The sequence below is a fragment of the Pezoporus wallicus genome, unplaced genomic scaffold (assembly GCF_028554395.1).
Source record: "Pezoporus wallicus isolate ANWC-B61680 ecotype Strahan unplaced genomic scaffold, APGP_CSIRO_Pwel_v1 contig_2492, whole genome shotgun sequence".
Lineage (NCBI taxonomy): Eukaryota > Metazoa > Chordata > Aves > Psittaciformes > Psittacidae > Pezoporus > Pezoporus wallicus.
Window position 1 is genome coordinate 2,571,696 of NW_026637796.1, and position 68,844 is coordinate 2,640,539.

Here is a 68,844-nt window from a genome sequence, read left to right on the forward strand (position 1 = left end):
TCTATTCTATGATTCTGTATTCTGTTGCTTACTACGCATCCCATCTTTCCCTTCTGATTTTTGGATAACCTCTTTTCCCTTGAATCTGAGAAATGAAATATGATATACAGAATAAGCTTTAAAGTGAAAAAGTAATTTTAAGACTATTTCTGTTGCTTCCTTAGACATTCAAACCTTAAACAATGAACAGGTTATGGTATGCAAACCCAGAAAGGTAGTGAAAAAGTAATTTTAAGACTATTTCTGTTGCTTCCTTAGACATTCAAATCTTAAACAATGAACAGGTTATGGTATGCAAACCCAGAAAGGTAGGTTGTAGTGTGGCAGTTCTCTATTTAGATTTCAGCTAAGATGGAATTTCTGACTGATATTATACAGAAACAGAGAGATACTGGTTTATGTCTTTGCCAGGACACTAACTCAAGTGTTTGGGCATTCAGTTCTGAAGTTGCTGCTCTGTTTTAATGAAAAAAAGAAAAAGAGGACCCCACCCATTGTTTCTGTGTCCATTATTTTACCCAATCACAACACTGCTGGAGCAGGACAGTGATAGTATTTTTCTTTTGCAATTAAATGGAAATTAAAATAAGATAAACAGTACGTTTATAAACCAGCCTTGATAACTACTTGATAACTAACTTGGTATAGCTAAATGAGAAAAAATAATCAGAATAATGCATATAGACTTAGATCGTTATTAATTTCAGAGAGGAAAATGTATCAATTCCAGTGTAAAACTTGCTCAAAAGAAGTACTTACTTTCATATGAATTTGATGAAGACAGAAAGTTGATAAAAAAATTATTTTTCTTTTTTACTCTGCTTATTCTATTGCAAAGCACGAAAACACATCATTCAATAATAATTAAATAACAGGGAAATTACAGTAATGTTATATGTGGAAAATACATCTGGAGGAAAGCAAGTGCTATTTCATCAGCTGTCAGTAGACGGCGCAAATATTTATATAAAAAGTTTGGGCGTTTCTAGGTATTGTCACACAGTAGGATATAGTTACAGGAAGTTTTGGTTTTGTCTTTTCCCGAGTGCATTTTCAGCTTTTTTGAAAGCGGGGATTTCTGGTGAGAAGCTCTTCATTTTGCTGATTATAATCAGTTGCTAGTTAGCTAAGACTGATTTATATTCTGCATCTTATTTGTAAATGAGCCATGTTTTCCATAGAGGGTTATTAGGCAATGTATGATATACTTTCAAATATGTGGGTAAGAAGTGAGAGTAAAGTTGCTTATGTTCAGTAAATTTATCCAAAGAAGCTGGCCAAATAGCAGCTCTTTGTATTAGCACTGCATCCACAGTTAAGGGAGTCAGGGTAATTTAATGGAAATAGAATTTTTACAGTTCAGGAATGGGTCTAACTCGATGATATGTTTCATTTATGTGGAAGACGTATTTTTAGCATTTGGGGTTTGTATTATACCGATAACTTGTGAATACCTTAATATTGGACCCTCAATATATTCTGTACAGTTCTTAAGTGGAAGTTTAGTCAGTTTAATTTGAGTTTATACTGGAAAAGCTTTTAAAACCTAAATTTTGATATATTTTCTTGCTCTTTATACAATAGGACAACTTCTTGTTATGATCTTGCTTTGCCTATATTTTGATAATGCTCTTGCTTTTTGTCAAGTTTGGAGACTTGGCAATACTCCTGAATTAAAAGGGGTATCACTATAAAGGATGATTTCTCCAGTGTTAGACCCCAAGTCAGGGGTCGTGTGTTGTAACAGTTGCTAATTTTGTTATTTCATAGGATAATCTAAATAAAGGTTGAAGGTACTCATAAATAATTTGATTGAATGCCAGGAGAAAGAAAATTAAGCACATTTGGAAGAATCATATCCTTCTTCCATCTAGTCCCTGGATATTGCTGTAATTTTCTTCTAAGAAGAAACAATGATTGGAAGGTAGATTTTTTGTTTTCTTTTTTCCGATTTCTTTTGAAGCTACATATTTTGTTCAATTACATACACATTAGTAGTAAGAAGAACAGGATAGAGGATGCTAATTATCTTTTGTTCTCTGTACATGCCTAAATGTCTTTTGAGTGCCAGGGGATAATCTTTACAAATGAAAATCTGGAAAAAGGGTGGAAAGGTTTTGCCATATTGCTGCACCATTTCCAAGTGATTTCCAAGCCTAGTTTCATGCATTCTTGACAAAAGAAGAACTCAGTGGAGTGTTTTTTGTTGTACTGTTAAGATTTCATAATATAGGTTGTGTTGTATCAGGGAGAATATAATTCTAAGAAAGCTTGTGGAATGGTTAATGATACAGAGGATGTAGTCCTTGAGGTTGTAGCCTTAGTCCAACAAGTGACAGCTATTAACTGTCTCTTTGTAGAGCCAATAGAAATCATTGTAGAGTCAACAGAAATATTAACTCAGAATTTATCCATTTCAATATCAAGGGGAAGTTGAAAGCCAGTGCAGTCATGAATAAACACTATGGAAAGCTTCAGGCAACAGCTACAATTTACAGGTAAAGGGAGGAAGAGGGAAGAATGTTCTGAGGATACAAAAAGTTTTCTGAAATCTGGAAGAAAACTTTAAATCAAGATTTACCCATTTAAGTTCTTACCAATTCCTCTTTCAGAAGAGCGGTCTACTGGATTTATGGCAATATCTAAAAGGAGATTTAAGGCAGTATTCACAATGGCTGACTTAAACAAAGGGGGAGGCTGGCTAGCCCAAAATCCTACATTCAGAAAAGCAAAGTGTCCTCCATTAGGGAAAATCAAAGCAAGGCCATTTTTCTTAAATTGTGTTTAGATAAGCCTCTCTTTCCCACCAGAGACATTTGAGGTCAGCTTCCTTAGATCAGGGCAAGTTTTTCTGTGCCCAGATTCTACGACTGGTATTTTTTTGTGTAGCATGCAAGTATTTTCAGTGTGTGTTTGGTGTCCTGTTTGTACACCTAACAAATCGGACATGGGGACACCCCACTTTCAGATTCTAAATTCATGAGGTGCTCAAGCCTAGACAAGAAGTGATATGTGAAATTTCCCATAGCATAAATATAGAACCTCCTAACCCTGCCCCAGTCTGCCTAGTTACAATAAGAACTAATGACTAATCTCAGCTGCTTAAAGATATGCAGATTTTGATTCATCCTCTTGAAATCCCATCTTATGTTTCAGTCCAGGTTTTATAGTCACAAGTCCATTTAAAAAAATATCTCTGAGTCTAGTTCATATCCTTCAATAGAGAATCTGAGGATAACCGTACTGACCTCAAATACTGTACTTTCTGATCAAACTGTATTACACAGTTGTGAGAAGTCTTCATAATACATTGAATCACAGCAGTAATCCTGTTAAAAGCAGTAATTGCTCCATATCGGAGCAGATTCTTGGCATTTGACTAGCAGGAATGCTATTTTTACATGCATGGTAAATCTAAGACTGATAACATAGGGGTTAAATACCCTCCAAAACCTAGAAAATGTGAAGAATTAAGTGAAAGTAAATGCTTTTATGTATATTTAAGTAGGGTGTAGTAAAAAGGAAACACACTGTGGCTTGCCCTGCTTAGAACTTGGCTCTTTTAGCTTTAGAAATGTTACAAAGCATTGGCACTGAAGTTATTTACAGAAGGTTAGAGCAGGGAAAGGTGCATGAGGGGAAAGAAAGGCACTCTCTGGGAGGTGAAGGCATTCTGTTGAGGGGAAGATTCAAAATCTCTGTGAAACCTGTGTTTTCACTCAGGGCTTCAGTTTGTCTGATTGTTTCTTTCAGAAACATTTACTGAGTTTGATTCTAATACTCATTTGTAGTCACTGTTTGGTAAAGAGGAAGCAGTATCGATAAGCCAGTAAGCAAGAAAGTTCTGTATTCTGCATGGTCGCTCCATATTACCAGTCTGATTTCCACAGCTTTGTTCCTTGTGTCTATTTACACTCAAGCTAAATAGGCTTGGGCATAAATGTGGTACAGTTTCTGCTCACTTTGACTTGTGGTGGCATTTAGCCCTTGACACACAGGGTGAAGTTGTGATAGTGAGAGTTGCAGTTGAAGATAAGGTCCTTGATATGACCAAACACTGGTTTTGCAACATTTAATAATTTTATTAACTTTTCATGAGTGCTCTGGCTATGTTTTAACTCAGTGTTTTGTACATGTAAGTTCTCTTCTGCAGTTCCAGTTGGAGAGATTCTTTACACCTTTGAGCATCGTCATGGTTCTGAATAGCTTCTGATACCCAGCCAAATGTAGCTGCAGTTTCTATCTGGGTGGGTAATCCCAACATACAGCCTGAAATATGAAATGTAGCCTGAGGAAAGGCTGTTTGTGAAGATAGGTGCTCACTGACAGAATCAGCTGCAAACCCTCAAGCAGTATAAACTTCAGAAATGGAACAAGGTCTCTGCACAAACATATGTATGCCAACTATGGGAAGGATGATACTTAGCTGGTACATTTCAGGGTGTACAAACAGAAATATACCACTTTTTAGGTTTTGCCTATCATACAAAATGACTTAATCAGTAAACTGCAAGCAACCCCAAACAGCTTTGCTGAATTGATTCGTAAAAATAACATTATGCAGTGTTCCTAATGATTTAACAGAGGTATTCAGGAGTTTTATTTTACCCAGTTGCAAATTTTTTGTTATGTCAAGCTGTTTATTTGAATGTATTTTGAAGTCTCATAAAGAAGGGTGATAAAGAAATTAACTGTACTATGATTAAAGGTGTAGATACTTCTGTGTTTTACAGGAGTGTGTGCACTGGAGGCAGTTCTGGTGAAAGCTGATTTGTATTTGATTTTGTCCATGTGGCAAAGTTTTTTTCATGGATTACAGAAGTTCCCAGCAGTGGGAACTTTTCCTTTAGCTTGAAGACAAGATGGTATCAGCTGACAAGCAGACTTTTGCTGCTTCTTGAGAAACATTCATGATCACTGGCCTTGTCTTGGGTCACAGATGTCTCAGAGTTTTCTGTAATGTTTTGCTCTGATTCACTGCACTGAGGAAAGCTGAATGGTTTCAGTTCTGTTTCAGTTCAGACTATCTTAGTCATCAGTCTCAAAATGAAAAATGGAAATCTTTCAGCAAAGCAGAGGGTTAAATTCCTCTTGACAAAATTGAAAACATAATAAAAAATGTTTCAAAGGAATCTAATGTAAGCTTGAAATATAGATGACACTGCAATCTAGAATGAATTTTCATACTTCTCAGCTTCTTTAGCTGAATCCCTTCTTGCCTTCAACTCTTCTGCAAGGCACTGTTTTACAGGGTGGAGTAAGCGCTAGTCTGAGTCCAGATGGGCCCAGGTGCTCCCCTGCTTTCCCCCAGCTTGCTCAGACCTGAAGAATTCATTACATACTTCATGAATTTAATCTTAAAATTCATTCAGATTTATGTAATCTTCATTTTCTCATCTCTGCTTCTTTCTTCCTTGCTAACTAATCCTTCTGAAGCATGCTGTATTAGCTTGGGTACTTACGGGAGTCAGGTGTTGGTTTTGGTTATTTATACCTGCATTTGAAATGCACTCACTCTCTGCTCTGTTGATTTGCTCCCTAGGCTCATGCCACTGTTCAAAACACTAATTGAATGGCTACTTTACTGGATTCCTCCATGCCCAGATTATCCTGTATTGCTCTGTTCTTCATGGCTTCCTTGCAGCTTTCATATCGTAGAGAATATTCTCTATAGTTAATTTTCTGTGATTTTTGAAGGAAGCTACAATGTGAGGTATCCCTGATAACCATCCAAGACATTTCTAGTGTAAAGGTGGCAGACCTGTAAAGGTTCTGAACTGTGCTGTTTTGCCCGTTACTAGCTTTTGTGATCTAAGCTTTTGCCATCCTTTAGTGTGCTACATTAATTAGTGTGTTTAGCTGAGGAAAATAACTTGGCAGCGTAGAGCAGTGAGTTCTGCTTCCTCTTTTCTGTGTGTGCAAAAGAGGAGATACAGTTGATGAATTTCTAGAATATCTGCCTAACTGTCAGAAGCAGAAATGAAATTAGAAATGCAGAATTATTCAAACAGTCTTGCTTTGGTGAATGTTCTGTGCTGCAGGTAGGTTTATTTCATCCTAAACTTACAGTTGTGTAAATATTACAGAAGTAAATGTATTTAGAGTCTGGACTGTTAAAAGTTTCCTAGCAGCCTTCCAGTATCTGAAGGGGGCCTATAGGGATGCTGGAGAGGGACTCTTCATTAGAGACTGTAGTGATAGGACAAGGGGTAACGGGTTAAAACTTAAATAGGGGAAGTTTAGGTTGGATATAAGGAGGAAATTCTTTCCTGTTAGGGTGGTGAGGCACTGGAATGGGTTGCCCAGGGAGTTTGTGAATGCTCCATCCCTGGCAGTGTTCAAGACCAGATTGGACGAGGCCTTGGGTGAGATGGTTTAGTGTGAGGTGTCCCTGCCCACGGCAGGGGGGTTGGAACTAGATGATCTTAAGGTCCTTTCCAACCCTAACTATTCTATGATTCTATGATTATGTTCTTAATACCTGCATGGGAGGGAAATTTCATTAATTCTTAGAATTGTATAGCCTACATGAGAAAATCCTGTTCTTTCTATTCCCTGACGTAGAAATTATTAAGGAGTTAGCATTTCATGTGATATTCCCCAGCTGGAAGATTATGTGTGTTTGAAACTCTCTTTTGAGGAAGCTAACAAGCATGCAGAGGACTTTGGCTGGTTCTTCACTCGGAGATTAATTTCATGCACAGAAGGTGGGTTATATTTGCTCCATTGTTTACATCTTTTTGTTACATGTATTTTGGACTCCAGATGTCAGGTGCTGGTGTTTCTTTACTGTTGGAGGATATTCTTGCATTTTGAAATATCAGTGAAAATGCTCATCTGTATGTTGAATTTCAGCAAAGAAGAAAGGGGAACAAGTTGTTGGCCTGACAATTTTCATTCTCAGCCAATTCTAATTTAATACCATCCCAAAATAGTGCTGGCAGGGTAACCATTGATCCTTAATATTTCTTTGCCAGACATATGTGCTTTATTTTTTGACAGTGGCACTCTTCAGTGTTATATAGTGTGGATGATCGCTTGCCACACTGTATAGCATAGCATACATGGTAACTTGAAACACATCTGGCCCTGGAGCACAGAGAGAGAATATCTTTCTGGTTTTTATCTCCTTCACAACATTTCTTGCTTTGTTCCTGGTGTCCCTTTTGTCCAAGGTAAAGTTCCTCCACATAGTTCCAGATCAAAGTTTATTTGATTCCAGAGGTTCTTTACCAGCCTGGAGTCTGAAGAACAGGGTCAACTGCTCTGTGAAGGAAGCTGGGTCGTATTTCCTTGTGCTTGTGTGTGATACTGTACTTTGACCAACCATCCCAACTTCACTGTTATTCTGTGCTCAGATATTCCAGCATCACTTTTTGAAGACAGAATTTGAACTCTCAATTGGATTCTATTGAGGTAGAAATTTATACTTTACTGATTTATTCTTTGATTGCTTTTGGTGATGTTAATTACATGTGTTCTTCCTTAATTAAAAGCTGATTAGCTTGATAGGAGACTTGGAGGATAAGAAGACTTGGAGTACAGATTTGATACCAGTTTTGATATTATGGGTCTGTCTGAGAGCTGCCTGACATTGGCTTTGTTTGACAGGGGGGAAGCTTCTAGCAGCTTCTCACAGAAGCCGCCACTGTAGCCCCCTCTAGCTACCAAAACCTTGCATGCAAACCTTGCTTGCGAAAACACTATAATTCCTCCTCAAGATTCTTGGCTTACTGGAAAAATGGACCCCTTTGTGCTGTAAGAAAGACAAAGCTGAGCAGCTTCTTTGATCAGCTGACCTTGAGGAGGTGCATGGTCATGTCCTGGGTCTTTGGGGTGTGAAGAGGAATATTCTTTGGCTCTTTTGACTGAAGAGGTTGCTTTTCGACCAGTTCCTGTGAAGGTCCATGGGGCTTTTGAAGTTTGGTCCCCTAAAGTGTGGGGATATGGGGTGTACAGAAAGAACAGATTGGAGACTTGTTGTGTTCTCCTTTACTCCTAAATACATTAATGTCTGTTTGTACTGGTTTTAGATTTTTCAAGGTTGTTGAGAAATTTTTATTTCTTAACATAACATTCAACTGATTGTATACCTCCCATTATAAGGGAGTTAATTTCTACTAAGATAATCAATAATTGGCATTAAAGAATGGGGATGAGGAGGATTGATAAGAACTTAATAAGATGCAAAGATTAAGAACTTAATAATATGTAAAAATGAAAATCTTATTGCTTGCCTAATTTAATATTGAATTTTAATTTAGCAATAAAAAGCAAAATTCAGTGATTCGACTATTTCAGCAAATTTAGTGTGTTTTTTTTTTTCACAGGGCTGGATTCATCACCAAGACATATTGAATAGAGAACAAGGATATGCGTCTATGTAAAAAACCCAGATAAACCTGGAAAGCATAATGGGACACCTTACAAATACCTATGTCTTTGCTTGTGTCTTTGCATTCACGCTATGGAATAATATCCATCCAACTGTGGAAAATGAATTTATTGCAAATTATTCAAGCAGTTTGCTAACTAATGTTCCAGAAAACATTCCAGTCCATACTCATGTATTAGATTTGTCACATAACAGGATCTCTGGACTTGGTATCTCAGATTTTATTTCTCTTTCTGATCTTCAGGTATTAAATCTTTCTTATAATCTAGTTACAGAGCTTAACTTTAGTGTCTTCATTTTTAATGAAGATTTAGAATACTTAGATTTATCTCATAATAACATTTTGAAACTTTACTGTCAAACTCTTGTGTATCTTAAACATTTAGATCTGTCTTTCAATAAGTTTACTGCCCTGCCCATCTGTCAGGAATTTGGGAACATAGTTTGTTTGGAGTACCTAGGATTAAGTGCCACGATGATACGAAGGTCAGACTTCAGGTATATAACGCATCTGCAGCTGCACACTGTCTTTCTAACATTAGAAGACTTTTCCCTGTATGAGCCTCAGAGTCTGACAGCCTTGAACACAAGGAGCCTCCACATTGTGTTTGCAGCAAACCAAAACTTCAGTTTTCCCCTATTGTATGATGGAATGAGCACTTCAGAAAACTTAAAAATAGTTAATTTAAGATATACCTTGAGCTATAAAGATTTCCCCTCTCCTTCTTTAGCACTTCTGAAGGAAATCAAGACAACAGCTCTCATGCTTGACACTGTGGATTTACAGTGGGCTATAATTTTGCAGATTTTCCTGTTTATTTGGTATTCACCTGTGGAGCATTTGACTGTGAGAAATTTGACTTTTCGGGGACCACTGGTGGAGCTGACTGAATATGACTTTCTACCCTTATTAAGCTCTATGGAGCAATTAATCTCTTTGCGTGGCTCCATGAAAGTACTAACTTTGGAGCATGTTCGTAATAAGGTTTATTATTTCAACCAGGAGGTACTATACAGAGAGTTTTCAGAGATGAATATTGCCAGTTTGACAATATATGACGCATATATGCCACACATGCTTTGCCCCAATAGAACAAGCTCATTTCAGTATTTAAATTTTTCTCGCAATGCCCTGACGGATGAGCTGTTCCAGAATTGTGGCACTCTGACAGATTTGAAATTACTTATTTTGCAGAGGAATAAATTTGAGAGCCTCCCCAAGGTTAGCTTCATGACCAGCCGTATGAAATCACTGAAATACCTGGACATGAGCAGCAACTTGCTGCGTCATGAGGGAGCTGACGTGCAATGCCAATGGGCTGAGTCTCTGACAGAGCTGGACCTGTCCTCAAATCAGTTGGCAGATGCTGTGTTCGAGTGCTTGCCAGTCAACATCCAAAGTCTCAACCTCCAAAACAATCAGATTAGCAGTGTCCCAAGGGGAATGGCCGAGCTGAAAGCCTTGAAAGAGCTGAATTTGGCATCGAACCGTCTGGCTGACCTGCCAGGGTGCGGCGACTTTACATCCCTGGAGTTCCTGAACGTAGAGATGAATTCGATCCTCACCCTGTCTGCCGACTTCTTCCAGAGCTGTCCAAGGGTCAGGGAGCTCCAAGCCGGAAAGAACCCGTTCAAGTGCTCGTGTGAACTGCGAGGCTTTATCCGTGGGGAGAGGCAGTCTGGGGGGAGGCTGTTTGGCTGGCCTGCGGCGTACACGTGTGAATACCCAGAGGACTTGCGAGGGACACAGCTGAAGGACTTCCACCTGAGCGAGCTGGCTTGCAACACGGTGCTGCTCCTTGTGACAGCTCTGATGCTGACACTGGTGCTGGTGGCTGTCGTGGCCTTCCTGTGCATCTACCTGGACGTGCCGTGGTACGTGCGGATGACATGGCAGTGGACACAGACGAAGCGGAGAGCTTGGCACAACCACCCTGCAGAGTGGGAAACCGTTCTGCAGTTTCACGCCTTCGTTTCATACAGTGAGCGTGACGCTTTGTGGGTGAAGGACGAGCTGATCCCGAACCTGGAGAAGGGCGAGGGCTGCATGCAACTGTGCCAGCACGAGAGAAACTTCATCCCCGGCAAGAGCATTGTGGAGAACATCATTAACTGCATTGAGAAGAGCTACAAGTCGATCTTTGTGCTGTCCCCCAACTTTGTGCAGAGCGAGTGGTGCCACTATGAGCTGTACTTTGCCCATCACAAGTTGTTCAGCGAGAATTCTGAGAGTTTAATCCTCATTTTACTGGAGCCGATCCCTCCCTACATTATCCCTGCCAGGTATCACAAGCTAAAGGCTCTGATGGCAAAGCGAACCTACCTGGAGTGGCCGAAGGAGAGGAGCAAGCGTGCCCTTTTCTGGGCTAACCTGAGGGCAGCTATTAACATTAACCTGCCAATATCTGTTGAAGCAGATGAGGAGCAGAGTGATGTTACTTCTACCAGTAATATAAGTCAGTATGTGAATAACTGACTTGACTGTCTTGCATATAATTTTGTTAATGAATTTTTTGTAGTCTTTTACGGTGTTCCTAGTTAGTAGCAAAATGTTATTGTGATAGATACAGCAATTGCCGTTGCTTATTCCTGGTTAAGGGTTGAAAGTCAGAGCCATTAATCCTTATTTAACATTATTCTCTCTTCATTGTACTAATCATTCCCACTTGCCTAGATTTACCTACCAAGTCATGATTTCATAGAATTCAGTATTCTTTGTCTTCAAAATAATATCTGAATTTTTGAAATTTTTATAGTACGATACTGCTGCTTTTTGCCATGATCATATCAAGCTATATGGGGAGCTCATTTTCCCTGTTTTCTAAAAGATAGAAGCTTGATGTTTGGAGATGAATCCCCTTTTACTTTCAATGAACTCTTTTGCTTTGCCCTTCCAGTCATCATGCATGTGAGAAAAAGCAGTTTTCATTGGTGACTTCTCTGCTAAAATCAATCTGATTAAACTAATGGTATTTGTTGATAGGCAACGTCTAATAATTGTGCTTGGGTTTAATTTGACAATCTAATAAACCTCTCATTGTTTCTCTGTTATTGAATTTGGTGGTTTCACTTCTCTGGTGATGTGGAGTTGTGTAATTATGGCTCAATGGAAATGCAAAGCCCTCTGATCACAGCCATGAGCAGCACATGTGGTGAGCAAGAAGGTGTGTTCCTTACCACTGACCAAGGTGGGTGATCAAGCACCTGCCAGGTGTGTGTCACAGTAGCTAGATGAAGCAGTGGACAGGAAGCTATGGGAGAGCCTCCTTGTGTACAGAGGTGCTGTGACATTGATGTGCACCCACCGACCAGCTCAGGTTAACTGGCTATCGCAGTACGATGCCAGGTGCCTTTATGTCAATGTAGAGCTTTGGAAAGATGGGATAAAATTCTCTATTAAGTCCTAATTTCAGGTGAAGGGAAGTTAGCCACTGACCTCTGTGATAACACATAACTGGGATCTCCCCATTCCCAAAGCCAGGACCAAGCTTTGTTTGTGTACTTTAAAAAGGGCTGCTAAGTCCTCAGTACTTCAGTGGGAGCTGGTGGATGTGGCATGCTTGAAAAGCAGGTTACTTATGGTGAGCGGGGGTGTTCAAAGACACAGATAAGCCTAGTGCTTTGTAGGAGTTCAATTCAGGAAGGCTTTATCCTACCCTAAGAGTCACTTGTGCTTCATGGCATACCAACATGGTGGCCAGGACCAGCTGACACCATGGGGTGCTGCTGAAAGTGCATTGCACACCTCATAGCCAGCCAGCCAGTTATAGCAGGCTGCAGGGCTCTTTCCACAGATGTAGTAATGTTAAACCTGGGGCTGAGGCCTGAATGTGCTGCTGAAGCTTCAATATTTCCTTCTTACTGGTTTTTCCCTCTGGGTGCAGGTTCTTCACTGTCTCTGTAACATGGCTGTCTACTCTTAGGCAGTTCCCTGGGTAAGCTCTGGTGGCTTCTTTATTTCAGCTACAGCCAGAGTGAGGTCTGTAATTTAAGGCTTGTGTGCTGTACGTCTCCCAGGTACCCAAGGAACAGTTTGTTCAGTCAGAGGCCAGTGCTCATAAGGCGCATTAGGAGTTTTGTAGCCTTTACCTCTTCAGGGCTACTCTGCTCTTTACAGTGAGAATGCTGCCAGAAAACCTGTCCCCCTCCTTTCTGAAAGACTCCTCCTCTCCCAAGCGTTACTCTCTAAGGACATGTTCAGCATTCACGCTTAGTTGCAATGTGTTAATGGGAATACATTCTGTCCTGTTTACCAGATGAGAAAAGAGGAAGTAAAATTTCTCAAATCGGGCTTTCCAGTCTCTGTAAATGTAATGCATCAGCAAACAGGGTTTTATGTCCTAAATAATGTACAGGGTCTGGGCTGTGGAAAAATTCCTCGTCTTTAAGACTGTTCTGAAACCTAAGTTGTAGGTAGATGTGAAAGGAATATTTTCTCAGGTCTGTCATCTATATTGTTTTAGGTCATTAACCCTGTTACACCCCTTTATATGCTGTCCTTCCTATGTCTTCACAACTCTTTCATGCACATGCCAAGTATTTCAGTTATATCCATACTGCACTGAACGCTGCAGCTGCTTAAAATACACTTCTGAATTCCTCTGATAAAGCAGATTCAATCTGTTGGTTGTTGTTGGTTTGTTATTTTTCTCATGAGTTCTCTGTTGGAACTTCCCTTTTCTCCTTCCCTGAAGCTGTTGCTGTTCAGAGGATAGAGAAGTTGTTGTTGTCAAGTTGTTGAAGTTTTGTTGTGGCTGAACATACCAAATGCTTTTTTTTTGCTGTTTTCTGTGAAGCAATGTGCTGTTAAAAGGGTCTTTAAAAAACGTGTTCACAGAGATGCTGCTTGGGAAGCAGCTTGCACGAGTTACAGGACAGGAGCGTCTGGCTGAGCTCTTGTAACACTGTCATACTAATGTCCATACTTGTAAGAACCGTGTGAAGCGCTGCTCTTGCTGAGCTCACAGGCCTGGAAGCACACACTGTGCATTTACATTGTCAGTGTTTGGCCAGGCCAGAGTTTTAATTGTAGAGGGTATGTTAAAAGTGTGTTTATGGCTACAAATTGCAGTAAAGACGCAAAGAGCAGTTGTGAACCCTTGAGCAGATTTCCTGCAGGACGAGGATCTGACTCAGTGACAGAAGGTCAGGCAGAGGAACGGCTTTATTTCTTTACGAGAAAAGAAATGTTTCCTCATATTAGTGTCTCGAAGCTCAATTTTTGCATTTTTCTCAGGCTGAGGCTGACGCCCAGTGGCCGGTTGAAATATCGCGATTTCCGGAAAACAAATAGTCGCTCATGCAGGCACACGCACATCGGTCGCGTTTTGCTGCTGGGGAAAAAATGAAACAGCTGATCTTACCAGCCCGGCAGGTGCAGGAGCCCCTGGTAGGTGTGTGCGGGCTAAGGAAGACAGGGCACGATACGCTCTTCCTCATGGCAGCTCCATGCTGGGTCAGTGGCTCAGTCCCCTACTTCACCTGTCCTGCTGGCTGAGTATGCTCTGGAGTGCAGATACCGACTGGTTCGCTGCCAGATGAACCCTGGAAATCAACAGCATGTTGTGAACAGAGACTCTTGCTTTACAGGAAGCAAGCTTTATTTTCAAGCAGGATGCCAAGGAAGTCACACCAGCCATTTTCTCACATTCTGATTTCTGTTTGCAGGGGTTTGTTTTTATTGCCTCACTTCTGCTGTACCTGCTTTCCCTTCTGTATGGCACCATGAGAGTGTAGGTGCAGACTGGGCTGATCTGCTGGGTCCCAGGCAGCAACAGACCAATACCCTGACGAAGGAATGGAAGGCGTTAAGAGATGCATAGTGAATTCAAATGGGCTCACTCCTTTCAGGCAGCTGGAAAGGTGTGAATAAATAAAGAAACTTGTTTTGTCAGCTTTCCACATCATCGTTTCTCAGCAAAGCCCACAGGGGTGCCTGGAGGTGAGCAGGATTGGTGCACACTGATGCGCTTGTGGCCTGTGTTAGCTCTGGCACCCTGGCCTTGGCAAGCACTGTGGGGAATAGCATGGTTAAAGGAGGAGGCCCCGTGTTGAAAGTGCTAAAAAACGCAGACTCGTGGGTTTGGTGCTCCAGCCCTGCCAATGGGCTGATCAGAGTGCTGTGATTAGAAGCAAGTAAACCACTTTTTGTGAGTTTGCCGCAAATGCACTGCTGAGCACAGGAGCTAGGATCATAGAATCAACTAGGGTGAAGACCTACAAGATCAAGTCCAACCATTACCCCAGGGCTGTGAAGTCCACCACTAAGCCATGTCACTAAGGTCCTCATCTACATGGGGTTGGAACGCTTCCAGGGACGGTGATTCCACCACTTCCTGAGCAGCCTGTTCCAATGCCTGACTAACCTTTTGGTGAAGAAATTTTTCCTAATATCCAATCTAAACCTCCACTGGCACAGCTTGAGGCTGCTACCTCTTACCTATCGCTTGTTATGTGCTCACAGGCAGCGCCTGCAACACCTCGTGCTCCTGGCCTGCCTGCTCCAGGCCTGCCTGCTCCTTCCCTTGGTGGTGTGTGAGGTGCTGCAGAAGGGCCTCCTGAAAAGCCAGGGCTGCCTGGAGCAGGCAGGGATCCCTGGGCATCCCTCTGGCCCTGCCCTGTGCCGTGGCTCTCTGTCGCACAGCGTATGACGACAGGACCACAGATGATACTCTAAGGGTTTTATTAACAAGCATAATATATATGCACTGTATACTAAATAGAGTATGAGGCCTGTACAGTACAAATTTATGTTCACAGTTCGCCATGACAAAATGTCATTACTGAATTCCCATTGGACTACCAAAGTAGAAACAGTGAAAGTACATTAAACATTCACATCTTTAGTAAGATTACCAGAATGTCCTGTATTTGCAAGTGATAGTAATGCACACTAGAAACCTTTAATTACCCATTCAGTCTTATTAGCTCATAAAATATATTACACTTTATTTAAAAATGTCTGCATAGTTTATACAAGTATTAAGGTAAATGGAACACCCCTGCTGTCGCTGCAGGTGAGAGATGCTAAGCAGAAAGATTATTTTGACCCTCTAATATTAAAAGTACATTTTTTAAAAAGTGCTAATATCTGTAAAATGCAATGAAAACTGGTGTAGCCCTCTTAAGATAATGTAAAATGCTTTGCAATTTTGTTACGGAAAGGAATTGTATTCATCTACGTGTTGCTAACCTTGACAGAGACAAGAACATACTTGGACAAGATGTGGCATTACAATTATCACTGCAGAACAGTGGTGTATATTTAAATAAACCCACAAACATTAATACCTGCTTAGCTTTTTCTGATTGTCGTAGAAACTTAGAAAATTATTATAGTTATACGGCTTAAACAAGCATGTTTTAGTAAAGCAGTGTTACCTGTCACACACTGCAATGCTGCTAGGGAAAAAGGTGGTTTTTTAAAATGTGCATGTTCTGCAGGATTAGGGTTTTCTATCTTTGTATCTAAACTGATTTCTCTTCAGGGCAAAGACAGGACTGGCTTTAAAAAGTATTTACTTGTGTATATTTTAAGATACTCCTCAAATCAGAGTTTGCTAAAATGAACCAATGAGCCAGTTAAGATGTAAGTTCACGTTTTCAGCAGAAAGATGAAAGCATACTTGTTCGTGAGTTCAACACCCCAGGAGACCCCACAGACACAAGTGAAAAATCCCACAAGCAAGGCAATTACATGAAATAATCTCAAATATTTGTATTTAATATTTAGATTTCTGTTGTCCTGAATCACAAGGCACATGGATAATATTTTATAGTTCTATTGAATCGCCACTGTATTTGTCCCCACCGTTAGCGTAAATATTGTCAGGAAAAAGGCAGACAGGCTAATGAATGTATATTGGAAACAACCTAGACTAAATTCTGCAAAGTAACTCCCAGTTACAGAGAAGTTCTGCTTTTAGGGGACTTGATTTTAGATTTCTAATTTTTTAAAAAGAAAAAAATACTAAAGAAAACATTTTGTGAAGACAAACAGAGCATTGGAAAGAAATGTTCCTTAAACATCCCAAATCATATGCATTTGCACTTGTTATGCTAAAACCGCAACCAGTTGCCATGAAGCTGCTTATTTTTGGTAGGATCTCATCTGCTTTTCTCCCTAGAACATAATAGAGAATTGTTTTCATCCCAGGATACTCAACGTCTGTAGGCTTCTGCCTGGTGCTACAGGGGCTGCAAGCAGCCTGTCAGTGACGTGTTGGCACTGATGCAACTCCCAACAACATTCAGCACCTACGGAAGGAGGCTGTCTGCTACTGCTGACACGACATGTCCAACAACCCCCCTGCTCTGGAACAGCCGCTCACTGATGTCGCTCTCTTCCCTGCAAGCTCCTCAGTGTTAGCAGCGACCTGGCCTACCCAAATCAGACCACTTCATCTGCCAGGTTGTTCAGCTCCATAGCCAAGCGGATGAGGGCCAGTTACAAGATCAATCTGGTGCAACTCCCTTCAGTCCTAGTGAAGCGGTGAGGTTGTACGGTGCTGTAACAGATCTTCCTCACAAAACCTTTGCAGCGATGTTCCCAGCCCTGCTTTGCAAACCCCTGTTCTCCCCTTCTAGAGCACACGTTCTATGCTTTAAGTAGAATTGCCAGTTCCATGTTCCCACATGTAAGATTTGTTAAACTGGAGCAATACTTTGTGTGTCACAGCACTCGCTGTGGGAGTGTTCCTCTCTGGAAGTACAGATCCTCTCCTCAATTCTACAGGCATGTGGATGTCAGCACAACACTTGGTAAACTCCCATCAGCAAGGGAAGGCTCTCTGCACTCACACTCTTCCATCTGCGGGATTATCTGTTTGCCATTGAACTTCATGGGATGTATATATACCTGTTCCAATACACCCACCCACAGATGAACACTCCACCTGACTCCTCCTGGAAAGTCTTATGAAAGTCCTCTTCCCTTTACCCCTCCATTTTCCAGCAGATTTTTCCAAAAGAAACAGAAATCTGACTTCAGTATACGCTGTTTATCTTGTGTAGGGGAAAGAAGAAAAACGCACTGGTGCGCAAGACCCTAGAGAAATACATCCCATTTCCTTGCAGTGCCACAAACTCTGCAGTCTAATAAAGACAGAAACCTTCTTTCAGTGGGCTCCCAAAGACAGGAACATTTCTAAGGTCAACTGCAGGTTGCTGGAGTTGTTTATTTTATCTATCAAGTTGCGTTTGCTAACTGAGCTGGGAGTTAAGATTCGCTGATGTGATATTTTAATGCAACAGACACATCCATGGGGAAGCTTTGTCTGCCTACCATTGAGAGACTGCCAGAGTCACAAATCAGTTATCAAATGGATGATTTGGTGCATGTTTTTATCCAAAGCAGATACACGACTCAACTTCATCATCAGAAGCACTTCGTATCTGATGCCATCTTCTCATAAAAGTATTGTAGATAATTTACATACTGAGTGTATTAAACAGGCACTCACAATACAGTTCAGAGCACTCTAGATGCAACGATTGCTATTTTCTGAGGTACATCAAAGAGAGAAAATTACTTAGAGGAAATGTAGAGGAGTGATCGCACAAGGATAGTCTATATCCCTGAAATGAGGTGTGGTATGTGTCTTTGAGTATCATTTAATGCCATATCATAGGAGAGTACCATGTGTTGCATCCATATAGTTGCACAGAAACCAGACATACAGTGTCACACAAGGTCTTCATTTAACAAATCCACCAGGGCATGATGCAATAAAAACAAGGATATATACTACACTATAATACAGAGGACAGAGGACATTGGTTTAGATGCACAATATTATGTATGGAGCAATTCCTGCCAATTTTTCTTCTTCATTGAGGTAAATGATGCTATGACTCAATCTGTCTGTAAAGTAATTTCATTGCTTGGATTTATTTCTATGATGTTATTCACTGTTTGGGCAGAGGGGACTCCTAAATCAGGTTTCTTTCTAGAACTGTTTCATCAACCATGTTGCAGAACTCAACATGGCTGGGAGAGTCCATTCATTGCATTGTTGAGCATAAAATGATTGTATTCCTTACAGGGCACATAAATAAAAGTCTCTGGCAAGGACTAGCATTTTGAATATTCAAAACATTTACTACTTTATCAGTATATGCTGGGTTGAATATATGAAGAAACCAACAAAATCTGTTAGTCTACAAATTCCCTTATTCACAATGGAATACTTTAAACATACTGTCTGCAGAAAGGGTTTGCTTAGCATCCCCAGGAGAAAGAAAACAAAAAGTGTTCACATTCTTTAGGTCTGACCCGTGGCAAGAACATAGAAGGGTTAGATAACCTCTGTTACTGACCATAGGTAAGCTTTTAATGGTATAAACTCAGAGATTCAGTCCAGCTGAATCCAAAATAAAATGCATGTGTACAAAAAAGAAGTGTGAGAGGAGTCAGGGACAGAAGACATTCAGACTAGCATGTGGCGTTTTCTGTGGAGAGCAAGGTGGTCTGAACGTGAAAAGCTACGGTCACAGTCTGGGCACTGAAAAGGTTTGATGCCGGTATGCTTGCGGAAATGCCGCGTTAGTTCATCAGAACGGGCAAACTTCCACGTGCAGCCCTCCCAAGTGCATTTGTATGGTTTTTCACCTGGAGAAAGAAACACAGAAGTGGGGATTTAAGACACAAACAAAGCAGTTAAATATCTGACAGGTTTATCCTCTTGCCTTGTCAAATTTCAGCAAGTACTTTAATGCTTACTCAAAACGCCGCCCTCCAAGCAGCACCAGGCTGCACAGCACTCAGTGCTAGGAACTGTCTAGTTGAAAGCAACAGATCAAAAATTGCTTCCTGCCACAACTTATTTTTTTATTGTCTCTCTGCTCCCCTCCTTGCCATATCAGCACTTGGTTTGTCTCACCAAGCCCAGAAGTGTGAAGGTTTACACATTTGTTCAAGTATTTTCAAAACCAGAACACCATATTCTAGATTAGTTGGGGGAAAGGACTGGTGCTACCATTCAGCACAGCAGACAGAGAACTTGTGACCTCTTAAAGTTACTGTAGTGTAAGTAACTGGCACCACTATACCAAGTAGCTCAACTTAAAGCCTCTCTCAACCATTACTTTGTAATATGTGATCCTTCTCCTTAATACCATCATGCTGTCTAACAGCTGAAGGGCTGTCTTGATGTAAGACAGACACGAATGGGGCTCCCTTTTACCTAAAAGTGTCCTGTATCTTTGTAAAAAACTTTGATGTATTCAGCAATGCCAAGATGTGTATTTCTACAGAGAACAGAGATGGGGATGTGTTTACTGGAACACTCACGCAGAAAAGGCACTGTTGAACCAGGCGCTATCACATCCACATGAAGCAGATGTGTTTGTATTTGGCACATGGTCTGGACTTTTGCAAATGGGTTACTCCCATGGAAGTCTCAGTCAAATTTAACAGTCATGTAAGAGGTGAGGTACTGCAATTTGAACTGATTTGGTGTTTACAGGGTGTTTACAGGGTGTGCAGATTTAAGCAATCTGCAAGCAACTGGACAAAAAATGAGCGAAGAGCCAGTGAATGTAAAGCATACCCTCATACACCATGATCCTGCTTTGGCTTTACAGTCTCTTGTTGTAGATTTTTCCTGCTACATCCTCCATCTTTTGCTCAGCCTACAATTACATTCAGAACAATGCCAAATCCATCCTCTCTCATTTTATTTACATCTGGCCATTAGCATAAACTGAAAGTGTAGCCTACCATTTTACCATAGACTTGATGAAAGGAAAGCATAGCAATGCTCAAACCTGTATGGGTTCTTCTGTGAGCTTTCAGATGGGAGCTTTTAGTGTAGACTTTGTTGCAGCCTTCATAATCACATCGATGTATTCTACGTTTTCTCTGTGTGTCTGGAGATTCCACAGGTAAAGGTCTCTTTCCTGGCTGAACTATAACTGAAGGGTGATTCCTGCAAAGGCAAACTGCATGTTAAAAATGAGAAACATTCAGCACAGCAAAGCTCAGCTCAGATGATTCATGACAGAGCTCTCTATTCACTACCCCTCTGTCTCTTGGCAGAAAGAACAACATTACATGCATGTCGAAAAATTCAAGAGGGTTTAGCAAATTTTGTGTATTCTAGCAGAAATGTTTCAAAATGTTTACTCACTTTATGGCATGATGTAGCCATTTTTACTACTCCCTAGCTTTTTTTTTAACCTTATAAAGGAAAAAACCATTCAAATTCCTGTTTTTCAGAGTCAAATTTCTCAAACTGAGTTCATAGCGAACTTTTCTTGTATTTGTTCACAATTTTTCCTCTTCCTTCCAATGCAGCTAATTCGCTTGCAATTGGAAACAGCTATTCCATATTATTAAAGAAATTGTATCTTTAGGGTTTCAAAGCAGAACTCAGTCTTTATTGTTCCAGCCACTCCTTTAGAGAGTAATTAAGAGTTTCCTGTTTGGTGCTGGCAGGAGGGTGCGGCCTCCCTGTACCACTGACGTCAATTCCTAAAAGCAGAGTTCAGCCTGAGTGGCACACCCACAGGATGTCTGCAGTTGTCCCTCCACCTTCACAAACATTGGTTTTTGCTTTTGAAGCCCACAGGTACGCTGCAGGTAAGACATGTACCAACTACATATGGACTCCTGTAAGAGACAGAACTATACACATTCACGCATGTGCAAACCCATCCAGCTTCTCAACAGGTGTTGTTGTGGATATTCAGGTTTGAACAACACCCCTGCTGCAGAACCAGGGACAACCTTGGTTATTTCTTCCATGTCAATGTTAGAAAAGGAAATAAATAAGTTCATCAAAATGGTATGTGGCATTACAAATCTTGTAGCTGCATTTTTCTAACCATTAGCAGATCTGTATCAGTGCTTTTAATGTATTTTTTAGCTTTTAATTGAAACTTAGTATATGATGTGCAGGTATTACCATTCCTTGTTGCAAAACTAGCTCCTCCGTGTGACAGAAATAAGCTTTCTCGAATTCCCATCTTTCCCCTAGTTGCTGTATTTCACATTTCTTTACTGATCAAATTAGATTTTATAACTATATAATGCACTAGGTTATATCAGTTACTTAAATAAAGTTCCTTTAGGGCCTAGTTTTCAGAAACGCTGAATACCCACTTCTCTCATCAAAATGAAGGGCACATGCTAAAGACAGAAAATCTGTGCGTGGTTTAACAAGAAAAAAAATCCTGTTGTTCTCCATAGCAGCAGGATGGGAATTACTGATGTGGGTAAAGTTAAATTCTGTTATTTATTCTTTTACTAGAGTTACAAGCTTCAAATTGGTAGCCAAATCCTCTTCCTTCGGAGTTTCTGTGACTGTTGAGTGATGCATTCTTCAAGTGCATGCTAAATCTAGCTAAAAATACTGTAATGGCAGGAAACCTCAGACAGTGATGTTAGACACAGATGTACATACTCTCACATAAGAAAGGAAAGCTTTTAGCTTCCAAAGAAATGCTTCTCTAAAGCAATACTCCATTTTAACACTGTTGCATACTAGTCTTTTTGAGGAAGCTCTGGCTTAAGAGAGCAAACAGATCTGATTTAAATGCCTGTGTGCACAAGCTAGTCCTGGACATGGTAACACCTGGAGAAAGGGAGAAAGAGGACACTGGCTGCACAAGATTTGTGATGGTTTTCAATCTAAGAGTGTGTAAAAAAAGTGCTGAGGATTTGTCTCTTTCTCCTTCTCCCTTTAGAGAAAAGGAGGCTGGCAAGACACAGTGTTACCAACAACCAGGCAGGGCATGGCAGCTCTAAAAAATGGCTAAGGCAGTGTCAAAAATCAGAGGTAAATGAAGTAAGCGCCAATAATAAAAGCACAGCTCTAATTCTTTCATTCCCTCTTACACAACCAAATACAAATTCACGTAAGTCTAACCATTTAAGTGCCATTATTTAATCAATAAGAGTATCTATCTTCCAAAAAATCATGTTACAATTTCCTCCTTCTTTATCAACAGACCACACTATGTTGCCAGCTTAAGTTAGGCTTCAACACTTGCACTTGCAACAAAATACAATATTAATGAGGCTTCTGATATCTGGTCAGAGATTACTACCTCAGGTTTTATTTTAGAAATAACTGCACAGTTACTTCTATTATTAGACATACTAGAAAGTCCAGCAATCCCACAAAAATGCCACCACCATCATATACACACACACAAACACATATGTGTGTGTATGCCTAAAACTAACACTAAAGCTAGATTAGTCACTTAAAAGTGAGACTGAAAGTTTCCTATGTCCCTTTATTGTAGCTTATTAGTGCACCTTGGGCAGTTGGAACCTATGAGAAATGCTAAAAAATCATTGCCAAACCATAGCTCAGAATGCAGAGAGGCTGATGAAGCTGTGAGATAACAGGAAATTTTATAAAGGTCTCACCTTCCAACTTGTGTGATTTGTCTGCCTTTTTTTTTAAATGATAGAATTTACAAACTTCTTCTTGTGAATACAGAACATGAACGATCTGGCTTTAGGAACCAGCGAGAACTGCAGCTCTCCTGGACAGCTAGGAGGCAATTCAAGCCACTACCCAGGACAGGGTCTCCATAAACCTACTGCTCTGCATGGGCAAGCAGAGGAGACGCTTTGGGAACATGGACTATTCAACACTACCTACATGTTACACCAAATTTTATGTTCTTTGCTCAGCGGATGGGTTTCCTGTGGAAACTGGACTCATTGGGAAATAATGCAAGTCACTAATGCAGGTGACAAGTCTGCAGAAGTCTCAGCCCTAGAGGAAGGGTGTGGTATCAGCAAGGAACAGCACTTACTGGTTTGCTCTTGTTAAAGAGGCCTATAACAAAGAACAGAAGTAAACTGAACCATTTGATAGTCCTGACCTACCAGAAGTTAGTTCCAGGTACATACAGACCTGACTCCCTTGTGTGGCAGGTCCATTACAGAAGATAAGTAACCACCTCATATTAGAAGATAAGTAACCACCTCGCTTACTATTTTATGTTTACCGTAATAAAACATGTAAGGTTACTTTTAAATAAACAGCATACAGTTTATAAAAGCCAGCTGGCCACTAGCTGAATTGCAAAGAGCATGCACTCTACAAGCTGTATCTGAGTTGGTTATTAGAGACCTGAAACAAAGGAAGGGTGCCCACAAGATGGCTGTACAGAATGTAGTTAGCCCTGGAGTCATGGTGTGCCTCCTAACCTGGGATGGTCATGAGCAGGAGGAACCAGCTGACTTGTGACGGAAGTGCGGAAGACTGCCTGTTCCATGCTTTCTCCACACTCACACGCTGGTTTTGGGAGTCTGACTTAGAGCCCTTTTTCCCACTCTAGGCGGTGAGGTCTCCTACAACTGCTCTGAGGGTGATGGTTAGCAGGAAGAAAAGGCAGAAATGGATTATGGTATGTATTAGGTCATGTACCATTAGCCCAGCTCAGTTCCAAACTTCAGCTCTTGCCAGAGCCATGCCAGCAGCCTACATACCTGTCCAGAACACTGCCAGCTGAAGGATGAGGTGGGCTCTAGGCCATCCTATGATTTGGTAAGTTGACAGAATTTTCCCTAGGAAAACAGGAAGGGTGCCCATGGCTCCTTACGTATTTCCTGAGAATTTTTTTGTATTTCCAAATATAATATGGCCAGACCTCACTTCTTTCTAGCCCTTGCTCCGCCTTCTGCAAACAGAAGAGTTCTAATGCCTTAAGATCTGTGATCCAGTTCATGCAGTGGCCCCAGTAGTAGCTGTACCAGCACAATGACTTGGTACTGGGGTGGAACTAAGTGGCTGGGAGGAAAGCAAACTTCAGGAACTACTTGAGCTGCCAAAAAACCCACCCACAGAACAATGGCCTCAGGTAAACATGGAATTTCACTGGATATATACAAAACTTGTAGGCCTGAGGGGGTTCTTTCCACTGAACAGCCAAAAGTTATTAAAAGACAAGTCCTCCAAGAAAAGGAAGTCACACGAATCTTTTCAGAGAAAGGTATTTCAGGCAACACAGAGATCAATAGGAAATGTCTTTACAGCTTCTTTCCAGTTTGCTGCTGGTTTTACATAAACAGGTATCACTGGCATATGGAGAGCCCTACCTTCAATGAACTGTAGGACTGAGACTAGCATTACTTTACAAACAGATTATGTAAATGGCAGATCTAGGGGGTTGCAAAGTATAGATACGTAACAACTCCCATATCGCTAAAGAGAGTTAAAAACAGTTGAAATTGCATTTCACAATGGCAGTGGAGGGCAAAGGATGTTTTTCTATATTTTATCACATTTTCTAAAGCACAGCAACACCCCCTCCTACTCCTCAAAACTGGTAACTGTTGCAATGAACTGCTCTTCATTCTGCTGATGTTGGGACTACTGTTAGCTACTTACTCTTGCAACATTACTTGCTGGGGAGACAATGAGGTCATCATTGGAGGTGACATTTGCTCAGGATAGAAGTCAGTCTTCTGTGGTTCACTTCCTGGCTCTACTTTGATTGTCTTCTTCAGCACAGGCTTCTCATAAGACTCAATGACAGGCACTGTATGGGGGAGGGTGGGAGAAGGCAGGGAACATTACAGAACCGTAGAAAATTAAAGAAATAATATATGTAAACATCGGTAGTTAAAACAAAAGAAATCCCCCACCTCAAGATTTAGTGCAACAATTTATATTAAAGTACAAAATCTTCCAGTTTTAGGCTATCTCCTGATGAACTGTAATTCAAAACAATTCTGTTCATTTTCATCAGTCCAGCATTTTTATCAGTCCAAATCTCAGTAGATAAACAGCTTTTGCAGGTATAAATCAGAACAGAATACAACTTTGATTAAGTTTGATAAAATATTTACACAGTAAATTCTATGCCTATATAGTTTAGAATAACAGGAATTATGTTTCATTTCCTAGAATCTGAAAAACACACAAAAAATGCTTGGATATACAGTTATTTTCCCAGATGAAATGGTACAAGAAGAAAACTCTGACAGCACCAACCTGGCATACTACTTGGAGTTTCCATCTCATCTGCAAGAACTGTTGACACCATGATGGGCTGCTGAAGATGGGGAGCATACATAAAAGGAACTGGCTGGACCACAACAGGCTGTATAACTGGGAGTATTCCAGGGCTTCTCAGTCCGTGGCGTGAAAGAGCAGCGGCCATTACAGGTGGGATGGTTATTGGCATGGAAATAGGCTGTACTCCCGGGGGCGATGGTGTAAATTTACTGAGAGGTGAGCTGGGTGAGGACAGAGTCAATCCAGGTGAAGTTCTCCTATGCACAGTCTGGAATTTTAGAGGGGAAGGAGAACTTCCAGTTGAAGGTGGTGAGCTCCGTTTGTTCACCGTAAGGTCTACTGGCTCCATCTGGATTCCATTTGATAGTCCTTCAGGGCTTGAGTAAAATTTATTGTGCAACATACCCGGTGTAGAATAAATGACGCTGTACTTGTTTGGCTTCATTTGGTCCATATAATTGGATGGGTATGACTGTCAGAAGTAGTGGAAAAAGAATTAAAGAAAATAATAAATCAACCCACACGATTACTGCTGAAAAAGAAAGGCAGTTAATAAAACTGAGCAAAATGAGAGAGTTTCAAGGAAGGACTTCAGTATACTTTCTAAATAAAAGTGAATTAAATAAAGCTTAAGATTTCACACAAGGGAAGTTATTCAAGTCCTGATTCACTGTTTCAGAAGCACTATAGAACAGATGATGAAAACAAATCCTCAAGGCTTACTCAACTCTTTCTCCCTTAAAAACTGTTTTTTATATACTAAGCTGCACACCACTTAACTGACCAGGGAGATACATGGTGCTATGTCAGAATATAACTATATACCAAGGATCATGAAGCCAAGCAAAACAGGAGTTAAATTTGACTTAGAATTGCAAGCAATGGGTCCCAATCAACAGTGTAATTGGTAAACAATCATCACTAAAGCAAGAAGTTTTGTATCTGAACCCTACAAGCAACGAAAAATACACAGCTGCACTACGTAAGCAATAGGTGAGAAACCCGAGAGTACAAAAGGTAAATTTTAAACACTGTCCTCCCTTTTTTTTCTTCTTAAAGGAATAAAGCAGCTAACCAGCCAGTCTGATTTTATAAAACTACTACGAGGATAAACATTTGGTGTGCTTGAAGAATGTTCTTGTTAGTGATAGCTATCAGTTCTCTCTACAAGATAATACAAACCGGAAGGCTAATCCTGACCTATGTGACAATCTCCACATTTTAGTGGCAGTAATTTTTGCAAACCAGAAAGTATTTCCATTCATGGCAGAGTACAGTGTTATTAAACAACCATCCAGATCAGTTTTGCATTTGAAACTCAGCTGAAAGCTGGGGTTGTTTAGTAACAGGTAACTTACAATGGAAACCAATTCTAACACAGGAGATACCCATAGGAAATGCAATCCACAGTTTCTTAGCCTTTAGATGTTGTAAATTTTTTGAAATAAAATGCTGTCTTTGGATCCCAGGTAAGTAAGAATTCACATTAAGGCTCAGCAGTTTTGCACTAATGTGAAAAACCTTTGGCACCAAAAAGACTCTGATGAGGGGGTTTAAAAAAAAAAAAAAAATTCACATGGTAGAAAGTGAAAGAGATCAGAAATATAAACCCATTATATTTTTATACAATCATTTCCATGACATTTCAATTATTTTTTCCTGGGATGAAACCTGTAGCAGTAATGAAAACCTGTAGCAATACATCTTCCTGCTTTCCCAACTGCCTTCCCTATGAGAGCCAGTCAGTTGATTTTAAATGTCAATGTTAACTAAAAATATTTTTGCAAAATGACCCAAATGCATTTTTCTTCTTCTCAGTTACTGTTTGAAACAGTGAGTTTAGAAAATATTACATTTTCCTGCTGCATTCATAACACTATGGTAAAACAACAAAGCTGAGTCACCTATTCCATAAAGTGCTCAAGTAAAGAAGCATATACAATGGTGATTAATCTTGAAACAGTAAATATTACATTAAAACCTCTGAAACTTTTATTTATTCTCTTTCTGACTAGTCTTACAAATTCCATCTATACCAATGTTCATCTTTGTAACCGGTTCCTCAAAATTGTATTAAAATTCAATTATTGCAAGCTGTGCTGGCTAAAGTAAGTTCTACAGATTTGCCACCACTGCTGAGGTAAGCAATGAAATTATTAGCATTCTAAGTGATGAAGGCAACTGCATATTGATAGAGTTTAATATTTAACAGTATTTAATATCTACTAAATCTGACCAAGTTACGGGCATAGGCAAAAAGATCAAAGTTTAAACACTTAGGAGATATTAAATACTTCTGTTAAAATTGTCATTTATTGGTTTACAGTACAAAGTCTACCCAGCTTCAATAAACCAAGTGTTTCACCATTCAGCATCAGTGCATTTATAGTGCTGCAGGTTTGCCAGGGATGATCACAAGGTCACTACCTACAAACATTTCTTCCATTGCAAGAATACTAGAAAGGAAAAAGACATTGCAATTTAAATCTTAGTGATTTGGGCAATGGGTCTATTAAAGAATGAACCATCTCCAACCTGTAGCTTTTCTACACAAACAGTTATCCTCTTTCAAGTCTTCAAGTAACACTGGATGTGTTGAAAAAATATCAAACTATTAAAATGTTGGGCAGAGAAATGTAAACTAGAACAGTTAAGTAAAGCATGTTTAGACAAGCAGGACATACTTGAGTATTTTAGGGACTCGGTATTCTACCCCATATGCCTTGCATTATTTTGCATAGAAGTCTGGCACAGATTTAACAGCAGCTAATTTTTCTCTCAGTCTGGGGAAACTAAATCATTTTCCTAAACTCCTCCTGTGATCTGAATTGCTGTTTCTGTCTGAACTGCAGATAAAAGTTGTGATAGAAAAATGCAGTGTGACAAATTATCTGTATTGGGAAGAAAAAGGGTGAAAAAGTTGAGAAGGATGATAGAACAATGAAAAGGCAACTGTCTGCTGTCAGTCAAGACGCTGTTTGGTGGAAAAGTTTTGCTTCACTGGCAATGAAATGTGATTGAAATCTTGTTTGTCTGGAGTTAAGTCACACTTAGATCTATGCCCTGGTTCTGAAGCTGAGCTTCCTGTATCTTTTAGCATAGCAAAGGTTCTGTTTCTAGACCCTTGGGACACAGCAATTGCCATGAGGTTGACTGTTTTCAAATTTGGTAAGTCACTTTCCCTTTCTTTGCCAGGGAAGTATCCCACCGGGCATATAGGATGGGAAAATAAGGAAGACTTCACACTTCCATGTAAATAGGGAGGCATTATCAACCACAAACCAAAAAAAGCCCAACTATCTCTGGTTTTCTAAATACCACCAACTGCAGGAAGCAGGACTTACTTCATAGCCCGCAGAAGAAGTCTTTTCTCACCTGTTCTAGAACTTATGTCAAGTATTCTGGTGGAACAATTGAAAATTTAGTGTAGTTCTTTTATTTGCCTAAAATATTTAAGCTCATACATTTTCCTTGGATTTCTACTGTGGGAATTAACAGTGTATGCAGGAGTTTGGTCTGACTTAGATTTAAAAAAAAAACCAATAAATTCCCTCTTCCCTGTAAATTCTGCTTTCTTAAACATCCCTGTGCAGAATGGCATGTCACTGTGGTAGATCACCACAAAAATGCAGGATTGTATTTCAACAGACATTCCTTTACAGTCTCCATCTAGCTCTTGTTTTATGTTTGCCATCATCACTTTCCCTCTTTGGGTCTTACAAAGCAATTAATTTACCTTTCCTAGCTGTTTGTCCATAATAAAATCCAGAGTACTGAAGTCACAAAGAAACTGGAAAATAAATCAAAGGAACTTCTGATATTTTTGAGTCATATCCATGTGGCTCATACAATTAAACCGATAAATCCAAAAGAGAGAATCGCCATGCTTTTTCTCTTGACAATCTATCAATGATAATGACTGGACACACATGTCACAAGCACATCTATCAGCACCCAGAAGGCCGCTGCTTCCACTAGGAAACAGTATCAAGCACTTACCTGATATAATTTGCTAAATTCAATTATACTTCCCCAGTGAAACACCATCTCTGTTGTACAGGCAAACAGATTTTGAAGCAATTCACCAAGTCTTTTATAAACTACATAACCCTACGAATTTAACTTTAAAATTTAGCCAGCCTCTTAAAAAAACATAAACAGGTGAAGAACCTGCTTACCTACTTACACCATTTGCTGAATCAGTATCATGTAAGAGGATGAACTGTATTTAATCCAAACAATAGCTAATACACAAAAAAACATTCTCACCACATAAAATTTGTATTCCAATACACTACTTAAGAGCTCAACTCCTCATGTAGCACACAGCTATCTTTAAAAACAGGTAAAACAAACAGTTGCAGGACTGATGGAAACACAGAGAAAGGCTGATTGTTTCAATTCAAAGAGAAACCGTAACACCGTTAATCAAAACCGTAATCAAAAAACCGTAATCAAAAAGCAACTTCTTTCACTAAATGGCAACTGGTTTTAGTCCAAATGTTTAAAAAGTCCTTGCAGCAAGTATTTAGGTAGGGCTCAGATGACTTTGTCAGTAGCTCATTAAGAACTATCACAAGATGTGTTCGATAATTCAGTAAATAGCATGAGCTGTTGGTAGAATGATGAAATACTGTGGGTGCGAGCTTCAGTCATCTGAGAAGTATAGTTAATCCTTTCAGTCACACGCCCTGAAATACAGTAGTGTCAAAACTATAATTTGTTTCCTTCTCCCATCCCAACCAGCAGGATTTTTTTAAAGACAGATTTTATATCTATGGACAGTGTATGCTCAGCTAAAATAATGAATAATTCTCAAGGGGCTTAGTTTTTTCGTAATGATACTATCAGAGCGAAAGATACAATACAAATAAATCTTGATTTTAGATTTCTGGGTTATGTCAGCCCGCAGAGAAATGAATGCTATGCTCAGCACCTCCAAAACATCACACTAACAGTTTCTCTTACCTTCCACCTCCTGAAAAGAAGGTCAAGAAAACTAACACAGTGGCTGCTATCTTTTCCTATGTTCTCTACACACCATGATTCCTCCCTTTAAAGGTGTCTCCAGAGTAGTTTCTGCTGGGAAGCTGTGGTGGCAAGGGCTCCAAGGAAGCTTCAAGACCAAGAAATGCTGGGGAAGCCAGGACCTCGAGGGCTTGGGGCTGAACAGCCTGTGTGTGTACACAAGCTGTCAGCCTAAGGGAAACTAGGGTAATCTCCATGACAGGGACCTTGCTCAAAAAATGTCCTTTCCTCTGGAATTTCTGCTTTTCCTTTCCTGCTTTTTTTTTTTCATTATGCAATAACAAACAGGAAATCATACTGATCTGGTAAAATGCTCTGAATAGTCCCCCAATGGCTGGTCACAGTGATGACACTGAGTTATAAGAACACCCAAGATGACTCCAGAGGTCCAACGCATGGAAGGTACTACACCTCTGCAAGAAGTATGTGGTATACAATAAGCCTTGCAGTGCACTTGGCTCAGAAATGTTGCCTTGTTCTTCCCACTGCAGCTCTTCCTGCATCTGCTGTCTGGGGAAGACTGCTCACTCCTCTCCTGGTCAGCCTGTTGAAGGATCAACCCTGTCCCATCTCACAGAAGCACACAGCTGTATAGGGGCAGGATCTTCTGTCTCTCATGTGCATTATCCAAGCCACTACAGAACCTTCTTTGGGAGATGAAGGCACACGTGTACAAAAGACAGCCTGCAGTGTCTCTATAATGATTTCTTGTTGTTTGCATAATGACACTGTTGTAAAAGTGGCCCATTTTCTGCCTTTGATAGATACCATTAAATACCCTTAGATAATTGTAGGTTATCACCACTAATCTTAATCAAGTTATGCAATAATTGTGATTGAAGTGACAGACTGTCCAATACTAAGGCTCTTTCTTGACCCATATACTGTAATTTGTCACACTCTTAGTGATAGATCATGCCTCTCAAGTAAATAAACCCTATGGAAACCATACTGCAACTTTAAAATGCACATATACTTAACTCTCAAAAAGTGTTATTAATAGCACTGAAGAAAACAGACTGCTTACAGATGCATTTAAATTGATGACAATTACTCCACATTTTAAATAAAACAGGAAGCATCACTGGAAGATGCCATCCACCACATGAGTTTAACGTGCTCTATTTATGCACACTGACTTTACCCTTTTAATTGATCAGCCTCTTAGGGGTGTGGTTTCATGTTGCACTTAACCTGATCTTATTGCAGAGGCTGCTGAAAGGGGCGGTCTCATTCCCTTGTCCTCCCCTTGCTCCAGCATTGAGCGGCTGCACAGAATTAAGTCAGATCAGCTTCCTGATCTGACAAAAAATAAGGGTATTTTTGGTGGGTTAGCAATTCTGACCATTAAATGAGCTGATCCAAAGGATCCAGATCACTCTGTGGCCACACAATTGCTTCATGTCATACAAAGGAGACACAAAGCTGGAAAGGAGGAAAAAAAGCCTGAACCTTGCTTTTCAGCAGCAGCCAGCAGTTGAATAGGTGAAGTACACATGAAACTGCTTCCTGAGGCTCTATTTCCCTGGCAGCCTAAATCATCACAATTCCCACTGTCTCAACCCCAGCTACATGTTCCTGCTACTCTTCTTGTCAGACTCCTCTGAGATGACCCTACATACCAAGTTGACAGAAAATTAAACCAATTAAAAAGTCCCCCCATCCCCTTTTTTCCCCATTCCTCCTCTACTGCCCTGGCTCTCATCTGTTCACGTGTTGCACCCATCCTGCCCAGCGAAACAAAAAAAAAAAAAACCAAAAAACCAAAACCACCAAACAACCAAAACCATTCTTTTTTTGTTCAGGATTAATTTTCTGCTGTTCTGAACACAGAGTTAGCCCCAAGCACGCTGTCTAGACCGAGAGAGAAACAGAAAAGGAGACGGTGAGAAGCTGTTCATTTAGTTCAAAGGAGTAACATTAAAAACACAGGCTCTTGCCACTTCACTGTGAAGTCTGGTAACTTAATTTCAACCTACCTCCATCAGCTCTATGAACTACAGAGATCATATTTGCACTGCAACGGCTGAGATAACTTGGATATTATCTCCTCTGCTCTGGGTATGAGGACACCAGAAGAGGTAATGGGGTACGTCATTTAGGGGCAGTATGTTCAAAAACTACAGAAAAAGTTTTCCTAGAATGTGAATTCTGTTGCCCTAAGAGCAAAATACAGCTTCACAGACTTTCCTAAGCTAACTCAAAGCTTAAGAGAAGTCTTAGGATTCATTCAAAGGTGGAAAAACTGTGGAGTCATTACAAAAGCTAATGTATTATAAAAGTCTTACCACTGAAACAGGCTCCATGGCTTCTTGTTTGATTGGGACTGGGTCAAACATTAGCATCTTTTTTATTTCCCTATTCTGATGTCTCTGATGTCCTGGCCTGCAGGGGAAAGACAAGCTGTTAGAAAGCTACAGGAAATCCCCTAGGCAACTTCTGTAGAGAAAGTACTATTTTGTCAGACGAATGTGAATATTTACCCATCTCTAAATAGCATCTTAAATATTTGACAGGGCTTCATTTAAGTGTTTTTGTTGTTTGTTCTCTCAACTGCTATTGAAACAAAGGGACATCTGCTCACCTTAATGGAAGTGAATTTGTATTTTTATTGTGCATGTCAGCATACCAAGATCACAGAATTGTCACTTTCACTACTGTCAGTGTGTAAGGATATCGCAGTCTAGACTAGGCATTTCTCACCAGCATTACAACTTCAGAGCTATCTTATATAAACAAACTGAACTGATTCTGGAGAGGATAAGAGTTCCAATAGGGAAGCTGAAACTTTCACATACATTGACATTGAAATCAACACAAAAGAAAGATTAAAATCCAGGACTAACGTACTGGAGAGGTAAATTCAACATACTGCAATGACTTATTAAAAGATACATCAGTTATTTCCCTGAGATAACAGATTTACTGACAATTCAGTAACGACTTGTGCTCACTATGCAAAAGAAAAGCTCTTCAAAAGACCTGGTTGTATTCTGTGCAGCTTTAATTGTCTTCTCTACACTGTGTTCAACCTCACTTGTCCAATTCTAGCTTATTTAAAAAAAATAAGAAATACATAAAATCAATTTTGACCAGTAGATGGCACTGGAAAGAAACGAATACAGCCAGAGCACATCATCCAATTTCACCCCGCGGAATAAGGCTGCAGGCTCAACAGCAGATCTGTAGCTGTGGCTGGAAAATTCTTCCAGAAATTTAAATGAAAATTTCACGATGTACCTGCTCAAATTAAAACAATTGTAATAAGCCCGCACTAATGAACAATTTTACAATTAACAATCCTGTGTACTTATAGATAAGAATTTGTTAAGAGCTGCCAGAGAAAGATGGCACAAGTTGTTACAAGTCTATCATTAATTATGAAGGTATATGAATAAAGCTGAAAGACTTTTGGAAACACATTACCACAGTGTACATTTTGAATAATGGAAACAAACAAGTATCACAAGTAAATTAAAGTATCTTCCTCCTTTTTACAAAGGTCAAAGACCTGAGAGAACCAAACTGCGAAAAAAAAGAAAAAGGTGAAACAAACCCAGCAGCTCAATGCAATTTCTAGCTTAAACTTAACAAAGTTTTATTTTAGAAGCAGCTGAATAAGATGGCACTATTTGCTAAAAGTTGTGATAATTCTGTAAATTTTTAATTTAATACTTTAAGTATGTTTGAGAGAAGGTCATTGATTATACTGCTCTTCTTTGAACGGTTGATTTTACAGGTTTTTAATGCTTCACATAGCTTGAACAAATGTTTCAGAAGACTGTCTTCCCAGAAACACATCCACATATCTATGCATGAAGTACATTTCACACATGTTCCTACATATATATATATGCACTGTGAAAACAGGAAAGAAGTTGTCCTTTCAGACATAAAAGCGTTTACAGTAAAACGTAGCTTCTCAGATTAGAATTTGGAATCACTTGCTTTTAGGTTTCCAGAAAGTTCCAATTTTCAGTTTGCATGTGCATAGATAAAGTGACATACCAATCTGCACTTCAGTGAAGGAAGAGGTGAAAGAACAGAGGAAAAGAAAGGAGGAGAAGAGAGGAAAGAAAGAGAAGGAAGGAGTTTGTTCTACATAAGCAGTCATGCTCCAGGCTATTCTTTTTGCCATTGCTGTTTTAAGATTTATTTTCTTCAGTTTAAGTTACTCCTTTTCACTTTTTACTCCAAAGCAAATGTGTGAAAGACAGTTGATACACATTTCACTGTCATGCTACACATTTGAGTGTTTCCTGAGAGAGCTTTAAATTACTGTGTAGGAGTTAGACTGACATAGATAACATAAAGTGTTCTGCACGAAATAAAAGTGAAAAGTAATTCCCAGTCTTTCTCAGGTGTAGTCATCGAAGAATAGCAAAAGAAAATGTTAACTTTTATTGCTGCATCATAGTACAGAAATCTAGCACTTCTTTATCATGTTACTTTTAAGCGTTTCTTTTCCCCATTGATAGAGACTGGAAACCAATTTTCAAGAAAGCAAAAATAACTAATATACAATGTTGGCCCAGAGGAGAGGGTCAGATTCTTATTTGGTGGAAACCGGTGGAGTTGCTATAGAGTCAGTATAAACCACCTAGCTTTGGGTCTGGCATTTAAAGTTTAGCTCAGAAATACACTTCCTGAAGGCTGCAAACAAACTCACTAAACAATTCTCTTTGTATTTAAAAATAATGCTCCAAATTGATTGCTTGGACCACACTCACAAGTAACTACATGCACACCCAACGCACACACAAATAAAGTATGCTAATTCTACTAAGTTGTCAGTAGTTTTTCCTAGGCTATTTGTAAAATCATGCCTACTAACTCAAAACCTCCCAGCTCTCTCTCCTAAACATCTGAGAAGGGGGCAACACGGAAGGTAAACAGTCTTATCTGTTTCTACTACAGAGGAATGAAAAAACAGTTGGGTTCTACTTTACACACTGATTTCACAATGTACTTGTTTGGAAGCCCACAGATTGTTTAGTAAATACAACTAATTTCTGGAAAATCAAAATACCAAATCTCATTCCTGAGGTACCCTGGAGAAAACAGTGAGGGGACAACAATACATTCATTTTAAGTGTATGAAAAAATAAGGGCCTTTGTCTTTCATGTTATTAGATAAACTGTTCTGCATTAAAGGTTTTTTTTTCATGTGGGTTAGAAGAATTTAAAATGCATGCAATCTGAAACTAAATAATTAACTACAATCTGGTAGGCAAACATTCCACCCTCTCTTTTTTTTTGCTCTCCCTCTCTTTTTCTGCTAACAAGCCACCCAGTTTTACTTTCTTGCCTCCTCCCATTCACTCCACCCTGTGGATCTCTGCCAAGTCAGCCCAACTTGTCCAAACAAGACATGGCTTTTGATAAAATTTTGCCCACACCCTGTACTTCAGAAAGACAAATGAAGCAATTGGGTTTTGTATGCAAATAAGGACAGGTGGAAGGTGAAGTCCAGGCAGAGTCCTTCAGCGTTTTGCTATGTCCAGTGAAGACAGCCAGAAAAAAAATGAACTTTGCCTTTATGATCCAATATCCAAGGGAAGAATTCCTTCCAAAAGGAAAGTTCAGCATCGGTAGGGCCCATCGCCTTACCAGGATTGAAGAGTTTGTCATATTAACTTCCTGACAGCTATGGTTTACTGTTTCAGAGACATAATTAAGAGTAAATGAAAGCTTAAAGGTACTCAAGGTGTATTCTGACAGTAAGGACTTGTACATATTATTTACCCTGGATGAAACAAGCAAAGCAGTTAAAGAATGGAGCCAGACTACACATCTACACAGCAGCTGGAGAAGAGCAACTGCACCGCAGCTACGCCCGACAGCTTCATACATCTACCTTCAAGGCCCACCAACACCGTAAACCTGTTACGAAAGGGTGGGGTGGAGAGATAGTTTTGACCCTGCACATCTAACAACTACAAAGCCTCCCTCTGACATAGAGTCTTTGCTCTCAGTAAATACCTGGAAGAGTAGTCAGTGTCCTGACTCTTGCTGCGGACAGCAGGGTGGTGGCCATAAATTCTGCCTCTCTTCACTCTGCACAAAAGCATGCACGGGGCTTGCTTTCTCAGTCTTTGTGCCTGGGGGAAGCAAGTAATGCTGCCTCGTGGTACAGTGAGGCTTTGTCTAGAAGCTTCAAGGTATGATTGTTATTGTTGGTATAATTACAGAATAATGTAATGGTATCTACTAAATTAGCACTGCTAGAGTGCCTTCTGCAAAGACACTGCAACTCTCGCAGCACTGTTGGTACCTAGCAGCCAACATCAGTCATGTGGCCAAAGCTCTTCAGTCCAAGACCTCTGGGACTTAGGCTGTTGCTCTAATACTATGCTCTAATACTGTGGAGCTCTAATACCTGAGTCAAACTTCCCCTGATAATAAGGAGAATGATAACATCAGAAGACTCTCCACTGATGAAATCCAGAGGGTGGGGATGTTTTCTGAACCTAAGTGAGAAGTCTTCTTCAGTGCAAACTTGGAAGAGAGTTTGACAGAGAAAAACTAAGTTTCTGAGAGCAGGATTCCCTGGAAAAGGCACAAAAAGTGTTTTCCAGGGCTAGTAACAAGATGTGTTCGCACTTACTGTACCAGTTGTTCATCAAGACCTGAATCAGCATAAAAGTGTTTCTAAAGTTCCATTAACTTTAATGGGAAGTAAGCAAGTGCTTAACAGCAATGGGCCCCAAAATAGCAGCCGGCAAAGAAACTCTCCAGCTCAGCACAGCAGTCAGATTCAGCCAAAACAAGAGCAGGGGAAGGAGCAAAGGCCCAGACACACTTCTGGGGGAAGGGACCACAGCAGCCAGCCCATGAAGAACCAGTCAGTGGGAGAATCATGAAGAACTAGTGCATCAAGAAATCGTTTCACTGATCTGCAGCCTTCTGTGTTTATTCATTGGATTTCCACTGGGAAACGGTAATAACAGTTGAAAAACTCAGGATATCATGTAAAAAGAAACTTTTAACATGGGCAAAATTCTGCTGCTGAAAGTTTTACTTGATAGGCATGAAGAAAAATCATATTTGTATAGGATTCTGTTATTCAGTATGAGGCTATTTTTGCTTTTTACTGACTTGAAAATCTTTTACCTTTCTCCTTTCAGAACTGCAAGCAGGCTGAAAAATCTCGGCTTTTTTGCACAACTTGGGCATTGTAACTTTGCTGACTTCACCTTGACCTAGAGTTGCTTTGACACAATAATTTATCAGCTATGTAGCAAACTAATCAGTATGTCCATTAAATTTACAATACTGTTGCAGGTTCTTTGAAGCCACGTGCCTGGAAATGGCTTTCTTGTATGTAAAACTTGGGGCAAAAACGTTCTTGCAGTGCTCATTAAGAAAATCTCTGTTAAGGAAAAATGAGGGCCATGTAAACCCTGTTCAACCTTCACTCCTACATTTACTGAACTTGAGGGAGAGAGAAAGAAAAGCTCGAGGCACCTCCATTAGACAATATTCTCCCTTATTATGGCAGACTGCTGTCTGGTTTCCTGTCTCAGGCTACTTCTTAGAAGGAGAAACAGTCTAGTAAGGATAAAAGATCAGACTTTTGAAAACAAGTGAAGTATGCAGAATGGTATGATAATCTTTCCCTTCCAAACTGAAGTTTTTTTGTTGTGTTTCTCTCAAGAAGTTAATTTTAAAGGTAATTTAAAAATATAAATATAAACCCTGTCTTTTTATTACAAGGGGAAAATGACAGAAAATACTGTTCCCTTATGTAAAGGGTTCTGCTTATATCATGAACCACGAAACAGAGAATTAATATTTCTGACCGTATGGGGAAGAAGGAAAAAAAATCTAATCCTAAAAAAAGGAAGTATACATTTATGAATAATAGCCTAAAGGATTAATTTGACTGAGAGTTTGAACAAAGGGCAAATGTTGATGTACCTAGATCAACATGTAGGTACCTTCTATGTACCCACAAAAGTTGAATAAATAAAAACAGGGAGAAAAGCTGGATGGTGTAGTAGGTACAAATCAGGCAGTCTTCAAAGCCGCTTAGTGGAAAGTCTGTCATGCCTCTGTGGATCAAGTTAGTCTGTTGCTAACACATGCTGACTGCGTGATAAGCAGACCATACGTTTGGTGGGTTCTTTGCTTTCCATTCTGACTTAGTTTACTATTAAAAACCTGTTAGAGTTTTACCTTTCCATTTGGCTGATCCACACACTTCCTTCCCCTGGGAGATACCAACTGCAGCTACAAAACCCTCAAAGGAAGCCTAGGCATCAAGTGAATGCTAAAGAGGGAAGGGTTAAATCTCTTGTAAAACCAGCTCTGCCAAACTTCATATTCTGGATTGGAAGCAGCTAGCCTCAGAATGAAAACACAAAGCTTCAATGCTGCCAGCATAAAAGAACTCTAAAAGGCCTCCTGTTAGCAGTGTTAATTAATATTAAAAAGTTGGTTCACTAAACTATTATAATTTCAATCTCAGTCCCTGATTTTGTAGAACTTCTGGCTACAAAAAGGTGTGAACCACAAAATTCACTGCATTTATTATACACCAGTTTCCAATATTAAAGACAGTTAAATGCAACACTTTTCCTCTGTCATGGAGAAAAAAAAAATTAAGTATGTCTGAAATCCTGTGCAAATTACCAGTACTGGAATTAAGATATTTAATCAGGTTTTAATGGATAAACTAATCCATGGTATTAGAAAAAACAACTAAGTAAAAATAACTGAGAGTGACAAATGAAAATAATCAATAAATAACTTACCAAAACTGTGTGGCCAAATACTTCTTCTATCTGGATTTCTGAATAGACAAAAAACAAGTTGATGTAAGGATGTGCACATAATACAGTAAAAATTATTTTTCACATAAAAGTAAGTCCTGAAAGAGGAAGTTTAAAGCATGTAGTTCAAATACTTCTTAAAAGATACCTGCAATAATCACAAACAGCTAACTTTTAGCATCCAAAAAAAGGAACAGCAGGAACAAAAAAATTACTTTAAAAACGTAATCTTTTTATTTCACTCATTTAAAGATGAGTAAAATAAAAAAAATGGGTAAAATTAAAGTGTGGAAATATTTCTGTGGCAACAGAAACCATACATATCCCAGCCCCTAAGTGACAGAGAAGAATAAACACTCCATCTTGCATTTTCATTCAGGGCCGGATTCAAGCCCATTGAAGCTAATGCAAGTCTTTCTCTTGATTTCAATGAGCTTTGGCTTAGGTCTTTTAGCTCTTCTTCTGTCAGATCCAAAGCAACAGAAAGATTTATGCTCTCTTCCTGAATTTCCTCTCAGTGTTTATGTCTGCCTGCAACAGGGTCAGGGGAAAAGACAAATATAAAAACAGGAGTAAAAAAAATGTTTTTATGCCTTCAAAAATGCAAAATGTGGGACAACCATACCTATTTATTTCAAAGAAAAGTTAGCCAGCAGTGCCTCATTTTCTGTATTACATCTGGAAGACAGTAAATCTTGTCATTTGTGTAAGAAGAAAATACCTACTCCTTTTGAGATCTGGAAATACAAAGTGCTTATGGTGGGCCATTCAGGTTGGGTAAGGTCAGAAGCCAAAACTCTTACATGTATGAGCCTACACAAGGATGTGGATTCTCTTCTCATACTCTTTTTACACCAGTGTAACTCTGTGACTTTAATGGAACAACTCCAGATCAGCTGATGAGCAAGTGAGAGCAGAAAACTGGCTCACAGCTTTCTGGGGACTTGAGTAAAAGTTTTCAGCGAAGCCCTCCAGTTCACCCTATAACTGTATTGGAGTCGAGGGAGTGCGTTAAAGGTTAACTTGGAAACCTCGTTATGACATAACGCAGGCATCTTAAGCAATCATGAGTGTGTAGAGACATGATAACTCATTGGGTGGGGATTGGGAGTTGAGGGGCAGTGACAAGGGGCCTGGACCAGGCTACCGATCTGCCAGAAAACAGCCTGAAACAGGAAAGAGCACCACATATGCCACTTGGAATGTGTGACGCAAACCCCAGCCTTGAAACAAAGAACAGGAAACAGCTCTGCTGGCTGCGCTGGGGAGAAAGCACAGAGAAACATTTAGGCGGCCCTCCCTGACCCTATATTCATGAGCAGCTGGAGTCTTTTAAAACAACAACAGTGGGTGGAGGTGTTTGTTCATTGGGTGTGAATAAAAACACTGTCCTTATACAGGGGACCTGCCCTATTTACAAACAGGCTCCCTTAACATAAGAGAGCAGGAGATTTTTAGACACCACTGGTCATGACGATTAGCTGAAACCTTCCCTAAGACAAGTTAGTTTATTACTGTGTTGTACAGAGCTACAGCTTCATGACATCAAAGAGGCAGCACACAGCTGGACAGCTAGCATCTTCTTCACAGACAGAGCGAAGGTGATCAGACCACTGCAGGAGTGACCTGTAAAGCTAGGGGCTGCTCCTAGACCATGTCTCACTTTGTGTTCAGTACTGCTCAGTAGCTGAGGACCAACATTACTCAGTGCACTCACGAATATTTTTCTAACCCATCACGTGCTTAGCCTTCTACATCCCTGTTTCATGCTAATTCAGACTTCATCTCGGGACCTGATTTTCCATGGACAGAACGTTTTTAATTTTGAAGCACCCAAATATACAGGTAAATAAATGAAATAGCTGTCAACATGAGGCAGGGAAAAAGCACATCTTGTCTAGATGTCATACAACAGAGTAACTTCAATATCCATTTTCCTTCAAAGCTGTTATTTCAAATATTCTCTCTTCTCTTACATACTTTGCATTGTTTATTTACATACCATGGATGAGACATCTAATATTATCCAATGCGAGAATGTGTTACAGCAAATTATGTGGACAAGTACCACAGTAACACTAATAATTGCTACGGGGTTCATGGCTGGAGTTTAACAATGTGCATGAGGTCACAACTGACTAGTACAGCATCTACACAGCAACATGTGGGTATAGGTTTTATGGTGACTGCATTAGCTCCTTACTCTCTTCACCCTGAATATCTAGAAATATAAGTAATTTGGTGGTTGTGTAACTCCTACCTCTATCACCTCTGCGCCTCTGACTAATCTCACATTTACCTAATTATTTATCTGAAGATTCCTGGTTTTGGCTTAAACATGTGCTGCCTGGGTCAAATCCTTGCAGTACCTAAGGGCTCACTTGCAGCTCTGCTACTTAAGAGGAGATTTTTCTCCATTTCTCAGGGAAGTGAGAGACACCATTTAGCATCTTTGTTTTCTCTCCCTTGCCCTTAACCCCAGCCTTCCTTGAGGTGTAGGACACAGCAGTAATAGGGTGTGCGGGGCGGGGGGAGGGAAGTGTGTGCCTGCTTGGGAAAAAAATATAAAAAATCCACTCAAGTCAGCTTCAGGTTTTCTGTATTTTGATACTAGATAAAATATTCTTAAAAATACAAGAGGAAAGTTGAGTTTGAAGTAAGTCTCTTCTGGGTCAGGCAGGAATATCAAATCCAGATGTGATTCCTCTCACACGAGCAGCAGCTCCTCATGCGATTATCAAGACAGTGTATCTCAAAAGTATTCTATAGAAAAGTCACCAGAGAGCAGCTGAGTAATCCTTTGTTTTCAATACAAGTAATGAACATTTATGGATGTTAGTTCAAATAAAGTCAAGTCTTCAGAGCTGTCCTATCAGCCACCCAAATTCAGGTTTCCCAACAATAAAACCTTCAAAGTTCAGCTCCACAAATAGCAACACTTCCTGAGTTTTCAAAGTCGAGGAAGCAAACAGAACACAGCAGACAGTGCAGGTACAGTAGCCAAATCACCAGGGGGGCAAATGTGATGTATTTTTTTCATATACTTCTCGATTGACCACTTGAGCCTCAGGTTAGGTGCTGTGATCTGCCAGTGTGGGCTCCTGCTGCTAAACCTTGCTTTTCCAGGGATCCCCTAGCTGTGCCAGGCACTCACCTTACAAATGTCTGAAGCAAGTAACTCTTATTCCCATTTCTTCTTAAAAACTAAAAAAAACCCCAACAAAATACTAAAAGCAAAAGCCCAAACGGCATCCAGAAAAGGGAAGCTAATTACGGTCGTTGCTTCCAACTCCACGCTAGAGTGGAGTTAGCCGTGCTGTCCTCGGCGCTATGCATTTTACCTTCGCCTGCACCCCATCTAAGTGGTGCTTAGGTTAGATGTCAGTACGAGGGATAGATTTCTGAGAGCCGATCTCATCCTCGATTTGACTCATCCTTGACCGGGAGTTAAACTGGGGACACGGAGCCGCCGGACACCTTCGCGCCGCTGGTGGGACACGGCCAAGAGGCGCGCTCCTGCCCTGGCATCTCCCCGCCGCCCTCGGAGCCGAGGGCACCCGCTATACTTTCCACCTCAGTTTCGTCCAGCGCGACATCCCGTGCGGGATCCGATGACACTTCAGCCCTACCTGAAGACGAGCCTGTCACACCGGGCGGGAGGCCGGGGGCCGCGGCCGCGCTCAGCTGGCCCCGAGGGACGGGCGGCGCGCAGGCCCTCCCGCCAGGGGCCGGCGGTCGGGAGGCCCCAGGCGCCCCTGCCGGGGAGGGAGAACGGCCGGGAGGGGGAAGGCGCCGCGACGGGGGGCAGCCCTGGCCCCGAGCGGCGCCGCCGGCCCCACAGGTGCGCTGCTCGCCTGAGCGGGCGCAGGACAGCAGCTGCCACCCCCTTCTCCCGCCGCCTCACCGCGTCGGTGGCCACGCAGGAAGTTTCACAGGCACCGCGGAGAGAGAACCCCGCCGTGAGCCCCTGCGCCCGTCCTGCTCCCTGCAGCTACGGCCCGACGGACACCCTGTCCCCGCCGCCCCCCAGTCCGGCTGCGGCTCCCGCTCCTCCGGCTGCGTCCCGCCCCCCGATGCCCCGGGCTCCGCGCCGCCCGGAGCGCGTGGAAACTTTCCTCCTCCGGCACCTCCATCCCGCAGCCGGCACAGCCCGGCCCGGCGCCCCCCCGTCCGCTCCTCACACTTACGCTCTGCGGGTGGTACGGTGCGGAGACTCCCGCAGCGCCGGGGGTCGCGCTGGGTGGCGGGGCTGGGGGCGCTCCGGAAGCACCGAGGCACGAGGCCGGCGTGTCCCGAGTCCCCGCGGCTAAAGCGCCTCCGCGGTGGCTCCTGGTCTGTGTGCGAGGAGGAGCCGCCCGCCGCCCTGCCTCCCGCCCTCCGCCCGCCCGCCAGCTCGCCTGCCTTCCCCTCGGGCTGCTGGCACCGGGCCGCGCTGTCACATGACGCCGGCGCCGCTCGCCCTGCCAGGCTCCCCGGGCCGGCGGGGTGAGTGGCGGTGGGAGGGTCACGGCGGGGAGCGCGGCCGGGCGGTTCCCTGCCCGCGGGTGGAGGCTCCGCCGAGGGGCCGGGGCGAGTCACAGCGCACAAACAGCCGGGCACGCACTGACTCCGCGCCGCCCGCCCTGCCTCCCGGGGGCAGACAGACTCGCACACATACTAATTATCCCCAGCAGCGCGGGGAGGGGAGAGGAGCGGGGCCGCCGCCGCCCCGCTGACAAACCTGCCCGTCCAGCTGCTCCTCCCCTCCCGTGTGTCAGGCAGAGGCGTGCGCCTGGCACCCGGCCCCGATAGCACCCCTTCTCCTCCCTCCCTCCGCGTCCACCCCGGCCGACCTGCGGCGGCGGCAGCAAAACAACAGCAACACCCAGCGCCCGGGGGGGGGGGAAGGAAGGGAGGTGCTCGCTCTGGGGCGCTGCCGCCGAGCTGGCTTCGCCGGCGGGGGCTGGGAAAGGGAGCGGGGCTGCGCAGAGCCGGGCGGCGGTTCCCCTGGCCGTGCCGCCCGGGGGCTGCCCGCGCCGCGCCCCGTCGCGCCGGGGAGGTGTCGGGGCCGGGCGAGGCGAGGCGGGTGAGGCCGAGGCACCGCGGTGCGGGCCGGCGGCTGGAGCGCGGGGCGGAGGTGCCTGCGCGCCTCCTCCCCGGCTTGGCGGCTCGCCCGCTCCGGCCGCCGGGGCTGAGGCTGCCGACTGCCTGAGGCCCACGCCGGGGGGGTTATGGTTGTGATCAGCCCGTCGTGTCCGGGTGTGCTCCCGCCTCTCGCCGGGGAGAGGCTCCACACGGGAGGGAAGGGGACAGGAGGGGAGAAGCACTGCCAGCTCCGCTCGCCTCGGCCTCCGGGAGGAGGAGGTGGTGTCCCCCGGCTGTGGGCCGGCCCCTCGCGGCTCCCCCGCCTGCCCAGCGCCGCGGCTGGCACCTTGGCAGGTGTGCTGTGTGTGTCCGTCTCAGTCTTCCCTCTCCCCGGGCTCCCCTGGCAGCTGGAGGGGCAGGAGCGGGGCAGAGGCGGCTTCCTTGGGGGGGTGGCCGGGCCGAGGAGGCACGGCACGGCCCAGCCCGGCCCCGCGGCACGGTTCGCTGCGCTCCCGAGGCGCAGGGTCTCCGGGCACGCCGTGGCGGTGAGGTGGCTCAGATTGTCCAAGGCTGCGCTTGCTGCTCGACACGGAGTTTCTGCCGGCTGTGAAACGGAGCTGCTTATCTTCGTACCCACTGTAGACCGGGGGAAATGCTTTATAAAAAACCCCAAACATCCTGCCCTACTGTCTGAAACACCCGTGGTTAGGGAAAGGTGATGGCACCAATTCACTGTATTGTGCTTACAGTTGTTACAGCGTGCCATATACAGTGATGTCCTTTCCTCACTGATACATGGTACCTAAATAGGACGCCAAGGAAGAGGCACAATGCTGTGCTTGGCGAGGCCCTGTCCTGCAGCAGACTGTGGACAGATGAAAAGCCAGCAATGATGCTTGTGTATGGCGGAGAGGTCATCCTTTGGGGCTCCGATTACATGCTTCCTCTCGTGGGTAAAGTCAGTAGTAGGTGCTGAGCATCTCTAGCTTCACAGGCTGTGTCTGTGTATTTAACTGCCTGAATAGTACCTTAATGTAACATACCTTTCTCCTTTTTTGTATTTTTGAGTCAAAATTTATGTTCTCTTTCATTATGATTAGCCCAGTGAATAGTGCTATTAAAGCAAAACAAAGAGAGAAGGTGAAAGGATGAGGGAAGTGCTTTCCAGCACGGTGCTGTGTGCAGGCACATGTTTGGACTATGTCTTTATTTCTAGGATGTTTTAATGCTTCCCTTGACTGTAGGCTGAAGTCTGTATGGCTTCAAAAAGCAAACTAAGACACCAGTCTGAAGCCCTGAAGGGTATGACTCAATGACATAACAATAAATTGTAGTATCTCCTGCTAAGTAATTACACCCTATCATGTCACAACAAGGTATTGTTGAAATACTATCATGTAGCTCATAAAGTGTCATTTTTTTATTATAAGCCTATAAAATAAACAGAATTGCTGTGTTAGAACATACAGATGGACACAAAACGTATCACTGGGGCTGTGAAAAGGAGATGCTGTGGTGTTCTTGCATGAACATGCTCAAGATAAAGTGGCTGTGTCCCAGTTTTGCATTCTTTCACTCTGGGAACTAGCAGAGGGTCCACAGCTAACTAGAACCCTTAGGTCAGAGGCAGAGCTGTTTTGATGTCAAACAATGAGAAATGCCAAAATAATTAGTAGTAGCTATCGTGCTGCTTCTGGTGAATTCCCGAAGTTTTCCTGTTAACTATTGCCTAGTTCTGGCCTCAGATGAACCTGTTCTAATCCAATGTAATTTTACTGTCTTCTTGTGAAGTCATTTTTGCATTTGTATTGGCAAACGCGAGGAAAGGGAGGGTTGTCAATGATGCTTTTGCGGTGCCAAGCACAACTGTACACCTGTCAGTGTTTTGTTGGCTTCCTGTGCTTGGTTTTCATACTTTAACAAGTAAAATGTTTGCAAGGATGTTCAAATTCTGAAGGGAGCAGAATCTCATTGATTTTAATAGGAATTGAAAATCCAGGAGGGAAAAGCTGGGAACACAGGGAGTCCTTGCCATCTGGTTAGCAGACCCAGCAGTTTTAACCAGGTCTGGAAGTGTTTCTAGATCAAAGGGCTAGCTGATGGCAGCCCTTAACATCTTCCAGCCGAACACCTCCTCCATTTCTGCTCTGCCCATCATCCCTGCAGCATTTCAAATGTTGATGTGCTGAATGACTTTTTTGTCAAAACAGAAGAAAGAAAAGTGGTATGCAAGTCCTTGGTATTGAAAGAATAAAGGATATTGCTTGGCCATCCTTGGCCATGGCATGAGCCCTTGCCATGAGATGGAGTGTTTGATGTGACAGGTCCCTGAGGATCTGCACTTTCAGGCAGGGAGTGTGTTGGCACATACAGATTTCTGGTATAAGCAGGCAGGAGACAGTACATAGAGTGGGTGGAGGGGAGTGTATAGATCTTTGGCATGAACAAATTGGTATTAAAATAATAAATGAAAAGGTTTAATATATTCAGGTGTCTGTTAAAGGACCGAATACAGCCATGATGAAATGAACAATCAGCTGTATTACTACTGTGATGAATGTGACTTAAGTTGTACCCAAATATATAGCTTTTAAAGGTAAAAAACGTATTCTGCTTTCCAAAAAACAGTTAAAAATTAAAGAAGTAGTTAAGATTCTATGTACTTTTTCAGTCCTTAGTTCAAGTTATGGGGTGAAATTGGAGTGGTTTGCTGGTCCTAAGCAGTGCTAGCAGTGCTGGCATTTCTTCCAAGTTGCTATGCATTACAAAATATACTATATAGTTAGTGAGTGGTATTTATGCAGTGAAAATGTCCACTGGAATCAGTGGGCTTTTCCCTTAGTCCATGGATAGAGGGTAAGGCCTGGACATGTTTGAGTTATTTGGATATCCATGTATACACTTACTGTGTTGTGGAGATTTTTAGGTCAGATAGTCACCTCATGCATCTGGTGCTCACTGAACCGCTTCTAGAACGAATGAGAGAGAGGTCATCACATAGCCAGCAATATTCGTTATTTTTGTTAAACACAGTTCACATCTTGGAAGAACCATAAATTTCACATTTCAAATGGTGCTTACTTATTGCACCCCAAATGTTTAATCTCAGCAATCCAGTGACGATACAGGCCAGTGTTGTAATTCCAAGTTTTTAGAAATGTGGAAGTTGAGACAGTAGGAGTTTAAATAGGAATATAAATGATTTGGAAGCTTAGGTATGTCTGTGCTGCAGTCACACATACCTGAGCTGGCTTTAAACTAGTCAGCTGGGGAGCTGGTACCAATCCAGCTGTGGCAGCGTGGAACTCAGGGCTGGCTGTAAAACATGCCCAAAAAGATGGGTAAATACTGAAGTGGTTAGGCTGGCCTGAACTCAGTGGCTAGACTACTCCTGGTGCCGAAGCTAGCTAATTTAAAGCATGCTCAGCTATGTTTATGTGGTGTTGCAGTCCCATCACTTGTGACTATAGCATAGACATACCCTCCTGAGAATTCTGTGACTCAGCCCAGTCTTTTGGCAGACAATTCCCCTGCTGTTCTGGGAGCTGTGTGGGTAGTGTCAACTCTCTAGTCCTCAGGAAAGGCTTTTGCAGGTATTCAAAACTTTACAGTACCACATAAGATGTGCTTTTATTGCACTGGATCTTCCCTTATTGAACAGTGGGCTCTCATCTTGTAGCCACTCGGCACATGAGCAACCCGTGAGTCAATGCGCATGTTTGCATAATTGGGACCTTCTTGTTTGCTGGAAGGAAGGGCAAGGCAGTGGCGAGCTGCCAGGCTCTGCGGCTCTGTCGCTCAGGTGCGGGCAAGAGGAAACCACTGGCAGAACTTAGACAGAGCTGGTGTTGAGGTGCATGGGGCCTAGGGCAGAAGCGGATGTGTGAGCTCCTCCCTGCCTCCCACCTGCCCGCACGCTGGACGATGAGTCCTGCTGACTGCCCTGGACCATGTTCCTCCTCCCTGCCTGCCCCTTCCCGTGGCCCGAGGACCAAGGCAGTTGCTGTAGCTCCTCACCCCTGAAATGAATTCTCATTTTGTGCAGAAACAAATTTCAGATGCCACAACATAAGGCTCTTGTGTTCCCAGCCTCACACAAGGAAAAGATGGACGGCTGCTCTTTCTGCTTAAAAACCACTGAGTTGCACATGACTGCTTTTAATAAAAAAAACAGCCCTCTGAGAGTCAGCCCTTAAGTTCACTGCAGCCATCAAAATTACAGCGACAACATCTGGGGACTGGGGGGTGTGTGTGTTGAATTTCTTGTTACAAGTTGATATTCTGGCGAACAAGGATGTTTCTGTTGCAGGTGTAATCGCTACTGAAGGCTGCTGGGCTTGAATTTTGTGTAGAAAAATTGTTGTATTAAGTATTGATGGTCAAATGTAGTTGAGAGACACCTGAGATTTCCATAGCAGAAAGAATAGCAGCAAATTTGGAAGTAATAGCCGATATGTATGTGTTAAGATTGTGGGGTATGGAGACCAAATTCTCATCAAATTTGTACTGATGTGAACTCAAGAGGATGTGTGGATGTTGATGTGATCGAGAACAGTCTTGCTATCTGTGTAGATGCTTAGTCTCTTACTGCTGTTCTTGAGCTTTATTACTATAATGGCATTTTCCTCAGTACTGGGACGGGAATTTCTCCTCAGCGTGTGGAACAGAAAACAGAAAGATGATGTGATTTGTCACAAAATAAATGCAGTCAGTGGTTTGGTTATAAAAGTTCTGTTGCTTTTAGTCTCAGTTCACTGCTCCTTCCCAAAGGGAAAAGCAATGGGAAATGTAGCAAAGAAGTGAGCTACTTTGTTCATCTTAGTTCGCTGGATATAAAATGTACTAGTCTGCTTAGGTAGCTAGAACGCTAGAATGGAGGAACACCTTTGGGTCTAATTTGGATGATTAAGAGGTGTCTTAAAATGTGGAAGATGCTAACACCCAGTTTTGCTTTTTTATTTATTTAATTTTTTTTTTCCTCCTTCCACATTTGGAGAGTTTGTTTGCTTGTGTCGGATAGGATGTGCTGTCAAGAGTCCAGTTCAGGTCTGACATAACTCCATTGACTTACTGTAATTTCCACAGTCACAAGTGACTCATAATGCTCAATATTCAAAACAGCCTCCAAAAGCATGCTTCCCCCCCCCCCCCCCCCCTTGCAAAGCTGGTATTGCAAGAATAATGTATACTAGCAGAATTCGAAAAGTTAATGCAGAACTGAAACACTTTTATGTCATTAAATACTTACTGAAAAGTTAGCACATTTATTTGCCTAATTGAGAGGTCCTGAAATGACCTACCAGACAGAGTGTAGAATTTAATTCCTTTCGGTGAGGAGACATACTGAAGTTGGTAAGATTTTGGTTCCTTCCCTTGTTGTTTGAAAAAAGCTTTGCAGGGTCTGGTCAGTTTAGATTAGCTGCCATCTTTAGCTATTTTGGTTTGGTGGGTTTTTTATATTAAAAATATCACTGTATTAAGAAATGTAATTCAGTAAATGGTGTGACAGCCTGGAGAAGACATGGCATCAGGGGAACCTAACAGCAACCTTTCAACACCTACAGGATAGTTACTGAGAAGATGAAGCTGAGGAGTACAGTGTGAGAATGGGAGACCGTGGTTGTAAAGCCATGGAAATAGGGGGCGAGGAGGCCGGATGTTCCAGCAAAACATGAAAAAAGAGTCTTTTGCCATGAAGTTTTTGGACAGGTTGTCCACAGGGACTCTTAAATCTTTTCAACAACGTTTTGGGGATCTGACTGTACAAAGTCTAGACAAATCTGTTCTGAACTCAGAGCTGAACTTAACAGCAGATTGGGCTAAATGACCTCCTGAGGTCCCTTCCAACCTGACCAATGTTGTGATTCTGCATTAATTACCACTTCTAGGGGAATATAAGGATCATTATGTGCCTTAAAATCAGGCTGTTCATGGCAGCCACTACCTATAAAATGTTGTACTTGTTAAATAGAAAACCTGAATGAAAACAAATTGCAAGTTAAAATCACCACAATGCAGACATTAACAACAAAGCAAAGGAATGGCTGGTGACTACTGTTTCCATACCTGTAGGTAGTACTGAATACTCCCGCAAGAATGATATCTGTTGGTTAAAAACAGAGAACAACTGCTGTTCTCTATTTTTGCCAGCAATGCCATCAATTTTTATTATTTTTTTCCTTTACTGCTTATTCTAAGTATTAAAAGCAAAAAGTGTTTGGGAAAATACATCCTTTCAAAAATGCATTTTTTTTTATATATCTACATGTCTGATTTTTTTTAACGTAACTGTTATTTTTGTGATATTCCCAAATTATTTTTTTAAAGGGATGTTATTTAGAATTTCAATGTATAAACAAAAGATGAATGTTCTGGGTGATATCAACTATAGTGTGAAATACAGTCCCCTTGTCTGAAATGTAATTATTTGCCTTCTACACAGACACCTAGTAATACCATTATTGATCTACATATTTTAATGAAAAGTGATTTGACAGAAAATTTTAATTACATACTTAGCAATACAGTTTCTGTAGTAAGGAACAGGTATCTTTCTATCTGCAGAACAAGATTGTAATCTCATAAATTGAGAGAAAACAACTGTTCATGACTATTGCTTTGACCACTTGTGCCTCACACTTCCAGCTGCAGCATGAAAGGTAGATGAAATTTCACTAATACAATATGGATAAATACTTTGAGACAGTACAGCCAGCAGAAACTTGAGATGAGGACTATCTTGTAGGTCTGGTTTTTCATCCTAGCTAGGGTGTGTTACCTTAATAAGTAAGCCAAATAATTACTTATTTACAGATTCAGCAAATGGTAAGGTCACACTGAGTTTCTGAGCAAAGAGCCACACTGAACTGATCAGCTAAAGTGGTCTGAATTTGTTTGATGTTCGCTGATAGTAGTTAGAATTCAAGCAAAGTCTATGGGATTGTAAAAGAAAACGTGCTGGGATAGAAGGGGGTGTGGCATTCAGAACATCCAAAGGCAGGGGGACTACTACGTAGATATCCTGCCTACAGCTCAGTTTATTGTTCAGGATTTCATTAAGAAACATTGAGTGACATTAAAATGACGTGAAAGCAAAGAAATTATTTCACAATATGTGCAAGTCTTCCAGTTGTGTTCATAGTTTTTTCAATACAATAGGAAAGGCATTTGTACAATGTGTTTTGCCAAACACCTTCGAAATCTGTCATGAATCAGATAAAGACAGCACCAGAAAAACATTTTCCAGTGTAAGGTTTAAGGTTTCAATCATTTCTGTTTCTTAATCTACACTTCATGTTAGCATTATGTTTTCAAAAATGACCAGGTCCTTTTTAAGTCTTCAGCTTGTTAGTGTGCATCTTGGGATGATTTTGAAGGAATCAGATTGTGAGAAAGTGTGGGAGTCAGTACATCCTAGAAATTGTTCTCTGTTGGCATCTCTCAAGGCAAACTGGTTTGGGTTTGTTTTTATTTGTTGCTGGTGACTGAAAGAGGAAATAAAATTGAAATATGTTTATATATATCTATTCACTACAAGTACTGCAGTCATGGCCACCTACTCACTTTCTCAGTGCTGGATCATTTAGTATCTCTCTATATTTACATAAACTCTGTCTTTTAAGTGTGAAAATGCAATGGACCTGTGTCTGACCTGTTTTACATGATGTGGGAAGACTCTACTAACTTAAGTGCACTAACTTAAGTGCACTTATTTAGAATGGTCTCAGAGATTATTTCAAGTACATTACCGCACACGTAGCTTGTGAATATTTAGATCATCAGAGTATCTAAATGGCTTTTGTTTAATTAAAACCTGCACATGGGGTAAAGACTCCAGTATCCAGTATTTGAGGAGCTGTGAGATATAAAACTGGGGTGGCAGGTATATGCAAAAAACCAGGGAAGGTGAAACAGGGCTTCTGTTCAGAAAGTCTGCCTTCCTATATTGCTGTGTGATGTTAACTCTTACTCCCTTCTAGTCATAAATAAGTGCCTGATGTCTCTGCCTTGTTGAGGTCTCTCCTTGTTTCACTGAAGAAGCAGCATCAGCATCTGTACTGATTGTAAAAGCGGCACTTGCAGTAGTTATCAAGAAAGGTGAGATTACAACTGACACTAGTTTAAATAAAAAACAGTTGGGCATTTTATATGGCTGCAATGTAGAGAATCTCCATTTCAGCTGTCTTTTTCATCAAACTGATGATAAGTATCACATACTCAGTAAGGGAATTTCTCTTTGTTGCATCCTAGTGAAATAGGGAAGCGTGATCACCATTTCAGTAATGGAAAACTGAGGTAGTATTAGCAGGGAAGGGTAAAAATTACAGTGTCTGAATCAGTAGATTCTCCATTAAATGTTCAAATGCCTGTTCTGTTTTGGAAATATGAACATAGACTGATGTTTCAAGGAGTCAAGATCTGAACCCAGCTTTCTTGAAAACATTGGGAAATCACTGAACCACCCTTTCCCTTATTACATGCAGGTGTGCAGGTGGAATTCAGCTGTATTTGGTGGAGCAACAGAAATAGGCTTTGAGAACAGTGTATTTCCTAAGTAATTTCCAAAATTATGAACGTGATGGTGAAAAAAACAAATGTATTCATACGTTTGCAGGTTAGTTTAGAAACTTCTTTTTCCCTTCCATATGAGAAATATTCATGAGTAATAGAAAAAGGCCTGACACCATGAGCATACTACCATAGTTAGGTAACTGCTCTGAGTTTTCTCTGAGCAAGCTGATGACTTCTGAACTGTGCTTGGCCAGCCACCACTGTGGGTCTTGGGCATGGAGACAGTGTTGACATGACAACTGACTAGCTCTGCTTTTTGGGCTAGTTAGCCGGGGTGCGTGGCCACACTGGCACTCTGGGCCTGGAGTTAGCTTCTTCCAAGATGGGTTGGTTTCTGTGCACATCCCTGAACAGTCCAGATAAATGCAATGTACCATCATTCCCATTTCCAAGCTGTGGAACATGTGCTTGTATGTATTGCCATCTCCTGACATCTGAACAAAATCTGCTATTACCCATTCAGTATTTTTAATGACTGTCCTATGACTAGTTTCACCCAATCATTCCCAGATGCTTCAGCCATGTTCAGTCCCTGATGGGGCTGAGGGCAGCCACACACACTCCCAGGTCAGGAGAGAGGTGTGAAGGGTACCTTTCCCTCCCAGGGCTCTCGCACCAAACGCTCTCCTCTGCATAAGGTTCACATAGGAGGATGTTATGTCCCTCCTGATGTCCTTGACCTCGCCTCTGCTGATGCTGGTTATGTAACTTTACAAAGCTGAATTCCAGTATCTATAGTAACATTTAAACAGAAATAAAACAGTTCATTTAAACAGAAATAAAACAGTTCCCAAAACAGGAAAAAGTTACTGAAAACTATCCAGAAATGAGATCTTGCCTCTTCTGTGTCACACAGACAACAAAACATGGGTTGCTGGATCTATATAAACCATAGATGAGATTCTTACCCCTACTGCCTCCTTTCACAGCCTGCAAGGGAGATGGAAGAGAAGAGGTCTTCAGAGAGGAGACAATTGATCTGGAATGGGAATGAGGGAAGACAGCCATGTGGCCACTTTCCAAACATGCTTTCAGAAGCTTGGTAAGAGGTTTTACTAGGGATGGGAGTGGGAAGAGCCATGGGGACGTTAATAATGGCTGTAATCTAAAGTGTATTCGTGCTGGGAGAGCACTGCTGCTCACATGCCAGCTGAAGAGTCGGTCTGGGATGTCTGAATTACATGGCACTGAGAAGACCAAGATCAGGAGAATATGAAGATGGCTTTTCAGTCAAGTTTACCCTCCTCTATCTACACTGAGGGATGCTTTCCTCAGGCTTCTTTGGATCCCTTATGAACAGCAAAGCTACTCATATGGTGATCACCTCTCTAAAGAGCTCCTTCAGCAAAACCTTTGGTGAGGCATGGCCAAAGCAGGTTCACATTAGTGGAGAAAGTCAACATTTGGTGAACAGTTAAGAGATACCACATAAAAATCTGCTCTAGCAATTCTGAACCATGATTTAAAGTACTTGTAAATGCTCAGTATTCGTTGCTGAGCACAAATAAGTGTCCATTTATATTTCTTCATGCTTATTCTTTGACCATACTTTCAAAGGGCATTTGTGCTGGTTTTATTTCTGCAGGCATCCAGACTGCGCTGTTCTCTCTTTGGGACATACAATATCCAAAATCTTCCTTTGGCCTGTACCTGTTGTGTCTGTTGCCACCTCTCCTCTTCATTCAGTCTTTGCAGAGAGCATAAGGAGAGGACAGTATATTGTGCATGCTTCTAATAAAGGGCTTGGATAAACTGCTACTGGTCAGCCATGTATTCCATGAATAGTTGGAAATTTAGAGTCTGGGGCTTGTGGAGCCTCCAGCTTTCTACAGAAAAGAGATATTTTTCTTGGATAACCCCAATGGCTCTCACTTCCAATGCAATATACAATTTTTAATTTCATTTTTTTCCACCTACCATGTTTGAATGCTTGACATTTGAAAAGAAAATGTGATATAGTTGTAGGATTACACACAAAGTTCAATCCCTATTTAGAGTGTGCTCATGGCAGGTTAAGTATAAATTCAGAATACAGAAGTCTCAAATCAGATTTTTACTTGTTGGCTTTCAGAGAGGATAATAAAATGTGTCAGTTATTGAAGATGTAAAGTGGAAATAGAAAATCTGCTTAAACTGAAGGGTCAAGCTTTAAGGAAATAATATTTTAAAAATTATGTCAGGTAAAATAGCATTCCTGTTCAGAAGCAATTGAGTTTTATTGCTCTGGGAAAAAGAATTGTATAATTAAAAATGCAAATGGGTGCTTCTCGCAAAAAGGTCTGTGTACTTCATGCAGATTTTGTCTCTAAATCTGAAGTCTTGAAATCCTCAAATCTTTTCAAAGAAAACTGTTGCAGAGATAAACATTGTTCCTTTGGGGTTGGAAGTTCTCAGAAATAAGCACAGAAGTGACACACTTTTCCCATAGTACTCTAGAAAGTTGCTCCACAGTACTCCAAGACTTACTCTATTAACAAATTAGCTTTTAGTTAAATGAGTAATTAATAAAAAGGTCACTGATTTACTGATTGATTAAGCAGTTGTGATCAGGACTAGGGAAAAAAGTTAAAGGTGAATGGAAAAAGGATCAGGTGTGGAATGACTGTGAAATTCATAAATCTGACTTAAAGTGTACAAAACCCCAAAACTAACAACAGCGATTTTGGCAGGTAATGATGAAGAATTGGGAGGAACAGAAATTCTAGAATAGAAAATCAACATACACACCCACTAGACAAAATTCACCCGTGCATAAACAGCCAGCAGCAGCCCATTTCCTGTATAAGTCCCGTTTACATCCTTAAGTTGGAATAAATGTTTAGGAGTAATTTCAAAGGCATACCTGAGAAAAGAAAATTTCAATCTTTGTGAATTAATAACTATCCTGGATTTTGTAAAAAGCTTATATATGTGCCTAACCTAATATAATGCAAATGTTTCTGGTGTAGAAATTAATATGCTGGATGTAAAGGTTAGGTAGAATTGGAACCTAAGCAAAGAAATGTGAGACATGAAGAATACATCAGAAGATCTGTGTTTTAAGTATGCATCAACAGTAACAGAATAGTTAGCATATGCATAAGCCTTTCTATATCAAAAGCACTGTATGAACAACTGTCCAGATCCAAAAATGACAATATTCATGTCAGTGGTTCCAAGGAAATTCAAGGGGCTACTTTTTTAGGGTTGTTGTTCACTAAGCTTTACATGCAGCAGCACCTATGTTGTTATCACCTGTAGTTTACCTATAGTCACCTATAGCATGATGGAGTAACAACTGGATATTGGCTTCTTTTTTATCTTAGTAAATGTCTCAACAAAGCTAAGAGAAACACTTCAGAATCAAACAAGTCATTTTATGTAGCTATGGAGCCAGGCACTAGTAAGGCAAGCTGGTGTTACAGCTTTTTCCCTTTGAAATTTATGTTAAATAGAAATACAGTGTGCAGTGGAAGAAGAAAACGTCTAGATTAATTTTTTTCTTTAAAAATCCTGTTCAAGGAAACTCTAAGCCAGTAGGTTCACCACAAGGCTATTGAGCTTTCAGTGGAATATGTTATGCAAGGTGGATTTCTCTGGGGTAGTTGCCAGTTTTAAGACTTGTGGTAGGCATTGCTTGAAAGTTGCTGTGTAGCCAAGCAAGGATCGTTTAAGAAGATGCTACGTGATCTTTGTATGTTCTTTGTCATATCTTCTTCTCCTTAGATGGTGGACTATTAATTGGGCTGTTTTGGAGAAATGAGGAGAATTCAAGGTTTGAAGGCACGGTAAAGTCTGCCTGCACTTTAGCATCCAGTCTTTGAAAAGATCAGATTTAAGCTGTTTTCTCTTCAAGTACCCCCCTTCAAGCATTTTTTTGTAATTTCATTTATTGCTTGAACTTATGTAAATTTTATAGAGTAGAGCTCCTGTTTCTCTATAGATAGAGAAGAACACACTAAACCAGGATTTCTTTCAGTCTTAAAAAATGGCTTGCATATCCCAGTGGATAGGGGAACACAAAGTGTACAAAAGCTGAGTGGAAGAAGTAAGGTGGAAATAATTGAAATACAGATGGTCTGCCTCCTTGCTTTCAGCAAGATCTTTGGTTCTTAATTCTCAAATAATTAGACACAAATCTTGAAAAAGCATTGATTCCCTGAATACAGACCAAGTCCCTTGCTCACTTCAGCTGAGTTGCATGAAGAAGTTATTTGCCTCCACATATTTAACAGAAGGTATACTTGAGCATGCCTAATGATAACTGTAATTGTGACAAAGCAAAGCAGGTTCCTTTTTATGCCTGTGGTTTGCACACTGAGGAACCTTGAAAACTCTTGTTTCTCAGGCAGGGTGTCTGTGGCATGCCTGCCGTCTATGTGCAATGAATTCACTGAGATCTTAAAATTGGCTTCCTTCAATAGAGTTTTGTTTATGCACTTGGCATGCTTTCACACCCAAACCTCCCATCTGCAGCCTGCACCTGCATTGCTCAATATTTAACTCAAAGATATCTGAACTTCCTGGACTATTAAGGTGTCTTTTGGTTTGCGGCTTGCTGGCCGGGGCTGTTGGTTACCATAAGAAAGAGGTTTAGATGCAGTAAATAATGTAGATTTCCAGTTTCCTCAGTTTTGTTTCTGCTCATTGAAAAGAGCTCCTTTCTGGCATGCTGTAGCTTTTCCTCAGCATGAAGCATGGGGTGTGCAGAGCAGGGTATAGCATTAACAACCTGAAATTAAAATGCTATTGCTTTGCTTTCTCTTTCTGCACAGTAGGAAAATGAGTGCAGGATACATGGCTACTTTCACCACAGACAAACCCACTAGACAAACCCACTATTTTCTGTTCTCAGTTACCAAACCGTTTGAAAAAGAGCAAATCCTTCTCTTTCTCTTAGGATTGTTTCTGATAAGCTGCAGCCTCTTGTATGATGCAGCTGAACTGCTCCATGCATGTCCTCCCCAGCCATGGGGAGTTCAGCAGCTCACTGGACTAGGCAGTGGGTATTTGCCAGTGAATTTGCAACCTCCCTGCACCACTAATTATTCACCCTGGCTTTATAGCCATACCTCTCCCTCCGTGGTCCTGTGGGTCTCTTCAGTGCTCTGAAGGTTGTGTCTGGCTTGCTAAAGTAAAAAAAAAATCTCAAGTTCCTGTATGGGTGTATACAAATTTCTGGTGAGGTGATATAGTATTAGCAAAAAGAAATATCTAAATATCAAGAATTAATTCCTAAAAATAATGAAATCGTGTGTGTGCGCATGCGAATACTCCTGGGTACACCCAAATATGCATATGTTCTCATATTAATACAGATGCACACATAGATATATATTTGTAGCAGCTTGGATAACCTATGAACTTGAAGGTTCATTGGCTTGACTTTTATGGATAGGAGATGGCATAGTACCTGTGAAGACTGGAGGTCTGCTCTACACTAGAAAATATTATTGGAGCTGGTAAGCCTTTCACAGTTACAATTGGAGGAAAAACTGGGTTTGCTCCTACCCCTTCTTTCCTGGGGGGAAAAAAAAGCAAACCCCAAAACTTCTGGTACAGCTGTGTCTCCAGGAGAATTTTACTGAATCCAGAGCAGTGTAGGATCACTTGGAACTGCTCTGGATTCTGCATTTGGCTCCTTTCTTCAAGCTGGCTTGAAGGGGTTAGGGAACGGCCATCCAGCTCCAGAGAATCCTTTGTGTGAGACCACTTTTTATTCCTATTCAAAGGCAAGGCACTGCAAGCAATTAATAACCCATGTAAAACTGCTATTGAGATGTTTGCTGGTAACAAGTAGAAAGATGTTTGTTGAAAGAGGCATGGTTTAATGGTCTTAGTACAGGACTGTGATTGAGGATCTCCTGTGTTCTTCCTGTGACTTTGACAGTGATTACCAGTCTGGCTTTTGACAGGTCATATATTCTCTATGTGCTTCTATTTACCTACTCTGAAATGGGCTAGAAATTTTACTTAACTTTTAAGAGCCAGAAATAATTAGTTTCTGTTTACAAAATACTGTCAAGACATAAAACATCCATCATCAGTCTCATCTACCTTTAGTTTTCTGAGTATCAGGTGTCCTAGACATGCTCTGCATTTGGTGGAGAGGGACCTCTCCAGAGAGTGAGACCTTCCCATGTGTCAGTGTGAGTGAAATTTCATTTCCAAAAGAAATTTCCCCTTTCTAGTCAATATATAAGGGATCTAGATGATTGAGTAATGCTGAATTTTAGGTGGCTAAGGTGAAGTGAAATTAATCCCATCCTGGTTGCTACATTTAGGGTTGTTTATACACTGTGCAAAGAAGACAGTGTTTGCACTTCACATCTCTGATCTCCAAGATAAAAAGGTCTGTGTGACTGAGAGATGTGAGTGTTTCACAAGGAAATGCATGGAAAACAAAGATTCTAACCCAAATTAGAAACAATTTAAGTAAAAAAATTTCAAGTGAAGCAGAGACATTGCCATGAGTTAAGATGAATGGGCAACAGGGCTGCTTGGAGCTTTAGGAACAGAACGGGTACACAGCCTCACCAAGTATTTCAACAACCCAGGCAGCTGGCTAGGGAAAGAAGACATAAGGCAAGAAAAATAGTAATTATAGATATTATCACCTCTGTGGAGCAAGGCCAGTGCAATAGCCCAGTTGCAAGGACACTACATCTTGGGAAGCTGAACAGTGGGAGAGAATTTTAGGCCATTGGTCTGAGTAGACCAGTAGAGAGTCAGTGCTCAGAAGTGATCTCAGCTGCATGAGGCAAAATGCCAGCCACATTACTAATACAGTCTCCTTTGCCAGCTGATCTCTGGCAGCTTTGGTGTCAGCAAAGCAAAACACGGCTTAATGAGATTGCAGGAGGAATAGCAGGTGATGGCTATAGGTGGGCAAGGCTTCTTTTCAGTACGCAATAGCTACAGTTTTCCAAATCATTGTGATCACAAGGTTGCAGATGGACCAGAAGGCAACCCCTGGGTGGGATTATCCCATCCCATCTGAAAAGATGGTCTTTGATGAAAACAGTCTGAAGTCAAAGAATCGGGCTTGGAATGCTCCAGGATCCACAGCTCATGTTAACAAACTGGCCTGTTACTGAGAGCCAGATTTCCAAATCCTGGCTGCTTGAACACTGATGGTTCCTTGCACAGTCCTCTGGGTTTGCACAAAGCTCTCCAGGTTCTCAGAGCATGGCAGTTTGCGGCAGGGATGTGTCACTGGGCAGCACTTGGCAGAGGAGCCTGAGCAGGGATGAGGGCAAGACCAGACATGGGCTTGGATAACCTATGAACTTGAAGGTGCTTTCAGCAGTGATGACTGCTAGCTGTACATCTGTAGCTGTGGTAACCCAGAGGGTTTTCAGGAAAACAGTAAACTTGAGTAGGCATTGCTGAGAGCTCTTGATTTAGATTAAAAAGTGGTGTTGAGGTGGTAGTTCTGTCATCTCTTGCAGTGCTTGAAACATCAGTGGTGCTCAGTCTTCTAGGGGTGCCTGAACCCCAGAAAACCTGTGGGGCATACTATCCCTTAGGATTAATACCTATCAGGTAGGATGATACAATTCAAAAGGACCTTTTGGGTTATCAAGTCTGTGTCTCACCTGTTGCAGATAATACAACCCCTTTCACAAGTTAATTGAATTTCTCTGTAAAACCAGTCAGATTTCTATTTCTACTTCCCCTATTGTCTGTTTCAGAACCCTATTTCTTTGCTTGTTGAAAATCCAGATTATTGTGAAATTTTTGTAATTCCAATTTCCATCAAGTGTCGGCATTACCCAGTAGCTGAAAAAGTTGTTTTAGCTTTCTGGGTTTTATTCTGTATCCCTATTTGACCTTCATTTCACTAGGTTAAACAAATGAGGCTATTGTATTCTTATGTATGGTAGCCTATTTGTTCTTTGGCTCATGCCAGTCATCTGCAGTGTCTTTGCATCCTCAATTCATCCCTTCTGAACAATGGGTCATCAGAGTTGTATGCAGAGTATTTCAGATGAAGGTGCAGCAGTGCTTTGCACATTGCCATAATGTTATTCAATTTCTAATGGAAACGTTGTGTCTGAAATATCCCAGGACAACATTACTTAATTCATAATTACATTTGGGTCTAATGGGCATCCTGTGATCCCAGTATCCTCAGTCTTCTCTTCTGTGTTTCCAGTTGATAACCTCCACCATGCTGCAGAAATTCTTGTTTCTAATCCCTTGATGCAGGAATTAATATTACATTTCATTTAATTTTAACCTACAGCAGCACTTTGTGCAATGGTGAATTTGTAAAGCATTTCATGAAATGTCAGGATTTGATACAATGCAGAGATTTAATTAATTCTTTATTATTATTTGTACTTCACATAAAGAAAAATTGGATGTATTTGAAGTGTGTGTTGCCTAATTTATGAGTACATTAGCATTTGAGTGTGTTAAAGATAATATTACTAAGAATACCGGGTACTAAAGGGAGATCTTTAGCTCAGATTTTTAAAACCTTGCACTAGCTGTGCACAATTTTGCCAAATTTAATTTGATTTCATAGTTTTTCTCATTGCAGCAAGGAGAATGCATTCATTTACTGCATTTTTCATTCCAAAATGCATTGAATAACTTTTCCCCAGATAAAACCACATTTTTTGTGCAAGGATAGCTGAGCAATAAGGCAGTTTAACCAAAGTCAGCTGAATTAATAGACCCTTGCAATTCAAGTATGACAAGGCTGCAGAAAACTAGCTGAGCTGAACTTCACCAGCCTATAGATCTGAATGGGCTAGACGTTACTTTTGGTAGAGGGTATTATGCTGACTTGTACAAAAAGTGGGTTTATGTTTGTGCTGTTGGAATCACCAGTATTTCTCCTGTTCATTTTTATAACAAATCCAATATCTTAGAGTAAATACAGGAGAGTAAAGTTCAGGGAGAGCATTTTATTTTAAGACTGCATTTTCCTGCCTTTGAAACACTTGATTTCTCAACTCTGTGGTTGCATTTATGGCATTCCTTTTTTGACATCTCTGTGTATTTGTGTGTATGTGTACTTTGTGTATATAACGTTCATGCAGATGCAAAAATATCGTATACAGTGCAAGAAAGGCTTATCCATTGTCTTTCTATTACTGGCAGCTCTTGAGAAATGGAAGACAGTGCTTACATTCCCCCCCTCCCCCCCCCACCATTTCAAGCCTACAGAGATAGGGCCTTTGGGAACTACGCATTGTTTTTCCTACTTTGAGGAAAATGTAACTGTCATCCAGCAATGCCTTATCTGCCACATTTTCTGTACTTGAAACAATATTTTATAGAAGTACTTGGTTATAAATGTAGAGGATCTTTGGCTAGCACATGTCCTCTGACTTTAGTAGTTATTCCTAGGAATCTGACTACTAACACTTCTTTAAAAATAAAAGGTGGCAGGTCAGTCTGGTGCTAACACTATTTGAAAAACATGGTAAAAAGCTTTATAAAAAGCAATGTGAACCAGACCAAAACAATGCCAAATTTTCCAGAAATGTTTTGTGCTCTGTTGTGGCTTAAGACCAGCCAGCAACTAAGTACCACATGGATGCTTGCTCACTGTCCCCCTCCCAGGTGGGATGGGGAGGGAAATCAGAAAAAAGGTAAAACCTGTGTGTTGAGATAGGAACAGTTTAATACCTGAGATAAAGTAAAATGTAACAACAGCAGCAACAGTAATAATAGGAAAGAGAGAGAATTAAAACAAACAAGAAAACCCCAAGTGATGCACAATACAACTGCTCACCACCCTTTAACCTATGCCCAGCCTGTCCCTGAGCAGCAATCAGTGGACCTCTCCTCCCCCCAGTTTATATAATGAGCATGATGCTCTATGGTCTGGAATATCTCTTTGGCTAGTTTGGGTCAAGTGTTCTATCCGCTCTTCCCAGCTTCTTGTTCCCCTCCTCACTGGCAGAGCATGGGAAACTGAGAAGTCCTTGACTGGGCTAAGCACTACTAGCAACAACTAAACATCAGTGTGTTATCAGCATTATTTACCTACTAAATCCAAAACGCAGCACTTCACCAGCTACTAGGAAGAAAATAAACTCTATCCTAGCTGAAACCACGACAGGCTCCAAATAAGTTTGATGTTCATATGGGAAGGAGAGGCCTGTGGGTAAACAGGGAACTTTCCTTTTTTTTCCAGGTTTCATTGCAGTGTCTGGCCAAAACAAGGATCCTCATGTCCCTGCTGTCAGTCCATGTCTTTCCTCTGGCTCCAGTGGGCTTTGGATTTTAATGTTCTTGAGGTGTTTGGGGTCTGTTTTATGCAAACACCACTTGTCTTTCTTGCATATTAAAAGGTTTGATTCATTAATCTGCTTAAAGAACATTAAAAGCCTAGTATAAGGGTTGCTATAAAAACTGTTAAATACTAATATTTGTTTGGATTTTCAAAGGCAGGGGAAGAAGGTAGGTCCCCAATGGGAGCTAGTTCCACTAAAAGCCATAGGAAATTTAATTGTTAAAAATTGCTTTTCCTTCTGTCAATCCTTGCCCCTGTGTGCAGAGTGCATATGTGAATTAATAGCATGCTAACACTTAAGGTCATAAATGTCAGCTGGTTCAGCTCTCAGGAGAATAAGGACATTGTGGGTAAAATATAGCTATGGCATTTGATAAAAACTGAAATCATATCAGTTTAAAAAGAAGGACTTAAGGGTATGTACTGCTGAAGTATAACTCCTTCCAGAGAATCTCACCTTCTCCTTTCCCAAAAAGAGGATGTGAGTAAATAGAAATGGTGTCTTTCGCCTCTGTGTCTCTCTTTGGTTGGTAAATGTCTGATATGCCTTGCTGAAGAGGATTACAAGAAGCCTTTTAAAGAGGAATTGCAATCAGAGGCAGAGAAAAAGCAATCTGACTTGCTATCTACTCCTCACCACTCTAAAAATGTACAATTTTAAATAAAAAATAGCTGAAATTGGTACTGTAGTTTTAGAAGAAATAATGAAGAATGGAGTTTTATTTTTTATCCTGCAGTAGTGACACAGCCAGTTTCTCCAACTTCAAGCTAACCTGTAGTGTTTTTGCAGGAAAACCTTGGTGTCCATATCTGAAAAACATCATTCCACACCCTCCGATAAGCTATAAGCAACCCCCAGTCCTGGAAGCTAATCTGTGGGAATGAACTCTGGTGTCCCTGTGGAGCCTCAAGGTCAGAGCCTTAGGAAAAGAGTAACAACGGAAGTGCCTCCAGGATATGGACAGCATTTTGCCAAGAGTAGCAAAAGAAACTATAATGTTTAAACCAAAACTGAAATTTGAATAGCAGGCACTTTTATTGAACAATTGTACAGATTTCAAAACCAAGTAATCTCTGCATTTACCCCTTTTTCTGTTTTTCTTTGAAGTTTATTTTCTGTTTAAACAAACTTGCTTACTTCCCAGAAATTCTTTCCTCTTTTCTATAAGTAGATTCATGAAGCAGAAATTATGTCTTCATGTTACACAAACTCTACACCCTTTGAGTTTTATTGCACTGCCAGTAGTTTGGTCTCACTGAGATGTTCGGTTACGGGAAGATATGGGGCTCTGGTTCTGATTGATGGCAATTTATTACCTGTTTTATTGTTGCCTTTCACTCTGTAATTTTAAAGGTAAGATGAAATGATTTCCTAAGGAAGGTCTATGCTTGGACTTGTGTTCCCAGTCCTTTGGGATGCCCAGCATCCTCAAAGTCTTGTATACCCAAGCGAGCATCGAGTATATCTAACATAAGATTGTGTTTGAGGCAAGGGCTGAATGTCTTGAGAAAATAAAGAAAATTTCACCTTAAGTTCTTCCAGGCCTGTCAAAGAATGGTTAATGTTTTAACTCAGAAGATACTTCCCAGCATTTGCTGTGTGGGTAATGTCAAGCCGTGCAGTTCACTGTGTGAGCAGTCATGCATAGATCTACAAATCACCATGCCTGTGGCAGGGAAGAAAAAGTGTGCTGTAGGTCCCAGCACAATGCCCTGGAGGCCAGTGCTTGTTTCCTGGGCTATGCCATTAATTTTGGGAAAAAAGTGCTTCTAAAAATTTAGTGTATATTGAGCACAGGCCTGGGCCTGCTGTCATGCCTTAAGTCTTTCTGTGCCTACACTCACAGATGTAAGAGCCAAGCTCAGATTCGTCATTATAGCTCCTTGTCCCACTGCAATGATGTTATGTGGGTGGATCATGCCAGCCAAAAGGTCCTAAAAGTACATCCCATAATGGTTAATGAGGAATACGATCAGGCAGTAGTCAAGCTGCTGTCTAGGGAACACGGTAGTGCTGTACAAGCTACAGATACCCTATGGCTGGTAATAGGGTGCATAGGGCGAGAGGCAGGGCATATACTCCTGCTGGAAGCAGATCTCTGTCTGAACCCCTCCCATCCCTACTCTCTTCTGCTTTTCTCTTTTCTTTTCTCTTTGCTCTGCCATTTTTTGCCCCATAATGCAAGCAAGCGTTTTTCTCTTCCACCTTAAAAAAATCTCCACCATTAATCTCATTTGCTTCTGTACCTACTGCTCCTCCTTTCTTCTTTTCATGAAGTCTTTAAACACTGCTAGGATCTCCTCTCTGTTTTGTGAGAGACCTCATTCAGCCCAATTTTCTGTTCACTGCAGCCCCATGCAAGTCTGCTGATTTCAGAGCCAGCCTGCAATTTCCAACCTCTTTACCCTATATCAGGCATCTCTGGCATGTAGCCTGGGCTCCCTTCCCTTCCATGGCCCTGCTGTTACCCCTGAGTGCTTCTGCAACGCAACCATCACTGCTCTGTGTGGGTCTTACTGGAATCTGTCCTTGGCCCATGTGTGTCAAAGCTTTGCACAGAGCTGTAACTGCACCCATGGCTATATGTACTGTTTTCACATGTGCACATGATAAGTAGGTAAACAAAAATGTGGATAATGGAAAAGGACCAACCCCACAAAATCGTGTTGAGTTTGGCATAATCATTTTGCGTAATTTCTGCAATGTCACTGCCGTTGTAAAGGTAGTGGCAAGGTGCTTTTTGCGCATGTCTCTGATATACCTCTCTTGTTTGAATAATGACCTTTTTGGTTCTGTGCAGCACCAAAAGGAGTTACATTCAATGGTGAGTACGTGGGAGACAAGAGTGAGCATTAACACAAAGCAGCTTCTATTGAGTTCAAGAACCCATGTGGATCTTGCAGATCAAGAGGACGCTGTGTGTGAGGAGGTTCATTCCTTTGGTCTTGCAAAGAATGGAACAGCATTGCTTCAGATTGATTTCTTACCAACTTTTACACGCACCTCAGGTTGTGCTTGCAGATCAAGTGGTCACTTAGCATTGCCACGTGTTTTTCCTTCTGTCTTTCTGCAGTACAGAGCAAGCAAGGATTTGTGGTTTTCTTCTTTATCAAGAACAGCAAAGCTGAAACAGCAATATTCCATTTATGGAAATGACCTCAGGGCTGCAGTAAGTATTTTACCATTTCAGTTTAGAAAAGCCACATTTAACCCAAACTTTTGTTTTGATATGAGAATCAGCTGAAGAGATGTCACCGGTATGGATTTTAATTACTTCTGCTTGGGCCTGTTACTCCAGACTCGGGCCATGTCTACATAATTGTGTCAATGTGTCAGCTATCTAAAATACCAGATACCTGCTCACAAGCAGTCAGGTGCCATTGTTTCTAAGAGAAGTGCAAGTCAGCCCAGTCCCAGAGTTGCCTTGCTGGTTAGGATGGGAGTGTTCCCATTCCAGCAAGGCTACCTGAAAATCAAGATTTATTGGAATGGACTTTAGGTTAAGCCATGGCTTCCACACTAGAGCTGGCTTCTGTGTTCTATGTGTGAACAGAGCTATGCAGGTGTCTCCTTTCCCCTCTCAGTGTGTCTTTCCTCCCTTGGCAGTCAGCTGTTCTCACTATTTTGCTTCTTATTTCCATCCTTATGTTTCCCTCTTACTCTATGTATCCTAATTTCTCCAGATGTTTCACGCATCTGAATCTGCACTTCACCACAGAACTTCAGAATCAGTTTAGCTGAGGTTGAACTTCCTAGGAATTTGGACAAATTTGGATCTGAATGGCGTTAGGTTGGGTAACTCATTTCAGTAGAGTTGAGTCTGAACTGAGATTTTTGTGTCTGGCTCTGAATTTATGTTAGATCACATCTAAACACTGTTTTGAAAAACCTACAAAGATGGAAAGTTTAGATCCAGGTCCAAAGTCCTAATTCCTGGATTTAGGAGCAATTGTATCCGAGGTTCTGGTTTCCCATGGCAGAGATATGCAAAACTCAGCTCTATAGTTTTGGCTGTGGCCCGTCTCAGTTTTATTCCACAAGGAAGGTTTCACAGCTCTAATTTACATCCCTCTCCTAATACATATTAATATTCCTTTACCTCTCTGTCCTTCTGCAAAGGTATCAGATCAGGTTTCAGCTCTTTAAACATTGATACTGGGTGTTCCGCCTTGTTCTGTAAGTCATTGTGCTTGTCACACTCACTGCACGAGTCCTTGAATCACGTACTCAGTATTGAGCTCCGGTACTGGAGCTGCGGGTCTGATTTCTCATATGCCACACTTCCCAACAACCAGCAGTGGGTACAGACATGCCTGGGTGGTTCTGAGGCTGATTCGATTCCCATCAAAGTAATAGGAAAAAGCTCCTCTGATTGATGTAGGATCAGAACTATCAATATGGGGGTCTCCTAGAAATTATGATCTCTCACTAAATGTTTACCCAATTATAATAAGGAGCAAAATGCATTTTTTTTCTATAAACAAATCAGATTTTTGTGAAAATATGGTGCCCAGAATGGCAAACCATGGCGGAAGAGTGAGTAAGGCTTTTTCAAGTCACAGGTCTCTTTGGACACAATGTTTAACAGGCAAATTCCTACCATGGAGCACACCCTTGGGACCGCAGTGGGATGAAATGCCGGGTTGGGGGTCATGGCCTGTGTCTGGCATAGGACTGACAACCAGGCATCTCTGAACAGAGAAGAAATCAGATGCAGGAGAGATGGGAAAGAGGGCAGAAATGAGAAGCTGAAGCTAGAAGGATGCCCTGACATCTTGGTAAGCTTGGCTCAACCCGTTCAGCTTAAGACCCATCATGTCAATAAAACTCAAATCCTAAAATTTGAGATTTATACAGAAAAATCTCTGGAGAGCCAGATGCTATTGAAGAGCACTGTAGCCTTGCTGCGCCATAGCAGCCTCTGCTGAAACCTGAACCCTGGAGTTCTTTAAACATTGTATTTGTTTATGATTGAAACTACACTGAGGATTAGTTAACCTTCCTGCTTTCCAGCAAGCTACCTGGAATTTCACCACATTGCTCTCATTTAACATTTATTTACAGAAATGTGAGAATTATGAGAATGCATTTTGTTTGAAAGTGCCAATTTGTCATGGCATAGTTTGATTTAACAACAAACTCCTTGGAATTATTAGAGGCATGTTTTGTAAGGATTTCCTGGTGTAAAAACTGACTGGCTTGACTTCATTTGACTCCTAGTCAAACAGGTTGTTCCTTAGCTAAGACTGAGCAAGCTAGAGTTCACCCTTGATTTTGTTGGGAAAGCCCAGGTACCAACAGCTATAGAAGGTATTTGTAATGAAAGAATACAGCTAGCCAGCACAGCTTTCTCAAAGGCTATGTGAAAATTCATGGCTATTACTATGAAAACATGTGCAAGAGAAATGCTGGTGGATCCTGTTTGCATAACTGGAATCATTATTAGCAAAACAAGAGATCACTTTCCCTTCCTTTTGCCTGCTAAGCGGGAGTAATTGTCACAGTCATCAGTGAATCAGTCAGCTAAGGCATGGTACACAGGGCACCTTGGGTGATCGGGCACTTTGGGTGGTCAGGCACTGGCGGAGATCACTGATTTTGGGAGAGGTGCTGATTAGGGAGGGTGGGAATTAGGAGGGGTGTGAAAGAGGAGTTAAAAGCATGGACAGGCAGTAGGAAAACATGATGAAGGAATAATTTTCATGTGCCATATACTTAGAAAATACGTGATGACATTTCACCAAGGAAGGATTTCACAAGTTTCCTATGGAAAGCATTTATCTTTTCCTCGATGT

General features: G+C 41.4%; 2 protein-coding genes across 4 annotated transcripts; one reads left to right on the forward strand and one right to left on the reverse strand.

The window, feature by feature from the left end:
- The first annotated feature begins 804 nt into the window (after positions 1 to 804).
- Positions 805 to 11,328, forward strand: LOC130598301 (toll-like receptor 6). Of its 3 annotated transcripts, none has more exons than XM_057407599.1 (3): positions 6,467 to 6,707; positions 7,359 to 7,416; positions 8,331 to 11,328. In XM_057407599.1, the coding sequence occupies exon 3, from the start codon at positions 8,415 to 8,417 to the stop codon at positions 10,869 to 10,871; it is 2,457 nt and encodes an 818-aa protein (XP_057263582.1). In that variant the 5' UTR covers positions 6,467 to 6,707; positions 7,359 to 7,416; positions 8,331 to 8,414; the 3' UTR covers positions 10,872 to 11,328. The 3 variants fall into 3 exon arrangements, with proteins under 3 accessions (XP_057263580.1, XP_057263582.1, XP_057263583.1); XM_057407600.1 differs by lacking the exon at positions 6,467 to 6,707 and having other exon boundaries at positions 6,969 to 7,416; positions 8,331 to 8,639; positions 9,591 to 11,328; XM_057407597.1 differs by lacking the exons at positions 6,467 to 6,707; positions 7,359 to 7,416 and adding an exon at positions 805 to 1,081.
- A 6,932-nt stretch (positions 11,329 to 18,260) lies between these two features.
- KLF3 (KLF transcription factor 3) lies at positions 18,261 to 32,837 on the reverse strand. Its single transcript, XM_057407601.1, has 5 exons — positions 32,694 to 32,837; positions 25,354 to 25,849; positions 24,748 to 24,898; positions 20,162 to 20,322; positions 18,261 to 19,004 (listed from the first exon to the last, which is right to left on the reverse strand). Exons 1-5 carry the CDS (start codon positions 32,748 to 32,750, stop codon positions 18,823 to 18,825), a joined length of 1,047 nt encoding a protein of 348 aa, XP_057263584.1. The 5' UTR covers positions 32,751 to 32,837; the 3' UTR covers positions 18,261 to 18,822.
- Positions 32,838 to 68,844: the final 36,007 nt, after the last annotated feature.

Excerpts from the sequence above, each read along its gene's own strand:
- LOC130598301 (XM_057407597.1), top strand. The coding sequence starts at position 8,415 with ATGGGACACCTTACAAATACCTATGTCTTTGCTTGTGTCTTTGCATTC.
- KLF3 (XM_057407601.1), bottom strand. The coding sequence starts at position 32,750 with ATGCTAATGTTTGACCCAGTCCCAATCAAACAAGAAGCCATGGAGCCT. Across the intron at positions 25,850-32,693 it reads CCATGGAGCCTGTTTCAGTG|TCATACCCATCCAATTATAT; the intron begins GTAAGACTTTTA and ends TACTTCTGACAG. Across the intron at positions 20,323-24,747 it reads CAGCAAGTAATGTTGCAAGA|GAATCACCCTTCAGTTATAG; the intron begins GTAAGTAGCTAA and ends TTGCCTTTGCAG.